Source organism: Hibiscus syriacus, unplaced genomic scaffold (genome assembly GCF_006381635.1).
Source record: "Hibiscus syriacus cultivar Baekdansim isolate YM2019G1 unplaced genomic scaffold, ASM638163v2 tig00111644_pilon, whole genome shotgun sequence".
NCBI lineage: Eukaryota > Viridiplantae > Streptophyta > Magnoliopsida > Malvales > Malvaceae > Hibiscus > Hibiscus syriacus.
Window position 1 is genome coordinate 726,055 of NW_024063144.1, and position 61,510 is coordinate 787,564.

The following is a 61,510-nucleotide window of genomic DNA, read 5'->3' on the forward strand; positions in this document are numbered from 1 at the left end:
GCAAGACATATGGCTAGATAACAATGGCCATTTATCCATACTATGCAACCAACCAATTGAAGTGGAGAATGACATATCCAAAGTTAAGGAAATGATCAACAAGAATGGTACTTGGGACTGGAACAAGCTTGCTCGATTACTCCCATATCAAATCATTAATAAATTAAAAGCTATACCTCCTCCAGTATAAGAGAGCATTGCAGACTCCCCGGACTGGATTCTATCGGAGAAAAGAGTCTTCACAGTCAAATTTACCTACAAGAAAATAGTAAATATCAATTGCACCATTGCCAAACATAATAATATCCCCAGAATTAAAACTTTTCTATAGCTTATAGGGAACGACAAATTACTGACCAACTCAGAAAGAGCTCGCAGACATGTGACAGCAGATGAAAGATGCCCTATGTGAAATTATTAGATAGAAGATGTCAACCACATACTGAGATTCTACCCGAAAATCCTGCTGATATGGACTGAACTGCTGGGTACCCAGAAAATGGATAAGTTTCTGAGTAACAACATCAAAGAGTGGATCATTGAGAATATCGGAACAAGCCAATCCCTTTCGCCAAGAATTGAGAACTGGCCTACCTTCTTCAGCTCTTTTATCTGGTATATTTGGAAAAGAATAAATCATGTGATATTCGACCCAGAAATGATCGAAAGGGACTCTATTATTCAACAAGCCATAAGACATACCCAAGATCTTCAAAACACAGAAATTATTAAAACCGGAAATACCCAAACCAGAAATAGCAATAGATCACAACAGAAATTGGCTTTGGGTTTTTGGTAGGAAAATCGAGACTTGTTCAATCTTAAAAGCAGAACTTTGGGGCATCCATGAGGGATTAAATGTTGCTTGGATGAAGGGTGAAAGAAAAGTAATTTTAGAATCTGACAACAGTGAAGCCATCAACCTCATCAAGAACAAATCGACTGAACACATGAAACTTACTATTTTGCATCACATAGAGAAATTATTAAAGAAAAATTGGATGGTTGAATTAAAGCACATACCTAGAGAGGCCAATCGAACAACGGATATAATCACCAAGCAGATATGGAGATATCAGGGAGACACAATTTTGCTGCAGAATTCCCCCAAGGAAGCTGAGAAGTTTCTAATTGCTAATAAAATGGGCAGCTAAGCAGCCCTTTGTACATTTTTTAACAAAAACAAAATAGCGGGTTTAACTATCAATCAACTATTTATGCTCAAATAAGTTAAAAGCTCTTCAAAGCGTTGTTTACCAAACACCCCCAATAAAAAATAGGTTTTTGATTATATTTTATTTTTATAATTTTCAAGTTTGGACTAAAAATATTTTGTCTTAATTTTTTAATGATCGATTAATTCAGATTGAATTGTATAAAATTTTATTATGAGAGCAATCACCTCTATCTTATTTATTACATTCATAATATCATGATTCAAATTCATAATTCTACTTTAAAAATTAAATAAATTTATAAGTAATTCAAATCAATTTTTCCAATTAATTTAAATTCATATTTTATTAAAAACAATATATCAATAGTTAATAGTAATAGTTATTGGAGCTTAATGATAAAAGTTAGTATTAAGCGGAAGCATAAGAAACTTCCTCTTCTTTGTCTCTTTTTGGAGAATTATCATTTAAGCTTTGTTAATGTGAAATTACATTCCCTAAACATTTATTTAGAGGTCTTATTTGGGTTGGTTATAATGGCTTTCTATAATTTTTGGAATTTTTAATATAAAAAAGTAAATAATTTTATTGCTATAAAAATACTTTAGGGTTAATAATTAAATAAAATATTATCTTATCGAATAGCACTCTTATTGCATGGGCAGAGCTGGTATATGGTACCCAAAAGATTTTAGGGTTATTATACCTAGAAATTTCGAGTTCGAGCACCAATAGATGTAGTAGAGTGATTGAGCGGTCATTGTCAAATAATTGAGAGTATTTAGAACATATATTACTTTATATTCACTTTACTTAATCAAAAAAATTGACAACCCCTAAAATAGAAATTAAATCTTATACATTTTATAACTAATTTATAAAATATTTAATAGCAAAAAATTTAAAACTCTATTTCAACCCTACTAACACCCACCGTTCCTGGAATCTATTATTATTATTATTATTGTTGTTGTTTATTATTGTTTTTACTTATTTAAACAAATTTAAATATAAAATTTCAATTGGACCCAAAAAGAATTAAACTACTCTGTGGGTCATTTTTGGAGTTCTATTTTGACCATTTGAATTATAATATTTTTCAATTAAGTCACTAAACTATTAAAATAGTTTTAATCAAGTCGCTAACATTTAACTGTTAATGAAATTGTTAATGTACCAATTAAATAAATTTGTATAATTATACATTTGGTCCTTATTACTTACACACTATAGATTTGGTCATAATTTTAATTAAAAGTGATCCAATTATCCTCTACCAAAATGGTAAGGAATGATATGTAAGTAATTATTTTTATTTAAATTTAAGATCAAATTGATAAAATGTGTAAGTAATGAGGGCCAAATATATAATTAAAAAAATTTGCTTAACTAATACATCAACAATTCTATTAACAATTAACAATTCGTGGCTTGATTGAAACCATTTTAATAATATCGTTACCTAATTGACAAATTCATAGTTTAGTGTCAAAATAGAGATGTCCTAATAGTTTTGTTACTAGTATAGTTTACCCCAAAAAAAAGGTCAAATTAAACCTTAAAGTTAAGATCAAATACCTAACTGGACCAAAAATATTTTTAGATATCAAATTTATAACATCATAAACTCGATCAAGATATTAGAGATAGATCGAGACGGTTAAGATTGAAACCGAAGTGACTCGGGTTCTCAAATAGTTCTTTTTTTTAATAGAATAAGATGATTACAATGTAGTACTTTGTTCAAGATCTTTTTTTAGCCATTAACAGCGCAAACACGTCCTACAGATGCAACTGTTCAAATATAAAATCTCAAATAAGAATAATAGTCATTTTAACCATTCAATAGATTCGGGTCTCACACGGTTCTTAATATGTTTCCACATGTTCCATTTATTAACCTATAATATTTGTATACTGCTAATATCTTAGACCCTTAGAAACTACGTTACTAGATATTACCAAATCAGCTTATTATTAAGAATTACTTGGTTCATAACATCTAAATATTACCAGATAACATGCATAGTAAAATCCAAAATATGAAATACATAAAAATAGTTTTCAATGTCTCAAGCCACTAACTAAAACAAAATCACATAGAAAATATGATCTTAAATAAAGATGAACTCTTAAAATTAAAATTATTTTCTTAAGTTATTTTGGGTGGGGGAACAGAATAAAAAGTGAATGAGCTATAAAGTTTAATGTGACCTAATAATACATTGAAAAAATATAAGAAAATAAACGATAATTTAACAAAAGGCCATGCTCTTCAAATTTAGCAAGATATCCAAATCAGACATGCAGACATAAGAATCATACAATAGAGTTTCACAAATATCATACTATCATTCTGTGTCTGTCCGAACTAGTAGGATCGGCTACCCAATCTATCCGTTACACACCAAATGACCAGATGAGCAAACTCGATAAAATTAATTCACGGTTCAATTCAGTTTGGTAAACCGGATGAGGGATGAAAGGCTTACCATAAGTGTGGAATCAGGTATTTAGAGGGCGGAAGCGGTGTCGTTCGAAACTGTTATTGTCTGATCGTGATACTTGTAATTATCGTAATAACACTCATTGTATCGGCAATGATGATAAACACAACGCGTCCAATAAATCTTAAATTCAACTTGCTCTTTTGATCAAGTCTCAGAACCTTATTTCGCAGAGATACATTGAAGAACAGTACTTGATCTTCCTCTTGGTACTCGATGCCCTTTCTTTTTCGATCAATATAAGACCACTTTCTATCAGATACCACTTTTAATCGATCCTAAATAAGTCTAACGTTATCCTTGGTCTCTTAATTCAATTTTATACCCAAATCTTATTTTCACCTTAATTCAACATAGTAGAGTGTGATACTTATACCCATTCAAAGTCATATAATGTCTTATGAATACGTAACTTATAATGATTATTATATGCAAATTCAGCCAACAAAAAAGTGTTTTTCCCAGTTGCCTCATAACTCAATAATGCAATCCATTAACATATTCTCAAGAATATGTATCACTAGTTAAAACTGACTATCAGTCTACGGAAAAAAATCATACTAAAATCCAATTTAATACCCAATGTCTCATGCAACCTCTTTCAGAATATGGATGTAAAATACGAATTATGGTTGAATATTATCAACACTGATACCCTATATAATCTTACAATCTGGATTTATATACAACATAGTCAGCTTTTACACAGAATAATCTCAATTTATGGTTGAACATCACTCTTATATCAGGCATCAATCTTATACTCAATGCATCGATCACAATATTAATTTTACATGGATGGTAGTTAATCACGTGTAGTCTTTCTATAACTCAATTCATCTCCGTAACCTCAAGTTCCTAAGGTAGAAGACACTTGAGGCTCTTATAATATGTATAGATATAACTTTTCTAACTATACATGTAATATCCTTGTATCCGACCTATTAATCGACTATTTCATATTGTGTATTAATTTTTTTTTGGAAACTTCATATTGCGTATTAATTTTTTTCCTAATTGTACATGTAATGTCCTCGTATCCTACCTATTAATTGACTATTTCATATTGTGTCACTCAAGGCAGTGTTCTCCAATCACAAGTCTACATTTCAACTATTAATCTTGTTTAAATGACTTAATATGTTATCCCATTAGATCAAATAATAAATAATTATTATTTGATGTGAATGCTCATTTGAATAAGTGTGTTCGGAATAATTACCTATATTTAATGGTTGTTATTAAAAGCTCAGTGATAAAATTAAATGTTAAAATTTAGGGTTGATGGAAGTGTATACCCATTAATTAATATATGAAACTTCCTTCGATTTTTTTTGTTGTTGAGAATTTTCATTTAAGCATTGGTAACGTAAAACTACATTCCATGAACATCGATTTAGAGATGTTCTTTGTGTTAGGTTAGGTCTAATGGTGGTCTAGAAAATCTGGAGATCTTCATTTAAATCATTCGATTCAAACTCACAAATTCAAATAGTTTATTTCAATATTTTAAAAATATATATTTTTATTTAACAATTAAATAAAATATTATATTATTAATGAAATCTGAATGCAATTGATATCATTATTATTGAAATATTTTAGAGATTTTATGTTTGAGAGGGCTTAAACATACAATAATATTTTATTAGTATCAAGTGGGTCATTTAAAGGGAATTGAGAAGAAACTTACTAGTTTTTTTTGTTTATTAGGGCATCTGAGTTTTTTATTTAACCCATTAGGGCACCCGGTTTTTTATTTTGGAGAATACGTCAAATGCTACAATGGAGCTGGAATTCGTCACCTCGAGGTCACGAGTTCCAATAAAATATAATTTTTTATTAAATTTTATCACATCGAGGTAAAAATTTTGAATAAAATTTTTTTTATTAAAATTCATCACCTCGAAGTGACGAATTTCATGCACTATAGAAAATGTCGTAGATCCCAAAATAAAAGTGTTTGTGTCCTATTTTACATTTTTTTTTTCCTGGCGGCCTATTGTGCTAAAAACCCGAAACTAAATAAAATGAAATATTGTCAGTGTCTAGAGGACTTATTTGGCCCTAAATAGTCCATTTATGGACTAAAACAGCCAAATTTTTATTTTTATGAAATTATCACATAATTTTATACAAATTAATCATAAAAAGTTTTAATGAAATTTTAATTCATTAATAAAAGAAAATATTCAATTAAAACTTTGAAAATAGATTATGTTTTTATCATTGGTTTCTACAAGATAAAAGTTACACATTAGCAAAGCTGGTTTCTGTACAAGTAGCCCATATGTTTCTATATTCTTAGCCCATCAATTCATAATTAATCTCACCAGTTTCCTTCAAAGCCCATCCTCCCACATATTTGACATAGGTCGAGTAAAATAAAATAAAATGATGTTTTATATATATAAGATTGATATTTGGTAAATTTATGATAAAGTTTATTCATTTTAAAATAATAAATAAAATAACTCATCAAGTGATCCCAATGGTAAAAGAGAATGCTATTTTCTCTGAAGGTCTTGGATTCGAGTAGTTGTGTCTGCAGGGTGTGTATATGTTATCAATTGGTTAGTAAAATTTTAAACAATACTACTTTGTAATCATCCCATATTATTCAATGAATAATAATAGGTTGGTTTTTACTCCTATTTTAGAATTAGAAAATTTTATTGGAGAGTTGTTCTTATTATGGGTCTAGGCGATATATGATGCATGTTGTTCTGTGTGGTACTCTTTTTCTCCACTTAGATTTAGGAAGATTTTTAATAAGTCCTACATCAAGGTTTTTGCTATTAATAACATATTATGTTGTAAAGTACAACAATTTTACATATTTGAATTAATTTGAATCATTAAACTAAATTTAAGTATCAATTTGAACTACAAACTAAAATTAGATACCGATTTGATCCTAAAAACCAAATTTAGGTACTTGATTGGACCAAAGAAGGTTAGATACTAAATTAAATCTTAAAAATCAATTTTTTTTAATTAAACTAATATGATTATAAAGTAATATTTTTTCTAATTACTCTCAATTATTTGACATTGAGCGCTCAATCATCTAGCTGCAGTCGCTGGTACTCGAACCCGTGACCTCAAGGAACAACAACGATTCTTTTAATTACTTTGAAACCAGATTGTGATACTAGAATACATATTTACCCTTTATCCTTTTAGTATGATAATCTCGTCAGCTACAAGTGTATTTAGGAAACCTAGTCGTAAACAACGCTAATTAACCATAATACCATTTAAATTAAACTTAACCGATAGTTGATATTAACACTAAATTTCGGTTTAAAATGATTCTTTCCCATCTTTATCTCCAATTTCCACGTTCACCATCAAGCCCAGACAACACTGATAGCAACCCTAAATGTTGTTCTTTACCATCATTCCTGATAACTTTCGAAACCCCAAGTAAAGTTTTCCTTTATTCCATTGCTATCAACCACTCCGTACAATTCAATCAACGTCGCCGAGAAAATAATTATTCTCGATCTTTTTATATCATCATGGAACGTAATTTCGTAATCGGCTTCATCTTCATCATCATGATTCAAGGTGAAAGAAAGTTTCGAATTCGTCATATATCAATCTCTCTTACGAATTCGAATAAGTTGAGATCATATCTGTAAACAAAATCCGGGTTAAAAAATCAGATCATAATTGACATTAATGGAGAAAAGCAAAATCTCACCCAACACATTGTCGGCCTCAATTATAGGGGGGGGGGGGTGGGGGCAGCAAATATATTTGTTATCTTTGAACGAGCCGTGATGTTCTATTCGTCTTTGATTACGACTTGTGCAGATTATATAGTACACTGCCGTAATGGTGATCTTTTAAGTGGTTGCAATCACTTGTAAAATGTAAATCACAGTTCTTTTCTAAATTCTATGTTTGAAAGCGGAAGATTCCTTCAAAGCTTAAAACAACCGTACATGTCCTTCTCGTTTGTTTCCACATACTCGGTTCATTGAAATTGCTATTTAATAATATAACTATTATCTCCTAATATTTTAGTCTTATAAAATCCTAATCACTTTTCTCTCAAAAATCTTGAAGCTATTTATTTTTGTTTCATTCTTTGTTGGTACACGACGGTATCAGTTTTTGTGTTGATTGTTGCCGTTGATATTTTTACTTTTTCTTTTAACTTTTTATATCACATCTTCAATTTTCCTTTTTTTTTTTTAGTTTCAATAATTATGCTTTTATGGTATGATTTTCTCTACCTTTATAATACGTTTTTTGTCGTTTGGTAATTGTGGTTTATCTTTTTTTCTCGGGGTTGGAATTGATATCGCTACCATTGATTAAAATGACGATTATTTGTCATCATGCTAATCTTTTCTGTTTTGGATCATTGGATTGGATTTAGATACGCGATTTGCGTTCACAAATAGTTTTTTTTTCTCATTTCGGTCGATTTTGATTTATGATTTGTCTCATTTCTTGGTTCGTTTGCTGATGTGATCAGATCTGTTTATATTTATATTTTGTTCGAGCTTTTTAGTTAGGATTTTAACATTTTTCTTGTATGGTTATTGTGTGATCTTAAGTAGCTGGGTTTTGTGTTAATAGTCATAGGAAATGACTTAGTTATGTGGTTAGTTTACGTTTATGATCATAAAACATTTATTGTAACTTTGGATATTTCATCTTTCTAATAAAACTAGCCCCTTCTGTCAAACAACTATTATCTCTTTTCACTTCTAAACATGATGTCTTCCTGCATTAGCTCCCGTGTTTGTCTTCTTCAACTTTCCAGACTCCATGTAGAAGACGCCGAGTCTTCTATAACTCCTTATAATGACATCAATTACTCTATACGTGTTTTATTATGTACAGTAAAATTATTCTATGAGAAAATAAATTGAAGTGTTTTCCCCCTAAAAGCATTATTGCAGTGATTGTGTCCACTGTATTTATTAGTTAAAAATATTGTTTTTATGGGTAAATTACAAATTTGATAATTGAAATTTATTCTCTCCTATTTCATTCATTTAACTTTAAATCTTTTCAATTTTCTCATTAAACTTAGTACATTGGGTTTTTTTATCACTCAAACAGCGTTAAAATGAGCAATTATATAGATGCAAAACGACGTCTTTGTTTTGAAAATTTTTATTTGTTCAAAACTACGCCATTTTTAATGTCGTAAACTATTTAATTGTGGAGTAACCAAAATAGGGGGAGAGAGTAAAGTCCAGGGACCAAAAAACCCAATGTATTAAGTTCAGTGAAGAAATTGAAAACTTTTAGAGTTTATTGAGCAAAATAGGAGAGAGAGTAAAGTTCAATGATGAAATTTGTATTTTACCCAATTTTTATTACATAGAAGTAACATGTCGAGGGTTCTAATTGGTCAAAACCTTCCTGCATGAAGGGGTTTAACCGACCAATAGCCAAGCTCTAAAGTAAATTGAATGACTTTATATTAATATATATTCATTCCAATAATGTTACATGAATAAATTATTTTATTCGTAATTTGATAACAACACGTTTTGTGTAAGAAATATTTGATATTTTTAGTATTATGATTTATGAAAAAATATATATTGATGGTATGCTGAGTGATAGAGTTAGGAAATTGGCTTTTGGGCACGTAAATTATGACCCATTGGCCTTTGCATGTTATGGAAGGTCGATAATAAATTGGAAGATTAGTGGAATTGGCAAATGAGTTGGGGACCAATCTAATTAAGTCTTGCACATTCTTTCATATTTGAACATTTCTTTCAATTTCTTCATACTTGCAATGTGTTACTCATGGTGTGTTTATGATCGAATCGTAGCTAATTTTTTTTAATATAAATAAGATTAGGTTCAAGTTCATTTGATAATATGTAATTATTGTTTGAAGTAGGAATGGGCATGGGTCGAGTTGGATCGGGTTTTTGGTCCACCTGACTCGACCCGAGATCTAGGAATCCTCCACCCGTGACTCGACCCCACTCAACCAAAACAAGATTTCACCTGACCCGATATATAATTTAAAAACCCGATCTGATCCGAAATAATAATAAAATATTATTTTTATTCAATAAAAATAGTGACTTAATTGAAAAAAATAATATATAGAGGGTTATTATTGTAATTATTTTTAAATATATAAGGTAAAATTATAATTTTGTTGGGTCGGGTATTTTTCACTCTAAACCCGAACCCGACCTGACCCGAGCATCATATTTAAAAAAACGTCGCGAAATCAATTTTTTTTAAAAAATAACCCGACCCAATCAGGTCGGGTCGGAACCCATCGGGTTCGGGTCCCATGCCCATCCCTAGTTTGAAGGCTTAATAGAAAAATGCTCAAATCATTTTTATTAGTTAGGTATCTAAACTACTTTTTTCAGTCAATCAAAGTGTCTGGCCGTTATAAATTTTACCATTTTAAGTGCATCGATCGTAACGACCGTTAAAATTTTCTTTAAATGACACACCTCACGTTTATATAATTTCAAGAATTTTATTTTTCCTCAAAAAATTAAAAATATTATTATATTTTAAAAAACCTTTAATTTTTTTGAAGTTACAAAAAATCCTAAAAATCATCCCCAAATCTCTAACCTAGTCCTACTAGATCCCTTTTCGGCTATGACCACTGATGTCGTTGTTGCCCTTGTGATCTCCTTTGTCAGACATAGTATCCTGTGTCGTCATGGTCGTTGTTGGAGTTATCAGGTCGTCTCAATGTCACACTTTTGAGATTTTTGTTCTTCGAGTTTAATTCGTTGTTTGGGGTTCATCAGGTGGTTGTGTCATCGGTAAAGGTTCGGCCGAGCGAAGGTTCAATAGATATAACGGTGGAAAATGGAAGCTGCCGGGGAATTGGAATTATGTTTTTCAAATTTTTAGGAATTTATTTTAAGATTTTTCAAATTTTTTTAAATTTTTATAAAACTTATAATTATAAATTTTCATTTTAAAAAATTCAAAATTATTTAAACATGACATGTGTCACTGAATGAAATTTTTAATAGTCGTTACAATTGAGGCACCTAAAATAATAATATTCGTAATGTTAAATGTTTATATTGATCGAAAAAAGTTTAAACAACTAAATGAGAAAAAATGTATAATTAAAATTTTTGTATTAAGCCCTTGTTTGAAAAGAATAAAAATGTTTTTGTATCTATATATTATAATTTAAAGAGCACCCTTCTATAATAGATATATTTGATCATAGTAATGACTTACACCTTACAAGAATGGCATGATGCTATAATACAAGTATTAATTATTTATATTTGATATATTATTAATATAATTACAATAAAAAATTAAATAATTTAAGAAATATGATTGAATGGAATAAATTTCAATTCGAAATTGAAAATTCTAGATGAGAATAACTTATTTTTTTCAAAACCAATGCTTATCTAAATTCCTACAAATAATTGAATCCGACAACTGCTTTATTTATGAAGTGGGCTCTTTTTATTGTTGTCCTGTCGCTTTCGATTTTCCCGTACTCAAAATATAGTTCATATTTTTTTTAAAAAAAATGAGCTAATAATTGAATTCACACACACACACACATATATATATATATATATAGCGTAAACTATACATTTAGCACCTAAGCTATATGGTCAGTTTCAGTAATTAAATTTTATTTTTTCAAAATTATACAACGTTTAGTTTTTGTTTTATTTTAGTATTTCATTATTAAAAACTTAACACTTTTAGTACCGAAACTATTATTTTTGGTTAGTTTTAGTACCTAAACTTTCAAAAAAAATCCAAATTTAGCGTTAAATTTTGAACAGGGGTATTAAAATAAAAACTAAACTTTAGGTATGATTTTGAAAAAAATGATAGTTTAGGTATTAAAATGGATCAAAACTTATAGTTTAGATACTAAACATGTAATTTACCCATATAATGCGCGCGTGTGAAAGAATCATTATTATTAACCTATATATTTATGAATCGTCAAAATTTTTATTATAGGTATTTATTTTTTGGGTAACAAGGAGGTATGATTTATTGAACTCAGTTTGACATTTGCAACTTAGGGGTGGATGCAGAGAGTGTGTGCATCCACAATTGATTATGGTGATCGATTAATCTCTCTATCACATGTATTTTCACTAAAAGATAAATAAATGATTAAAATATTTTTCATTATCATAATTTGACATTTAATCTTTAACCTAATAATTAAGGGATGAGGTGCATAAAATTTGACCCATATCCGATTTTTCGAACTTATTTATCTAATCCGAAATTTAATATAAACCCGATTAAGATGATTCAAAATTTATCCGAAACTCGAAATAACTTGAATCGAACTGAAACCGGCCCGGATTTTAGTTGAAGCGAAAGTAATTTGAACTGAAATTAATTTGAATCAAAAGCAACCCGAACTGAAAGTAACCTGAACAGAAAGTAACCCAAACTGAAAGCAACCCGAAATTTATTTACCCATATCTGATCTGAACCGAATGTCTACCCAATTTTAACTCAACAATTGAGTCTAAGTGAATGAATAATTTATTTATTATTATTATTATTATTATTATTATTATTATTACTATTATTATTATTATTATTATTATACATTTTTAGCATTGATAAATAGTAAAATGGTTCATCATAAATTTTCCTTTTGTTAAAAGACCATCTTTATATTTGATGAAATAACTTCTAGTTCTGAATTTGGATAGTGACAATATATACTCACATTCTTGATTTTAAAGATTTATAAATTCGATTGATTAAAACTTAAACCTCTAGCTTGGAATTTTAGATGTGACAATATATATTCACATAAAATTCTTTAATCATAAGTAATAAAGAGCAACACCAAAAGTTATGACACAAAGAGCGACAACGGTGGACTCAAAAATCTAAAGGTTGACCCGAAATGAAACTGACCTGAATTGACCAAAAAAATCTAATGGTTGATCCGAACAAAAACCAACCGATCTAATATTGACTCGATCAGAAGCCAAAAAATATGATTTTGACCCGACTCGAAGCCAACTAATTTGATATTAACCCGATTGAAAATCCAACCGATCTGGTTTTGACCCGACCCAATACTCAACTCAAATCCGAATTTAAACTGAAGTAGTCTATAGCCAAAATAACCCTATCCAAAATGACCCGACCCAAACCTGATGTTATTCCCACCTCCATGCATAACCATTACATCCCATCTCATGTTTACCATAAAAAATTAATAAAGTTAGTTTATTTTATTTTAAAAATATTTTTGAGATAAAAATAATAAACATATAAAATTTTAGGTGAAAATTGTTTTTAAACTGGGATTGAAAAATATTTTTTAAAAGAGAAAAAAATTATATTTTGATTCTTTAAAAATATTTTTAATAAAATATATATATATATATATATATATATATCATCAATTTTAATATTTTTTAAAGATAATAATTAAAATAAACATCTTATCGAGTTAATATTATTTTTTAACAATAAACCAAAACATTTAAATTTAAAATTATATAATTTAAAATTACTATTCAAAAATAATTTTTTTATCCTAATATGTATTATTATTATTATAATGATAGAGAATATAACCCAAATTTAATTTTGGACCACATCTCATTTTTATTTAGTTTGTGTTTGCATAATAAGGGAAGATAATCACTCCTCTTGGACCTACTTTTATCATCAGAGTCAAATGTAGATGATGATATTTGTCTCGATCGTTGCTCGATATCACCACTCATTGAGCAAAAGTAATATACTATTTAGTAATTTGAACTCTTTTTTCTTTATTCAAGTACCAGACTGTGATCAAATAGGGCCTCGACCCCTATCAGTTTCATAAATCTTTCGAATATAGCATACACGTAGTTTAATAATATTTAAAATAATTTTTTTAATATTTTTAATTTTAAATAATTTATTAATTTTAATCTTTTTATTAAGATTAAATAAATCCTTGAACTTTATAAAAAATCAATAAACACTCAAATTTTCTAAAAAAAAAGTTTAATTAAACCTTTTATCATGTCAACATATACTTAATTTATCATGTCAACATATGTAAACCATCATTTTAAACATATATAAAATATCATTCAGTATCGTTAATTGTCACATCAACACTACAACATTGTGAGGGTTAGCCACTGGTTTAAGACCAAATGGTCTCATTATTGTGCTTCGGTTTTTGGTTTTTGGTTTTGCACTTTGTCCGTCTGCCATCGCAATTCGAGGTTGGTTCCTTTCTGGTTGTGTTACTAGGGGTCATATCACTTTCTTTGTCTAGGTATTTATATGTGGTTTTTTCCCACCATGATTAAATCTCAAACAATTTAATTTTCTTTCTTTTTTGAAGAAATTGAAGACAACTTGAATTGAGATTGATGAAGCAACCAATCACAATATTGAAATTGTCGAGGAAAAAACATAAAATGAATAATTAAAGCAAAAAGAAGATTTGTCTTTTTAGTGATGATTAATAGAAGCCAAATAACCAATAATATGCCCACAAGAAAATATTTCTTTACAAATGCTTCTCTCCAATAATTCAGCGCATGGGGTCCCAAATATTCCAAAACTCCTTTTTCGTTTTCATTTTCATTTTATTACCAATTATGAGAAAAAAAATGTTTGAATAATTTTTTAGCATATAATGTTAAGAAAATGGAACATAAGTCCTAATATTCTAGTTGATCAAAAAGTGAAAATAAGCATTCTTTGAATCGACTCGATTTATGGTTTTATTTATTTTTTATTCAATATATATGTTTACATGGATCTTTCTGATGAATCCCTCCAAGAAGATTTGCAGGAGGAGGTTTACATATATATGTTTGCATGGATCTTTCTGATGAAGGCTTGTTATAAGCAAAGTAAATTTCATTACTCACTATTCACACAGGAGGGAAGTAAGATGGCTGTCATGCTAATATATGCTTATCATCTTATGATTACTGGTAATGATAAAAGGATAATCGAAGAATTAAAAGAAATTGCCTCATAATTAGGGTGAGTCTCCCAACAGAGATTTTCTGCATACACAAAGACTCGAACTTGAGACATTGCTTAAGCGATATCAAGTTGCTTACCACTTGAACCAACCCCTGTTGATACAAAAAATATTATTAGTTTTGATATTTTATTTATTTAAATTTGTCTTATAATAAATTCAAAAATGAATGTGTTTTGGATACTTATTATCTTTTATTTTTGTTGTTCGGATCAAATGGTTTTAATATTTTTTGAATTTAATATTTTAAAGGTGGATACATATGAGTTAATAATATAAAATTTTTGTACTAGATAGACACAAAAAAAATTTAATGTAGACATACTTGATAAAATAGATAATTAACGAAAAAAAATTTAAATTTTAGAATAAAAACGTATCTACTCTAAATTAAGGATGAATTCACCATGGTCTCATTGAAAAAAAATATAATTACCTACATTGAATCAATTTTATCCGTTCCTAAGGATAAAATTACAAATTACAAATTATTCATTGATAGGGGTTGATTCAAGTGATAAGCAGCTTGTATCGCTTAAACAAGGTCTCATTTTCGGGTCCTTGTGTTAATTATAATATAAGATAATTTAAGTATTAAGAGAACTAATAAGTTTTATTACTAATTATTTATTAATATAAATATAATTGAGTTACTATTATAAGTTATAAATATATAATTTTATACTTTATATTATGATTTAAACATGTTTTTAAATGAAAACAGTGTCACTAAAATAAGTGACATTAAACTAAAGTGGACACTTAGAAAATATTTGAGTATTTGAGACGCGTGTGTGAACAATACACAATTTTAAATAAGTTATAATTTAGACATACAATGCAATATTAAATAAATAAATAGATTCCTTCAAAAAAAAAGAACTCTAAAATATTAAACAATATAATAATTTAAATTATGATTGAAACTATTATTAAATAAAAAAATACATACTAATAGAAAATCAAAATAAAATAAAAATAATATTAAATTGTAATTCATGAAACTTTTAAATAAAAAAATCACATAAAAAATGATCTAAATTAAAAACATGCATCAAGAGTCCAAAAGTACTTGTAGTCATGATACCCTTTGCTAGAGAAAGAGCCAAGAGTATTACTACTATAATAATACAAGAAAACATAATTAGAGAAAGGGTTTTTATTTGGTTTTTTATTTTATCTGAATACATGGTTGTTGTTTTCCCAATGCATGGTTCCTCTGTTCGTTTGTTCAAGACGAATCGTTGATTATCGCATAAAGGTGTCAGATGAGATTGCTGTTAAGGGGAAATTGCTTTTTCCGTTGACTATTTTGGTTCTTCTTCGAGTTTCTCTCCTCCATGTTTGATGCTCGAAGTCGTTTGTGCGTTCAGTTTTTGTACGTCATTGCTTTACTTGTTAATGGTTTTGTTTATAGGATATCTCTAAGCGATCATTGTTATATGTTATTTTTTGGCAAGACGTTTGTTGATACAATTTCGATAAATGAAATATCATGTTTATGTTCAGAAAAAAATATAATCTAAATTAAAGTAGAAATAGGTAGTTTAAATTTTAAAAAAAATGATAACTATATATATTAATATAAATGAAATGAAATGAAAAAAAAATAGATTATTTTTTCAAGTCTTAATTTGATTTCATTTGCAAGATTCCTCATACGTCTAATGGTTGTACTTGGCAGGGGACCCAATAAGAGACGCAAAATTGGTAAAAAGTTTAGGACCATTGGCTTAGAAATATGATACACTTACTAATTCAACTACAATTGTCTCATCACCATCATTTAATAATTGTTGGTAGGCCACAAACCAGTTATTGATTTTGAGCTCAAATTGTTATAAAAACAAATACTATTTGCTAAAATAGTTTTATTTTTATTTTAATTATAGAAATTAATAGATATTGTTTTTAAATTTATGTAAACAATAATTCAAATCTCGAGTCACGTATAAATTTGATTTGGGCATATATTATATGCTCAATTTTATACGTTTCTATTGTTTCGAACTTTTATTTGAGGATTTCATTGACATAATGACATATACATTTTCTTGTTTACATTACACTTGCTAATCCGTTTTCTTATCAAATTATAAAAGGCTTATGCAGATTCTTGTTCCCACAACATTCTATTATAATTGCTTCCTACATTTATTAGTTTCTTAGAGTTTCTCTAAGATTTATACGTTGTAATTATGTAATGGGTCAATTACAATTTTCATCACTAAACTTTACCCTCTCTCCTATTCTGCTCACTGAACTTTAAAAGTTTTCAATTTCTTCACTGAACTTAATCCATTTTAAAACGATATCACGTTAAAACGATATCATGTAATGGGTCAAATACTTAACGGCTTTAAAACGATGTCGTTTTTAAAAAAAACAATATTTTGAACAAAATGATATCATTTTGCATCTATATAAAAATCCATTTATAACGCTGTTAGTGAGAAAACAATTGAGTGACAAAAAAACTCATTGTATTAAGTTTAATGAGGAAATTGAAAAGATTTAAAATACAGTGAGTGGAATAGGAGGGAGAATTCAGTTTAGTACCGAATTTGTAATTTACCCTAACAAGGTTTATATATAAATATATATATTTGGAGTTTATGAGTGAGAACACGGACGGAGCCACCTTATGAATGTGTCATAGGAGGGGCAGCTGCCCCTAGCATTGACGGGCTAACTACATTTTAGGTCATTGAACATTTTAAAACTATTACAATTAAGTCTTTACTCCCCTAATTTCTTGGTATAATTATTTTTGGGATAACGTCAGTTTTAAAATTAATATAATTAAATCTTGACTCAAAATTTATATGATTTAATTATTTTTAAGACATTTAAATTTTAAAATTAGTAGAATTAAACCCTCCTCTTATTTTTTATGATTTGATTACTTTTTAATATCCTATTTATTTTAAAATTAAACAACTTATCCCAATAATTTACATCATGGTTACGATAATCTTTTTAGTTGTGTCGCGTTTATCACAATTATGACAATAGCTGATGCTATTAAGGAATAATGATTATGACAATATCCTATTTAATTGCGCAATACGATTTTAGATTATATATTTACTGCTATATAATGGCCACTATTTTGAAAGCGAACCACTATTTAAATTTCTGTTTGCCCCCTCATAATTTAATCCTGGCTTTGCCCCTGTGTGACTAATGATAAATAGCAAAATAGAAAGGAATTTTTCTCTCTCTCTCTTTCGTGTGATACAAATCTCTTTATTATTGATCATCTTTTTAAGAATACCATCTCTTTTTTCCTTTTATAAATTCATTAGTAACGATTTTTTGTCCATATCAAAAAGGAAAGAATAATCAAAGTCCGTCTCAACCACATTTCTCTCACCAACATAAACATTTAAATGTATCTAAACACATTTAAATTTATATCCTCTTTAATGTTACAATAACAACTATATCAACAGACCTAATACTGTATCGATATAATAACTTCGGAACGAATAATGCAATCCCCATGTATTGTCTTTTCCACTTCCAGCTTGTTACAACCGGTATTCATTTGGTGAACCTCGAAGAACAGTGTTCGTCCTCACATGTGCAGTTTAGACCCCGGCTTTTAGTTGGGACCATATTTCTCCAGCTGTGCTTCCATTTAAGTAAGCAGAGATCCAGTAAAAATACACGAGCAATTACCACGTTCATTCGCTTTAGGGTAGTCTGATTGATTAACGTTTCGATTAAGTATTAGTAATTTATGTTAGTACGTGCTACTAAATCTATTAATGAGCAAGAAAAACATTCTCTGCCATGGAATATATAGAAGAGGTAAAAAGTAAAAAACTGGCATGCAAAAAGGTTTAAATTGTTTTAAGGAGAGAAATGGTTTAGTATTATTGGGGGGATGGTGCAGTGTCCATTAATGAGGTTTTAATTGCACGAAAAAAAGGGTGTGGTCATGGTTCATCGGAGTCACGTTACGTGTGGACCCAATGGCTCTAGACTGTAACGGCTGTGAACCCTAACCCCACCACATCTCACACTGTGATCACTCATCACATCTACTCCTTTGATGTTCCGTGCTAGGTTTTGGCTTCTTCTCCTCCTACTTGACAAACCCATGAACTCTACTTTTGGGATAGAATTTATTGAAAGATATTATAATTAAAATGATTATTATTCTTCTACGATATCATGAATTTGAGCAGCTATATTTACGGTGTATATGCACGTTGTCAATTATTATGAAAAATTATAAACATATACTACTTTGTAATCATCTCAGATTATTCGAAAAAATTAAAACAAATAATGAATGGTAGATAATTATTTACGATGATTGATCCTAATAGGTATGGATGAATAGTTGTTGAACTCCTGGTCCCAAAAGGAGAAGCTTTTTGAACGGAGAAAGTTATCTTTTAGATGAGAAGAACAATTTTTTGTTTATAACCCTTGTTTTCATTGTTCTTGAAATCACATGATAACTAGTGATAGATGAATTACAAGGATGTATGAAGGCGAGATTTGATGTGAACAATTGTTTATAACAATTGCATAGTATAAACATAACAATTGTTGTCATATTCTTTACCGGTCAGATAAGTGATAAGAAGATTAAAAAACATATGTTGGACCAGAATTATTTTCAAAGATATATAGTGTTAGAAACTTGTGAAATTGGAAGCATATGATGTCCGAATGGAAGGGGCCAGGATTCCAACTTAAGGATTCCAATTTAAGGAGGGCAAAGTATAATTAACCATAGAAAATGAGGGGATAAAATAAAAATAAACTGAAATTTGGAGCCTTAATTTCATATTTTCTCATAAACTTTTTTAATAATAAAAAATTTGGGGAAGGTTGCTCCTTCCCTGGGTATCAGAGGATGTTGAAGGTATATAATGTTAGAGCCATATAATGTCGTAGGCATTTGATCTTAAAATAATATTTATGAAGATCTTTGATGACGGAAACTTGTTGTATAAATATTACCTTTGAAGACACGTAATATTTTCTTACCTCCCTCACATCTATTCTATTTTAGAGTAAACTATACAAATGGTTATTGAAGCATACATTAAATTTTTATTTTTAGCTTCAAAGTTCTAAAAGTAATCAAACAATAACTAATGTCATAGTTTTGTAACATACTGATCATTTGACTGTTAACAGCTGTTACACCATTAGTAGAAGATTAGTGTGACGTGTTTAAGTGATTGAGTTGGCACTGTTTGGGCACATTGACACCGTTTGACCATCCATTTTGACTCCCACATATATTGTTAATGGTAGGCTACAAAAACAATAACGTTGGTGACCATTTCATTATTTTTCAAACTTAAATGCTGGGAACAGAAATTTACTCATAATTGATTGACTATTGACGTAGTTTAACCTTTATTTTATAGTAGGGGTTGATGATTAATTCTCTCATTAATACCTCCAAAACATATAATTCCATCGTTTCCCCAGTCTTAAACAAGCCCGCACTTTCTTTCTTTGATCGATAATTTTCCTTCTCCAATTCCTTTTCTCTCCCATGGTTCCACTTCTCTCACCATGCCTTCTCCGTCCAACTTCTCCCTCTCAAGGTTGCACCCTCTTCTATTATATTTCCTTTCAAACCAATGAATAAAAAATGGTTTCATTCTATTATAACTCCGTTTTTTTAAATATTGTTGTAGCAGGTGGTTTGGACTTTGTCAGCAACGGAACACAATCCCAGAGAATTCTAACGGCGGCGGCGGCGGTGACATCAACGAAGAAAACCCAATTTCCTACACTATAGAATGCTACGCTTGCACTCAAGTCGGTGTTCCAGTTTTCCACTCCACCAGCTGCGACCAAGCTCACCCTCCCGAATGGGAAGCCTCCGCCGGCTCCTCACTCGTTCCCATTCAGGCTCGTACTAGGGCGGGTCAGAAGAAGGCTCAACAAGCCGCCGCCGCGGCCAATACCCGGCGACGTTACGGCCCGTTTGGACGGGTTCTTGATCCGAGAACGAAGCGGGTGCAAAACTGGAACCGGTTTTTTCTGTTGGCTCGTGGAATGGCCTTAGCTGTTGATCCTTTGTTCTTTTATGCTTTGTCGATAGGCAGAGGCGGCTCGCCGTGTCTGTACATGGATGGCGGATTGGCCGCCATAGTAACCGTACTTCGCACGTTCGTGGACGCGGTGCATTTGTTCCATCTATGGCTTCAGTTCAGGCTGGCGTACGTGTCGAGGGAGTCGCTCGTCGTGGGTTGCGGTAAACTCGTGTGGGACGCACGTGCCATCTCCTCTCATTACCTTCGTTCCCTCAAAGGTTTCTGGTTTGATGCCTTCGTCATCCTGCCAGTTCCTCAGGTCACCTTTCTAGTACCCTTTTTGTTTTAATCAATGTTTTTAAAACCAGATCGGACCTCGAACAAGTGAAGGTACTGGTTCAACTTGGTTCAATCTGATTTTATATAAAATAATATTTTTTTTAAAATTTTATATAATATTCAAAATAATATTAAAATATATATAACACTTTTTTTAAGTTTACAATATTAAAAAATATAAAAATATCACAAGTCATAACATATATAAGTTAAAAAACATAAAATCAAGTGAAACAAAATGATTCAAATCAACTACAACATAATATTTAGATAAAACATATTAAATAATAAATATAATTATATAACTATAATAAAAATAAAATAAAATAAATTTGGGGCTGAAAAAAATCATAACAAACGATGTCGTTTGGTTTAAGTTTTTTTAAAAAACAATCTCATATGGATAAGAAATATAGAATAGCATCCCAAAAGTCTAAAGAGAAAATATGAGAACAAAACAATCTCACATGCTTAAGAAACATAGAAGAACATCCCAACTTACTTCTATAAATACTAGAGGTAATTTGACATTCAAAATCATGGAGCCTTTTGGTGAGCACATAGCGAATTTCAGGCTTTAATCGAGTTTCTAAAATTTTTTTGAGTTCGAGCTCGAGTTCAAGTTTCAATATTATATTTCGAGTTCGAGTTGAACTTGATAATTTTTAGCTCGTGAGTTTTTGAGTTGAGTTGAGCTTACTTTTAAAGTTTTCGAGTTCGAGTCGAGCTCAGAGTACTCGAGTTCGACTCGGCTCGTTTAACAAATGATGTCGTTTGGTTTAATTTTTTTTAAAGAAAAAAAGTAAACCGACGGTTCACATCGGTTTTGCCGGTTCTCAGCCGGTTCTACCGATTCTGTGCTGGACCAGACAGGCCATCGGTTCACAGTTCAATCGGTTCAACCGGTTTTAATAACACTGGTTTTAATTTCTTATATTTATTTTTCTATATACAGACAGGTAAATTTGAATTTAGGGCGCACATTCTTAACAACTTGATTTCAAATGTTTTATAATTTTATTTCATTTACAAAAATTCAAATATAAATAGGTTTTTTTTTTATATTTTTACTTGATTCGATTTCAAGGTTTAATTTGATGGTAAAGTTTTGTTTAGTTTTATTAAGGGTAAATTACGTATTTAGTCACCCAACCATCACTTTAGTGTCGTTCTGGTCATTCAACTATTTTTTCCAAAACCCTACCTAATGTTACGTTTTGGTTCCATTTTGATCACCCGCTATTAAAAAGTAAACATAAATATTGGCGTGATAATTTTTTCAATTATAACGTGACATTACCTTATAGTGACACATCAATATCATCATTAATTTTTTAACTGCGGTTGACCAAAATGAAACTTTAGATATTATTTTGGAAAAAGTATAAGTTGAGTGACCAAAACATAATCAAAGTGATAGGGTAACTAAATACATAGTTTACCCTTTAATTAAAACTTGAACTTTATTTTTAGATTCAATTTAGTACTTAATTTTTTTAATTCAATTAATTATTTGAATTTAATTTCTTAATACAAATTGATACTTAGGATAAATAACTAATATCTTATTTGAAATAATTTAAAGTATGTAGTTTTTCGGTATCATTTGAATTAAAATGTATATTGGACAAAAAAAACTTTATGTACTAAAATGTATATTTACCCAACTCTATATTTTTTTTTTGGTGGGCAGGAAAGAAACATAACTGTCAAACACATGTGCAATATGATCATGCAAAAGATGGTCCAAATTTTGGATTTTTGCACCTTTGATTGAGTTAGGCAAAATTACAACTCTCTCCCCACCATAACGTGCCAAATAATCATAGTTCATCCTAGGTTTAAGTCATATTTTGTGTAATTAAATTAATACTTTTAGAAGAAACAATTATAATTAATATGACTTAATGGTTATTATTTAATTTATTGTGTTAATAGTGGTAAAAATAATTTATAAACAGAGTTTTAATGATATTATACGTCTTATTTAAGTAATTCTAAAGTTTTAATCTTTAAATTTTATAACATATTTTGAACTCATCGAGTTATCCCAATGATTAAAGTGAGTACTATTCTTTCTAAAAGTTCTAGATCCGAATAGTTACGTATACAAAACGTGTCTAAAATTTTAAACATATACTATTAAAAATCCTTAAAACATATAACTTTAGTAATCTTAAATAATACATACACATGACAGTATATAAAACCGCTAAAAAAGTATATTTTTTCCTGATGCATTGGATAACAATCCTAACTTAATTATTTTAATAGAAAAGTAATATTCAATAATGTTATGGTTTGGATTTTAACATATATAGACTAATGTCCAAAATATGAAGAATACAAAGTGGGTGCCACAAACCCCACAAATAGATAACGTGTTTTAGTCCTTTTTGAATCTTACTTTTCACATCCCCCCCCCCCTCTCTCTCTCTCTCTCTCTCTCTCTCTCTCTCTCTCGTATGGAGTTTCCATAATGAACACAAAGCTAGTAGGCCTTTCTTTTCCCTGTTGGACAATGAGATTGTTGACAATTATTTGGGTTGCTTCATAGAAACCGGATGTGTTGTTCATCTTGCATCATTACAAATATTGTTGTTGGATGTTTTGTCTTCCTGTTTGCGTGTCTCTTGTTTTTACATAAAAACCGTCTTTGCCTTTAATTTAAAAATCTAATTCTAACATCGTAAACATCATTTTTGTGAATGATTCCAATGCTTGTACAACTTTAGTAGCATGATTATTTGATGCTACGTGACACCAAGTGACATGTTTTTTTTTCTTAATTTTTTTGTTGATATTTTCGGGTCAAAATGAATAATTTTATCAGTGTGTAATTTCTTTTTGCAGGCTGTATTTTGGTTAGTTGTGCCAAAACTAATAAGGGAAGAGAAGATCAAGCTTATAATGACCATAATGTTGTTAATTTTCTTGTTCCAATTCCTCCCAAAGGTTTACCACAGCATTTGCTTAATGAGAAGGATGCAAAAGGTCACTGGTTACATCTTTGGCACCATTTGGTGGGGCTTTGGCCTTAACCTCATTGCCTACTTCATTGCTTCTCATGTAAGTCTTACCCATGAGCTGTCGCACAACACGTTTTAACGACCGACCTCTCGCATCGTCTTATGCGTGCCTAAGAATTCGGTCGTTCCAACAAACGTTTTGCTCTTATTATTCCTTTTTCTTTGTCCAGGTTGCTGGAGGGTGCTGGTATGTCCTTGCGATACAGCGGGTTGCCTCGTGTCTCAGGCAACAATGCGCGAGAAACGCTCACTGCAACCTTTCGTTGTCGTGCTCGGAGGAGGTGTGCTACCAGTTTTTATTTCCGGCTGAAACGGTAGGAAATTCTTGCGGTGGTAACTCGACCAAAGTTGTAGGGAAACCTTTATGTTTAGACGTTCATGGACCATTCAATTATGGGATTTATCAGTTGGCTCTCCCCGTTGTTTCTAGCAACTCTGCCTCTGTTAAGATCCTTTATCCCATATTTTGGGGATTAATGACTCTCAGGTAAATCACAATTCAAGTTATAATTCAATCTCGGGTCGAACACGAAATTATTATCTTCGTTTCTATTGTTTTAGACGCATATTATATCATATACTCACATTGAGCTTCCATTTGCAGCACCTTTGGGAATGATCTTGAACCAACAAGTCACTGGTTAGAAGTGATGTTCAGTATCTTCATTGTGCTTGCTGGATTGATGCTCTTCACTTTACTGATTGGAAACATCCAGGTGAAACTTTTGATTTGTTCGGATTCGGATATTTTTGTATATCAATCCCTTTTTTTTCAAATCGAAATTAAACTGTTATCACCCTAGTGAGCACTAAGTTATTTTTTACAGATTGTTGAACATTGTGCAACTTTCCATAGCCAGTTTAACTGACAATTGGATCCTGCATTTATATTTATCAAGGTTTTCTTGCATGCTGTAATGGCCAAAAAGAGAAAAATGCAGCTAAGATGTCGAGACATGGAATGGTGGATGAAACGCCGGCAGTTACCGTCGCGTTTGAGACAGCGAGTCCGCCACTTCGAACGTCAAAAATGGACAATATCGGGTGGAGAAGACGAAATGGAACTGATCAAAGACTTACCCGAAGGCCTCCGGAGAGACATCAAGCGCTACCTTTGCCTTGACCTTATCAAGAAGGTACCAACATAATTGAAACTTTAATATTGCATTTGTAACTCGGCCCTCGGATAGGTCTTGGCGACATTGATTTGATTCGAATCTCATTCATTGCAGGTTCCTTTGTTCCAAAACTTGGATGACCTTATTCTCGATAACATCTGTGATCGAGTTAAGCCACTCGTATTCTCTAAAGACGAAAAGGTTCGCTTATGAAGTTTAAATTATAACCTTCCTTGTTAAACACGCCATTCAAAATTTGTTAAACTTATAAATTATTCACACGAAACAGATAATCAGAGAAGGAGATCCAGTGCAGAGAATGGTGTTTATTGTTCACGGACGAATAAGACGTAACCAAAGCCTCAGCAAAGGCATGGTCGCCACCAGTTTTATCGAGCCGGGAGGCTTCCTGGGTGATGAGTTGTTGTCATGGTGTCTTCGCAGACCATTTATGGATCGTCTTCCTGCCTCGTCTGCAACATTCGTATGCATAGAGTCGATTGAAGCGTTCGGTCTCGAGGCAAACCATCTCAAATACATCACGGATCACTTCAGGTACAAGTTTGCCAACGAGAGGCTTAAGAGAACAGCCAGATACTATTCATCGAACTGGCGAACGTGGGCAGCCGTGAATATACAACTCGGTTGGCGGCGTTACAGGAGGAGGACTGGAGGTCCGATGGTTTCTGTTGCCGAAAACGGAAACAGCAGTGACCGACGATTGCTACAATATGCTGCCATGTTTATGTCAATAAGACCACATGATCATCTAGAATAAAAGAAAAGCAAATAGCCTTATGCAATTCTTTTGCTCATTATGTAATCCGTGTCATCTAATAAAGCTCTATGTTCACCATGCAAACATTTGAACATTGTTCCTTACAATTTTTAAACATTAACTAAGTTTTAGGATAAGTCTAGTATAATAGTAACTTTTATTTTATTTTATTTTATTGGATTAAATATGGGTATCCGAATTGATTTAATACTAAATAGCTAATTTGAACTGAAAAGGTTAAGATACTAATTACCCGATTATACCAAAAAAAATAGTAAGTAAAAAATTAAATCATAGTCAAATTATATATATATATTGTGATTGTAGTGTAGTATAGTTTTATCGATACTGTTTGCAAGCATTCGAGACCTCCTTTAGCAAATTCGAACGGTGAGATAAAGCCCAGTGGTGAGGGAAACACACTCTGAGATCAGCACGATCCACGGTGGACGACGAAGATCAAAGCGTTGGAAGCCGAGAGGTTCTTGGCCTATTTCACGACATTGGGGGCTATTTTTCATAAAAATCGAGCCCGAATCCATGACCACCGTGTCAATGAGAGCCAATCCTGAAGTTTTAGGCCCGATTAACCACCAGAGACGGCGGTCGATACGGCGATGTCTGTCGTCGACTTTTAGAAAGTGAAGAGAGAGAGAAGAGCATTTTATGGGAGGAGAAATAGGGAAGAAGAAAAATTGAGGAAAAAAAAAGAAAAAAGGGTTTGGCCCTTTAGATTTAGGTTTCTCTTAATTTAATCATTAATTTGAACCTTAGACTTCGGGTTTGGCCCTTTAGATCTAGATTTTTTTCACTTTAGCCCTTAGACTTTTAATTAGGTTTACTCTTAACATAATTAATTAGGTTTTTAATTAGAACCTCCACATTAGGTTAGATTTCACTCTAGCCTTTTAATTTAGAGAATAATCAGAGTTGGCCCTCGCCTTCACGCTCAAGGGATCATCTTGATTATTCGATCCAATAACTGGTTTAAATCAAATAGGATTAATATTAGAGCCTCCATTTCTAGGTTTAGTCCCTTAGGTTCTTTAAATCACATAATTGACACTTTAAGTTAGAAAAAGCCTTAATCAACCCTTATTTTAATTAGGTTTAATAATAAATTATTTTATTGCATCATGTTTTCAAACCCAAGGCAATGTTCACTTATTAGGGAGTCAATAATATATCCCACGAAAGTATGCTCAGGGGTGATTACTAGTGATTCCCGAAGTAGGTCGACATCCTTTTCAAAAACACTGTCATGTTTCCTAAATTCCAAGGCAATGTTTGATTATTGGGCATAATAATTGATCTCCTGCATTCATGCTAGGGAGAGAACACTATTGGCTTAAATAAACGAACATCATTTTCAACTGTGCACCTATTGTGAATTTTTGATTAAATAAAGTTTAAACTTAGAATTTCTAATTTTAAATATAGGGTAATCAACTAGGTACCCATTTTTGGGCGATGTGGGGCTGTTAATCATTCCTCACGCGTAACTGACTCCCGAACCTGTTTTATAGTTTTCATAGACCCTAAACTTGATATTTTGATAAAATAAAATGTTTCATTAAAATTAACAAGTTTTTATGGTGTCCTAATCGCACCTTAAAATGATTGGTGACATCTCTTCACAATTTCAAAATCTTTTCAAAGAAAAACCTCTAATTCGGACTGGTTTTTTCCCACCTGGGCGAAAATAGCGTCGACAGCTTGACGACTCTGCTGGGGACATTTTGTTTTCTAAAACAAATCAAGAGTAGAGCCACGAGTTGATTACCCTACATTTGGAATTTATAAATTTTGCTTTTGAATTTATTTAATTTATAGCTCATTATGTAATCTAAAAAAAAGATTTTCTCTCTAGTTAATGCTTACACTTCTGTGAATATTTAGGACTGTTACATATCATAGCTCTAAACCTGAGCTCAATCCCAATTTACCTAAGTAGGGGGAAATACCACACCTCATGGGGAGCATTGGGCTTCCTCGTGTGGGTCTGACAAATTACCTCTGGAAAGCATCCTAAGTTACAAGTCCGGATATCAGTTCTGAGACATGCTTTTAGTGGTGTGATCCACTAAGTTGAATCTGATTTGCAAGCCTTAGCAAGTTGTAAGGATAACTTGGGAACCCTTTGCTAGAACCGGACTTCATGTAGAGAATTTAGTAAACCTAACCCACTAGAGCCATGTGGATAATATAGGAGAACTAGAATGCATGCGATTAGAACTCTTAATTACCTTTGTATGCTTTACTTTTTAGTCTTAACTTTGAGTCGTATTTAATTATTTTTACTAAGCTTACATTTCTTTGAATAATCATTTTAACTAACTTGATTCTTTTTGTCTTGTTTCTACTAACTTGATTTCCTTTTGTCTTGTCTTGTGCTTTGTTGTATTTTTGCATGAACATGACATATCATTCAAAGGTATTGATCCCTGAAATAACTGGTCATTTAGAAGGTTCTTGAAAAATAATGCATGCAACAATGCCTTTCATTGTGTTAGATAGAATTTTGAAGATTCTCTATGTAGATCGAGTAGTGACAAGAGATAGTCTACTTACTAAGGAGACAAGCCGGACATCTACTTGCTGAGATAACAAGTCGGTCAAGAAGATTCGACGCTGAAGCCAATAGTTAAAGGTAACGAACCAGCTTGATAAATTTCTGAAAGTATGAGATGAAGTAAAAGCTTTGAAGGTTTTCAATATGCCTAAATATGATGAAAGACGATTCAATACCCAAACGCTTGCAGGAGCTGGACAACTTAAAGATGGACCAGATTTTCACTTCCCTAGTGTAGCGAGACATTTTCAGTTTCTCAAGAATTATTCAAGGAACAATTACTTTTGGGAGCAATTCCTTTGTTGTATTTGCATCTCGTATTTTGCATTCCCATTTCTATATTTTTGTATTCATATGTGTATCTTTGTATTCGTATCTATACATCATACATTGCATAATATATATTGCATCTCAACATGCATTAATCACGGATCCTGGGAGTAACTCACAGAGAATCTTGTGATAGAAGTTTTTGAGGTAAATTGAAGTCACCCCATTCCTACCTAGAAAAGGATTGAGAGCTATGGACGTGATGTTAGCACCGTCTGAAGTTCGAGACACATCATTGAGATCTGTGGGGTATCGAAGAGCAAGGTCTAGAATTTGTTTGACCCTGGGGCATTGAACTTTAACGTGTAATGAGACATTTTGGTGTTAATCAGGAAAAAGTTGTTATATCCACCATGAAGCCTTATTCCACTAACATTGCCCTATTTGAACGTGTTTTTGTTCTTTCTTTATTTTCTTAAAATAATTTGATTATTGAACTTATGTCATTTTCTAAGGTTATGAGCAATAAATCAAGTTTTAATCTTGTAAATCTTTGAATATCAAATGAATTAAAGGTTCTTTTACTACTTCATTAATTATAGATATTTGAAAAGTGGCAAGATTATTCCTTTCGTGTTCCCTCCAAAGCCTAATACCCTAACTCATTTCCTTACATGGAATGTGTTCATTACCAAAAAAATCGAACCTCGACATCACCTCCCTCTAAAATAATAAAGTCATGCCCTTATCCCCCCCGAGGCACCAAAATTCGTACTTTTACCTTTTCAGACAGTGCTAAAATTTCCATAACATTACCTTTTTTAGAATTATAACTTTAAAGTCATACATTTCTCTTCCTAGAAATAACCTATGTTTATCTCTAACCTCAATAAAGCTTGGAGGCATAAAATACAAGATGGTCATGTGTACAAGAACCATTCCTGCAAGAAAGACAAGATGGAGTGTTACAGATCAAGTTTTTGCAAGAGAATTTGAATAATTGGGGCATACTAGGAGCAACGTGAAGTAGAAATAAAGGGAATCATTGAAATAATTTTATAATGCATTAATTACATTGTTTTTATGTGAATAGAAGTTAATCATGAATACTCATCCCCCTGGGATACCTCTTTTACAAGGACTTCTGTGTATAAGATGATGAAAGGCTTTGTTTCATTTATCATTTCAAAAAAGAAAAAGAAAAAAAATATATCCCTTGTTGTCCCCATTTGAGCCTGAATTATTTTTTTATGATTCAACCCTAACCAAGGATCACCCTTCACACTAGGGGACAAAGGTGAAGGACATTTGCTTGCATGAATAAAGACCATCAATCCATGTTTTTTTTTACAAGAACAAGCTCATGTAAAATAAAGTGAAATAACAAGATACCGTAAGGTGGACCAAATACGAGGTGCTCGAATATCAAATCATGGCGAGAACAAAGAAAAGAAAAAATAAAAAGAAAGAAAGAAAGAAATAAAAAGAAAAAGAAAAAGAAAAAAAACTGATCAAGTATTTCAAGACGAGCGACTCATCGAGCTTCAAGTCACAAGGTTGATCAAATTCAGCGGGTTCAAAGATCTAGAATCAATTCACCAGAAGATCATGGAACAACAAAGGAAAATAAAAGAAAAATAAAAGACACACAAGCATATTCAAATCGAGCAAAACAAGATTGAAGACATCAGAACGAATTGATCCTTGGTTCGATAACCCTTAAACACTTGTTTAGGCCTATTTATCTATTTCTTTCATAACCGTGAGCCCTGACATATATTACGTGCCTGAAAAGTCCCTTCTAATCATACATGAATTTCTAAGTGGAGATGTTATCTTCAGATTTCATTCCGCCCTCAGGGTTAATTTTTATTTGCAAAAATAGTTGTATAAAATCTTTAATGCATGATAGGAAAAATAAAAAAGAGGGGTTAGAGTTGTAATAATATTTTGAAACCAAAGGAGGATTTTAGTAAAAAGCCTAAAAGGCGGCTCAAATATGAAGATTATACAACTATCCCATAGTATATGGTCTTATGCATCTCTTGGTAAAGCGCTATACCACCTTAAAGTAATCTCGAGAGTTGGAGACCAGTGAACATTTCCAAAAGATTAGCACAATGGCCATTTCATTATATCAATGAACACCATAATCAAGGGTGCAAGATTTTAACCTGAAACACATTACCTCCCCAAATCAACCTGAAACACTCTACTTTCCCAAGTCAGCCTAAGCCTTATATCAACATTAACATTACACATGTCAGATGCATATAATTTTTGAAGGATTAAAAGAGAAGTCGACTTATTTGATATTCAATGAACTCTTGTTTTACAATTTGTTTTGATTGTGAGCCTGGAGAAAATGGAAAAAAAATTAAAATTTATTCAACAAACTTTTTTTTCACATTTTTAAAACTGAAAGAAGAAGAAAAATATTTTCAAACATGACAATCTCAAGTGAAAAAGGTTCTTGAAGTTTGTGAGGCTCATTCTTCCTCAATTGGAGAAGAAAAACAAACGATGCCATAGTAATGAAGACATTTCACAATCTTGAAAGCAAATAGTCTGAGAGATTAGAAGGACTGGAGGATAGAACTTCTAACACTTCCTTATGACATTTTCAGTAATCCATCAAGAAATAAATGATCACCTTAGTCGAAAGGGGGACATATCTCAACTCATAGCAAAAAATTCAAGACATTTTTGTTAAAAGAACTGATCACTTGTTAAGTGTCCATTTGATTATGGCATCATGAAGAGAAGCCCTTAAACTATTCGATAACATTTATGTTGATGTCATATGATTGTTGATTAGTAACACAAGAGTGAGACCATTCGAGATTAAGATTTTGGCACGAAAAGAGCCATGAGTACCCACATTGGGGCATTACCAAAATTAGATCTTGTTGAGATAACGAGATTCAAATCAAATAAACATGGTGAATGAGCCTCGCCGTTTGGAGTTCTGAGGGCAGAATGAGGACAAAAAGAGTTTACCTTGAAATGCTTATGATATAACCATTGAATTAGAACTAGAAAGAGTCATCAAGACCATATGCCTAACTACAGGAGAACACTTCTTCTAAGATCGTAACAAAGAAACCAAAGATAGAAGACAAAAAAACATTATTGCACAAGATAATCAAATTAATCCTCAGAAGATGCAAGCTTAAGCTGACAAGTTGCTATTGAGGCATGATCCATTCAAAGATGGTCAAGTGAAGGAAGATTGAGGTCTCTACTTTGATACGAGAAAAAGAATAATCAACATTTTTATATACAATAAAGTCATGCATTACATTTCGATACATTTAAGTGCATTCATATTTTCATATATATGCATAATTCTTATAGATTTTCCAAAGAAAGAAAAGAAAGAAAAGAAAATTCAGAATTCAAGCCTCAAATGGAGGGAATTACATTAAGAGTGGCAAAACCTCAAGAATTGAGGAACCCAATACATATAACAATCATCATTTTTAAAGTGGGTCATGTTACCCAATATGATATTTTCAAATGAATTTTCAAAGAAGCTAAGTTTGATTTTCAAAAGTTCCTTGATGATTTCTTCAAATGATTTTTTAAAGAACTAAATCTGATTTTTAGTGGTTTCTTGAGGATTAACCAATTAACATGGTGTTTCAAATTATTTTAAGAAGTTAAGACTACTTTTTAGGTGTTTCTTGATGTCTTCGAATGAATTTTGAAAGAAGCTAAGCCTAATTTTTAGGGGTTTCTTGATGTTTTCAAATGAATTTTTAAAGGAGCTAAGCATGATTTTTAGAGGTTTCTTGATGTTTACAAATGGATTTGGAAATGAGCTAAGCCTGATTTTTAGGGGTTTTTTTATGTCTTCAAATAAATTTTGAAAGAAGCTAAGCCTATTTTTTATGGTTTCTTGATATTTTCAAATGAATTTTTAAATGAGTTAACCTTGATTTTCAGGGGTTTCTTGATGTTTACAAATGGATTTGGAAAGGAGGTAAGCATGATTTTCAGGGGTTTCTTGATGTCTTTAAATAAAGTTTTAAAGAATCTAAGCCTAATTTTTAGGGGTTTCTTGATGATAATTGTAAATGAATTTTTGAAGAAGCCAAGTTTGATTTTCAAAGGTTTCTTGATGATAAATCTTTCGGGCATCGTAACATAAATTTGCATTATTCTGGTGATTTTTCGTGCATTAATTTCAAAGCCACGAGAAATGATGAATGCTTCATGTACTAGTAGTTATGATGTTGAGCCAATGTTGAGTTCAAAAAGGGTTTCTATAAATTCTAATTTCAACCATTTGGAAGGTCATGTTCTGTCTGTGCCAAGATTAAAAGTGGATAACTGGGAAGTTCTCTTTTCATTAAATGGGCGACAAAACTTTGAAAAAATCAATGCAAAACATGGAGGGCTGAATTTGATGTTAGCAATTGAGCAAACACCTTCAATTTTGGTTATTTCTAAGGTTCCAACTACCATCCTTAGCATGGATGTATCGTAGGACTTTTCAGGGAACGCAAATTTTTTGTCAGTTTCTACGGTGTTTAGTTCTAGATAGTGGCTATTGATTTTTTTTCTAAAGGTAGCAGTAAGTGCACAGTTTCCAAAGCTTGAAATGATATATTCGCTTTTCAAAACCTTCTGGAAAAAATGAAAGCTCTATTGGATTTCTACACAAGTTAAGGTAGGAGAAGCCAAATTTATCAAGAGCCAAAATTTATCGGGGCAAGATGCGCCCGTTCACAAATCAAGATTCACAAGAATGCACTCAGGTGTGACAGATAAGGAAGATAATCGAACCAGAAAGAGAATGACGACTGCTCTAGCAATGAAGACTGCTCTTGCAACCATTCCAAATAGATAAAAAAACATGCATTCATATATATTACATGAGTTTACATCTTTGCATCATACATTTCATCATTTCATAAACATGATAAATTTTGATTTACCTCTCATGAGGATGCCTGTAAAATCTACTTTGAGAAACTATTTTGTCATTCTTAGGATCGTTTCTCTAAAAATTTATTTGAGTCATTCTTAGGAATGTTTGTCTAGAATGTCGTTTGAGACCTTCTTAGGATTGTCTCCCTATAAACCTTTCCAGTGATACCTTTCTTCAACTTGACTTTTCATATAGAGAAGTTAACCATTTACTAGGAAGTGGCCAGATCACTTCAAAGCTAGTGAGCAGTATTGTTTCTAGGATTGACTCAACAAAGACAAAAAAAAAAAAAAACTCAGCGAAGATAAATGAGCAAAGATTCATTAAACAATAGAATTTGCAACACTGATGACATCATGCATGCATATTTAGGCATTTGCAAAATAGGAGCATACACATTCATTTTTCATCAAGTTTTGAATATCTGGCAGTAATTCAAAGAGTCAACAAAGGTTTCATTTCATGATTTCTTGTAAAAATGTGAGAATAACTTACTTAACATTTGCTTGATTCCATCACATAAAGAGTTGGAACAACACTGACCTTGGCTCATCTATCACATAAGGAGCTGGATTAACATCATCACATTGATCGAATCCATCATAGAAGGAGGTGGATCAACATTTCCAATGAAAAAGTTCCTAATGAAAATAACTTGTTCAATATTTCACTCGATTCCATCACAGAAGGAGGTGAATAAACATTTCCAAAGGAAGAGTTTGTAATGAGAAGAACTCATCTGATGAGGGAGAAGAAGTTCATAATAAGAACAAATTGTTCAACCTTAGCTCGATTCATCACATAAGGAGTTGGACTAACACCAACCTTGGCTCATGCATAGCACAAGGAGTTGTATTAGCATCATCACTTTGTTCGAATCCATCACAAAATGAGGTGGATCAATATTTCTAATGAAGATGTTCCTAATGATAAGGACTTGTTCAATGTTTCAGTCGATTCCATCACATAAGGAGGCGAATCAATATTTCTAATGAAGAAGTTCCTAATGAGAAGAACTTGTTCAATATTTCACTCGATTCAATCATTGGAAGTGGATCAACATTTCCAATAGAAGGGTTCGTAATGAGAAGAACTCATTCGATGAGATAGAATAAGTTTATAATGAGAAAAACTTCTTCAACTTTGGCTTGATTCCATCATAGAAGAAGGAATATCAATATTTCTATTAAGGAGTTCATAATGAGAAAAACTCATCCGATGAGAGAGAAGAAGCTCATAATGAGAATAACTTGTTCAAACCTTGACTCATCCATCACATAAGGAGTTGGATCAGAGTCACATTTGCTCGATTCCATCATAGAAGGAGATGGATCAACGTTCCCAAAGAAGAGTTTATCCCATGAGAGTGAAGAGTTCATAATAAGAAAAATTTGTAGATCAAAAATTTCAGCATTTTAGGCCGGATAAAAATGGTGTTTATTATCTTTGCTTCATTCCTGTTCCATAATAATGAGCAAAGAGGAGCAACTGTAATCACCATTTTTATCCAAAAATATTTATTATTATAATATTATTATTATTACCAAAAATCATAAAAATGAAAAAAGGAAAGTAATACCTGAATATCCGGGGCATTCAATGCCCCGGTTACTGGTTCCACCATCTTTATGCCATCTTTATTGCTACTGTCAACACTCAACATTTTCACCGCTGACACACCCTCATCAAACATACACCCATGCCTGCAAACAAAGAAAAGATGTAAAAAATAAAGTTTTTTATTTTCATTTTCATTTTTTGTAATATGAATGTTGAAACGGTTTTTTCCTTGGGAAGCAAGAGTTTTAAAAACCACATAATTTTTAATTATCCCTTCATGATTGATTTCTAATTAAAACAATACGATTTTAGAAAACCTCTCGTTTCGAAAATTTAGAAATTCTTTTACGATAAAAAATATACGGTTTGAGGAGTCGCTACCAATCCTTGATTAGAGTGTGATTGGGCACCCAAAAAATGTTTTGCCATTTTAAAAAAAATAATTTTAATTAAAATGACAAATTTAGGTCTGCATTACCAGAAAATGAGTTCGGGAGTCGATTACGCGTAGGGAATGATTAGCACCCCCACAGCGCCCTAAATCGGTACCTAGTCGATTAATTAATGTCTTTGCAATAAAATTTACAAATTCGATTTTAATTTGATTTATGATCCCCAACAAAACAATAACATATGAATTTTACAATATTCAAAAGCACCAAAATAGATTAAATTAAAATTACCCAACCTTGTTAGAAAGATAAAGAATATTCAATTATTTAAAAATATCGAGATAAGATCTTAGATAAGTTATAACTACCTTTTCTCAAAAATTTTAAATAACCGATTATTTTCTTTTCTTTCGTTCCCAAATTTTAACGCATTGAATTGATTTTTAGGTGTCACCAATGGAATACATTTCTAATTTAAAATCGTCAAAAGCGGATATCTAATAAGTTAAGACAACTCACTTAAAACAATTTTAAATTAAAAGGGTATTACCCTTAATCCAATTATGTAATTATGAGTCGAGTTATTCACGTGATGATATCATACATCAAAAATTTAAGATACATGCAGTTAAATCTACGTGTTAACAATAAAATAAATTCACTATATTTTACACATTAAACCAGTCAATATAATTAAAGGGCATAAACACATTATGTAATGATTATTTCCTATTATGCAAGATACTTATATGGCATACATATATATAATATTACATTACATATGAATTCATGAGATGGAAAATACGTAAATAAAACAATTGCAGTGGTACCCTACGTCTGTCGGTTGGTATTGGCGCAACTATGGCAACGAGATCAACAGATAACATGGTAAAATCAATGTTTAGCAGACAATTCTTGACAACACAATATTAATAAATAAATAAAAACTAAAGAGTGGAGAGAAAACATGCCACGCCCAGTTATAAGTATCTCATGCATTCCAATAATTGAAATATATATATATATACTAATCCATGTTGCTAACATATTTAATGATTTAGTTAAAATAAGACAGAAACAACACTGATCATAATACTATTAATATATAAATGTATACATGCACACAAACAGGTTAACACCGACAACTATATACACACATATATATATATATATATATATATATATATACGATTAGCATATACCTGCATGAAGCCCACCTAATCAAATACGAAACTTTGCATACAAATATGTTTACGGGTACATAATGAGTTTAACAAACTTATACAAATATAATGCATGAATGAGACTTAAATACAAAAATAAACACATAACATCGCAAACTATAAATTTTTAAAAATATATATACATATTTGAATAAGGATTAAATTTAAACAAATGTGAAATTAAACATGTAAATTAAAAATAAACTAGTGACCTAAATCAAAATGTACATAAATATAGGTCTATAACTAATTCACCCCTAATATTCATGTGACTACAGTATAATTTTACCAAAAACCTATTAATATGTAACGTAAAATAAACTAAAGCTAAATTTACTAAACCTAAACACACGCAGAACACCCAACCTCACGCTTCACTCTTCTTCTCCAAACCTTCCTCTCTCTCATTCTCACGCACGCACACGACGCCACTCTCAACGCCGGCGAGAGCACCAACTAAACCCGACTAGGGGCTAAACCCCCTAAGGTAAACGTTCTACCCTTTACTTCTCTCTATTTCCTCTTCTTCTTTTTATCGATCGAGATCCTAAACCCAAAGCCTCCCTATATACTTCCTAACACAGATCTAAGCTTAGCAGTGGACATGCAAAGATCTAAGGGCCATTAAACCCTTCGAATACTCACCCCGATGATGACCCCGGCGAGGCTCGTCCTTTTATTTCCAGCGATGCTCGGAATTCTCCAACTTCCGGCGAAGACTCGAAAAAGAACACAAGTAAATTCCTTTTTTTATTCAGTTGGTTCGAACTCCCCTTTTGAATAATAATAAAAAACAAATAAAGATGTTTTTAAGGTTTTGTTTCTACTGCCTTATATTCATTGCATTTTCTTCATATCCGGGAAGAAGACCTTGTTACATTGCTTGTCCATACAAAAAATGGGAAATCGACCTTCGAAAATTGCTTCTCTCGAATACTAAACAATGGAAGATCAAAATCCCTTTACCCACTGTTTACAATTTTTTTTCTGTTGAAAAACCAAGCCCTCCGTTTACAATTTTCATCCGGAGTTTTAATACCCCTTAACAACATTTTCCCTATCCTCTGTTGAAAAATCGAGAACCCTTCGAACCCTCTGTTTGTTGATGAAATCCCCCTCCTCTGCCCGAATGATTGCCTCCGTATTTATGGTTGTTTCTAATCAACCTTTTCCTTGGATTAGTACTGAAGCAGGTATGTTTAACCCCGTAATTTTCGGGTTTTATTTTTATTTTGAAGGTTTAGGTAAAGGTTTGTCGAAACTCTTTGATTTTGGTGGATTTGTTGTAGGTTTCACGTGGGAGGCATGGTACTGGTCACTGATTTCATGTGGGAGGCAGCAGCTAAATGGGCTAAATGGGTCGGGTCTTGTAACTGAGTCTGGATTCGGGTCTTGGGCTTGAACCAACATTTTATAATTGGGTTGATATTTGTAACCGTGTATTGGGCCTGTAAAATATAATATGTAACATTAATAATAATAATAATAATAATATATTATAATATAATAGTTGTAATAATAATAATAATATAATATTTATAATTCGGATAAAAACGGGTGTCTATAATGAGGGGTTTATAAAATCCTTTTTGCAAAATATAAAGGGACTCTTAATTCAGAAAAAAGGAAAAACATATTGTAAAAGGGGCCTCTCTATTTTTTATCATTTGAAGCAAAACCACCAGAAAAAAATGAAATGAAAAGAAAAAGAGAGGGATAAAAGTTTACCTCTCGATTGGTATTGTTCACCGATGTTCGAGACCTTATTTAGGCAATCTAAACGGTGAGATGAAGCTCGATGGTGAGGGGAACAACATACTCTAAGATCAGCACGATCCAATGGTGGATGACAAAGATAGGATCGTTGAAAGCTAAGAGGTTCTCGACCTATTTCGCGATATTAGGGGTCATTTTTCACAAAAATCGAGCCCGGATCCATGACCAACGTGTCGAGGAGAGTCATCCATGAAGTTTTGGGCTTGATTGACCACCAGAGATGGTGGCCAGTATGGTGATTGACGGTGACCGGGACAACGTCTATCGCCAGCATTTAGATAGTGAAGAGATAGGGGAGAGCATTTTATGGGAGGAGAAAGAGAGAAGGAGAAAAAATGAGGAAAAAAAGAAAAGAAAAAGAGGTTTATATAACCCTATCAGACGTCGTCATTTTGGGCTTTTATATGCGCATTTAAGACCCGGAGTGTCTAACCCTCTCCGCGGTCCTTGTAACTATATTTCCTATTCAATTTGGTCATGTATTCTTCTTTTATTTCAATAATTTTTAATTTAATTGTCCTTACTTTTATATTTTCCCATTTTATTTTCAATATTAATATTTGGTTTATTTACTTTGAGGCCCCAAGGTTATCCGTGTTTTTACAAAATGTTCACCTATATGTCCTTTTTTATCTTAATTCGATATTAATGTCTTTATGTTGTTATTTTACATTTGTTTTGTTCATTGTTTATCCATAATTAAATTCATGGTTTATTCGTGTTGTAGCCCCTATACTTTTGTTGTTTTTTTTTGCATCATAGTTCTAGATCTTAAGCTTATTTATTTTATTTTAAATTTTGGTGCCCTAATTGCATGATTTTTTCCTTTTATGTTTATTCTTTAGTTTTCTAGGTTTGTAACACCCATTTCCCGTATATGTTTCCGTACACGAGTCACATATGTCACATGACTTTTGAAACATTTTTTTTACTTTTCGTTTTCTTTAGATAAAACAATTTAATAATATAGTTTATAAGACATTATTCAATTATATATATATATATATATTAAACACGTATACTCCAATTAGCAATACCAGATCATATTATCCATATTTAAAATCAGCATAAGACGATTCAGTTAATCTATTACAAACCAATTTCCAAAATATTTAAATAGAGCTAATAGGACATTCATAAGTACATGCCACTAAACTGAGTCAAAATTTCATCATAGGATGTCTTACTGATGTTGTAGTATATTCATTGATGCTTGTAGTTGCTTTGTACTCTCTACTTCTAATAATGGCTTTTACCTATATGTAAAAATCAATCGCACGCTAAGTATTCACTTAATGAGGCATAATAATAATGAAGTGAAATAAAAACATAAGTATATCATAAATATCAAAACACGAATTAACTCGTATAAATCATAATAATACATAAAGTTATCTTGGTAAACCAAGTTTCTTTCACATAAACTACAAAATGATATTTAATATGCCCATCATACTTATCAATCAGTATTTATCTAAATTATTCTTGTATTTGCTCAATATATGTTGAATGAGAATGCATGGTACATAAATTTGCACCTAAGTACCAATATGGAAATTCACAAACTCATTTTGAAATCCTTGGGGTGCACATATAGTGCCGATACGGTCATTCACAAACTCATTGTGAATTACGTAGGTTGCACACATAGTGTAAATACGGTAATTCACAAACTCATTATAAATTACTTATGTTGCACACATAGTGCCAATATAGAAATTCATAAACTCATTATGAATTTTGTGGGGTTGCACACATAGTGCCAATACAGAAATTCATAAACTCATTATGAATTTCGTGGGGTTGCACACACAGTGCCAATACGGAAATTCATAAACTCATTATGAATTTCGTGGGATTGCACACATAGTGCCAATACGAAAATTCATAAACTCATTTTGAATTTTGTGGGGTTGCACACATAGTGCCAATACGAAAATTCATAAACTCATTATGAATTTGGTGGGGTTGCACACATAGTGCCAATACGAAAATTCACAAACTCATTTTAAAATCCTTGGGGTGTACATATAGTGTCGATACGGTCATTCACAAACTCATTGTGAATTACGTAGCTTGCACAAATAATGTCAATACGGTAATTCACAAACTCATTATAAATTACTTAGGTTATACACATAGTGCCAATATAGAAATTCATAAACTCATTATGAATTTTGTGGGGTTGCACACATAGTGCCAATACGGAAATTCATAAAATCATTATGAATTTTGTGGGGTTGCACACACAGTGCCAATATGGAAATTCATAAACTCATTATGAATTTCGTGGGGTTGCACATATAGTGCCAATACGAAAATTCATAAACTCATTATGAATTTCGTGGGGTTGCACACATAGTGCCAATACAGAAATTCATAAACTCATTATGAATTTCGTGGGGTTGCACACATAGTGACAATACGAAAATTGCAACATATACATTAAACAATATGCATTTATGACTATCATAACATATAAGTACATAATAAATGCACTCACCTGGTTTGCCTTTCTATAATGCTCAAATGTAGTCCGACTATTCTATAACTTTATCCTTGCCTTTCTGTTTGCTTGACTCATGAGCTTGATTACGATCTACACAGCATTCATAATCACACATACAAATATGATGTTAGTATACTTACTAAAATTTATCCAAAGTATAATACTCAAAAGTACTATTAAATTCGAATTCTATTAAAATTCACCTAACTTAACATTTCAGACTGAATAGTATTGATACCCCTCATTTGGTATCGATACTTCTCTTCTATGGTACTGATACCCTCTTCGATATCGATACCATTCTAGCATTCTGGAATCCATTTTCCAATCACAGTATCTATACATTCTTCATGGTATCGATACCTCCACATCAGTATCGATACTACTTGTATCAGTATCAATATTGTTCATTGTGTTCATCATCTTTCCTAAAATTTAACCTTATAGTATCGGTACTGTTCTTACAATACCGATACCCTTACCCATATTTTACCTCTTTTTACTACTAGAAAAAACCCCTTTAATGACGCGCATTGCGCGTCATATATGGGTGCAGATGACACACAAATGCCTATCGTTGAAGCCACCAACATAAATATCAGATGACGCGCAATTGTGAGTCATAAATCTATGGCGTGCATTTATGACACGCATTTATGACGCGTATTTATGACGCACATTTATGACACTCATTGCACGTCATTGAAGCCCTCGTCATAAATGAAGATGACACACATGTATGACTTACATTGCGTGTCATTGAAGCACACGTCATTAAAAAAAATGACACACATTCTTGTGTCGTGATTGTATTTCGTAAATTATATATATATATATATATATATATATATATATATATAATATATATTAATGACAAATAATCATAAATACAAATATAATATAATATATATATATATATATATATATATATCATATTATATATAAGCAATCCATTTGCATACAATATATTCACATTAAGTTATCAAAAATATTATAATGGTTCTTAACTTTGGCTGATCAAAGTCAACATTTGAAACCCCCACACGCAAAAAGCCATAAAATGATAATTACAGCTCCTCCTACCATCAGTTTCATTTGCAGATTCTTCAGCCACATCCTTCGTCGCAGTTGTCGCCCTTGCCTCTGGAAGCTATCAGCCTGCGATATTATTACAAAACCATATATATATTATGATGCTTACCCAAACCCTAAACTAAACCATAAAAAGAAGATAACACCAACCTGGAATTGCAAGTTTTCTGTTTTGTCCACTAGAAGTTCAATCTTCTCCCCACGATCCAAAACCTGATCAGAAACGGAACTAGTGAACTGAACACTAGCTGTTACGCCATGGGAAAACATTCATTTCAGACATAGTCCCAAAATTTGGAATATGAACTTTTGGAATGAAAAGTTTTAGGTCTTGTTAAAGTAAATCCATTAAACTATATCTATGCATAGGCATGTGCACTACTGGCGGTAAAAAAACTCCAGAGCATCTGAAGGCACAAGTAGATATTTGGTTTGGTACTATAATTAGTTTGGACTGTGACCATACTGTATGTTACTAAACTAATGCACGAGAAAACTCATTCATACATGTCTGCTGCAGAAGTCAATGCTAGAGCAAGATGGCTTTTGCATCTCATATGACAATAACTATAAAATCACAATGTAAATTTCTTTAAAAACTAGTGATGATATTTGATGGTAGCCACTTTTCTTCTCTTTTTTCAGTAAATAAACAAAACAGAAGATTCAACCTTCAACAATCCACACCATTAGCATTAAAAATTAAGAAAATCTTTAGCTGATGGAAAATTCAACAAAATTTGTCTCTTATTATATTCACTAATAATTTACCTCTTATATAGAAGGCTTACAAATTATGAAATAAAACCCTATTTTCATAAATTAACAAGGAAAGCAAAATATCAGGAAAATATCCTAATTCATAAGTAAAGTTTATTTAAACCAATAAGGAAATTATAGGAAATAAAAATCAGAATCAAATCCCCTAAAATTGAAGCACCTAGAGCTAAGGAGAAACATTGCATAACCAAAAAGGCATTAATGCACCAAAACAATCTAGAAATATTCTTTATTACATACATAGTCATCACTCAGCACAGATGGGTGTATTTTGATGGCTAAGAACATCACCAAGAAAATCTTATCATCAACCAAACACTACTATATTCAAAGACTCGTCACAATCTAGTCAGCTATTCGTAAAAGTTAACCAAGACGTACCACCAGATTTACCATATAAACCAAACTTTATACCTGTAAGTTACTACCTCAACCAGAGACCTACCTCTGCTCCTTTATTGTCACATTGGCAACTACTTTTTTATGGGCTTTTATTTCAGTTAGACGTTAAAAATCTCATGTCAACTTTGAGGAAGAATGTCATGAGAAACCAATTAAATCCATTACTCAGGGGGAGTTAGAGCTAGTGTGTTATTTGAAGAAGACTTCACATATGTTAAAACAATATCCTAGGGAATCATTTTAGAGGTGCCATGAAGTTATCTATTGGCAAACAAAAAAAGACAGTTCTATTGTTTTACACATGGATGATATGGTCATTATTACTGATGATAGAGGAGGGATACAAGTATTGAAATAGCATCTTCAAACTAAATTTCATACCAAAGTTTTAGGGGATTAAAGATCTAAAATAGGGTTTAAGCAACAAAAGCCGATGATTATTTCCTGATAATCAAGAAGCTCATCATAAAGCCTCAAATCCAGAAATATTAATGTTACCCTACAACATAAGACATTTTCTTCCTCTTTTTTTCTTATATTAGGGGGTTATTGTTGATGAGAAGGGGGTTTTCTTCTTCTGATTGTCACCTATAGTTACTACCCCTGAAATTTTGAAATTCTCATGATCCGCATGAAATATGGAACCTAATGGTAATTTGAATACTAATAACAACAGTACATGAACGTTGAGAAAATAAACGACATAATAAGTTAAATATTTATAGGCAAGTTCAATGGTAGTAACCAAAGAAATCTGTATACCAGCCACTAGAAAGGAAGACTATTACAAAATACTTAAATCTCTACATTCAAAATAATACATCCATTTTTTCCACACTTGTACCACTTCTCAAGAAAATAAATACATACCTTTTCAATGTTATCCAACATAATCCCATTCACCTCAGTTACTTGAGCTTTTAATTTTGAGAGCTTACTAATTTCTTCTGGATGGTTCATGCAATATTGCATGTGCTCCTTAAGCCTTGGACTATTGTACATAGAAAGGCACTACAGGTTAGGATTATACTATCATATGTATGAACATCAAAGGATAACTGGACAAATGTAACAATTTAACCTTGCCAAGCATTTACTTACCCAAATTCTCGGTCAAGATTATATGCAACACTAAATCGATCCTCAAATAAGTCGTCATCGTCGTCATCATCAGTTAAAGGATGGGGACTCTCATTTCTTACACTCGCACCATATCGTTGTAACAAATCCATGCAGATGTTGGACTCAACAACAAAGATAAAAACATCATGAAAAATTAAGCAGGCAACAACACATAAAAATATGCCCTTTGATGTTAGCAGAAATGATTCTAAAGATGAAAAACTTTAAAGAACTTAAGTGATTGGTGAACGATTCAAAATGGCCTAATTATACAGTTCAAAATCGGATCAAACTTGTAGAAGTTCCAACAAAAATATAGTTCATGCTCAGGTCCAATCGCAGGAGAAGTCTAAACAAGTAAATTATAGTTGGAGAGGCTAGAATCAATACTGAAATTTACTTCATTCTTTTGTGCGATCTTGAGAATAACTTAACATTTCTCGATAAATTTCCAAGAGTAGAATTTAGTATTAAAAGGTGAACAAATTCAATCCAAAAGCATAAGCAATGGTTCATCCTATTAACTTCAAAGAAAATGAAATAAATTCATAGCACTTCTTTATCCCCATACACCAGAAGAAAAGAATATAAAAAACAGAAACATTGATTAATTAATTATCATCATAACCATTGATCCCAGGAAAAGGGTGTTTCACCAAACATCAGAAATACATATGCATTGGTAAATAAGAGACCCAAATTAAATGGATACAACTCCAGCATTAAAGGGAATTAGCCAAAAGATCGAGCCCAGTGAGTCAAATACAAATAACTCAGCACAGTTAAGTCCTCTAAACATTGTTTAAAGTTCTAGTTTACATTGCTAAAGTTATTTCAGCACTCAGCAACAACTCTTCTAATCTATACAAGTTAGAAATGGCCAGAAGAATCATATCAGAAGTTTGTTATTCGACAAATTATGTATAACAAAACAACAATCACATCTTTTTCATCTTTTCCTACTATTCAATCTAAAATCTCCAGAAGCAAGAATTCAACATTCCGTGTTCCCTACCAAAATAATTAACGATCCAAATCTACTCAAATTAACAACACCAATCGATCGCTTAAAATATTGAATTTCAATTTTTAAGGAATTCAAATTTGACAACGATGAAAAAACTAGATCCAATCGAGCAGTGGAAAGATAAGGCTGAGATCTCATCCCAAAGAACAAAAGAGGGAGAAAATATGGATTCAGCTTCGCAAGCTTACAAGTAAATAAATAAATCAGATTCCATGGCAAGTACTCAGGATCCAAATAAAAGGCAAACAAATAATTAGAATTTGGATAGAAAAATGACAAGAAAACCTTATTTTATATGCAATTTAATTTCAGGATTCTACTTACTCCTGCCGTTGAGCCCTGTAAAACAATTGAGGAAATAAATTAAGAGAGACAGTTGCTTTTAATTTCCTACGAAATCTTCTTCTCTGTATTCTTTTGCCATTTTCCAAATCCGGAGTTGCCCAGCCTTGAATCCTCCCAAACCCTTCGTCTGCGTTGTGGTGAATGGGCAAACCAGTGGAAGGTTGCAAAGAGAAAAATGGGGGAAGCAAGAGTGAACTTTGTTATCGAGGGGGAAGAAGCGGGAAAGGATGAAAATAATGAGGGGGAAATTAAAATACGACTTTTACAGATGACACACAATTAAAATGTACTCCATGTTTTTGCAAATTTTTTGGATTATGACTATTAAATATGACACACATTATTGTAAGTCATAAATCGTTCATATTTTAAAAAACATTACATTCTTTTGACACACATTTTTTGCAAGTCATAAATTAGCGCGTGTCATCGTTCGTGTGTCATTAAAGGTATATTTTCTTGTAGTGTTTACTTCGAATTTTACACAAATTCCACCTCAATCTCTTATCCTTTTCTCCAACCATACCATTAAACTCATTATCACTTATCCAAACTAACTTACATCCATAAATCTCCTTTTAACATCCAAAATCTCCAAAGAACACTCGAAACTAAGAATCACACACAAATTCCAAACATGTTTTTAATCACTTCTAAGGCTCTCAATCTCTTATTTACTTCTTTGAAAAGTCAAATATGCCTGTAAACTCCAATAACTGACTCTATTTTATCAAATCACTTAAAAACCCATTTTATTAAATCTCTAATAAATCACTAATATCTTAGTTTTATTCACTCTTAAGCTTTCTTTAATCTTCTATATCACTTAAGGCTTCAAAACCAACCCATAAACGAAAGGAAAAACCTATTTGAAAGAATCTTACCTTTGGCTATGGAAGGCACGGGGCCGACGGGAAGAAGAAGAAGAGAACCAAGTTATTTTCAGTTTTCTTCCCTTTTTCTACTATTAAACCCTTAATAAATATCCCAAATAAAATGAATATTAAAATAATTTCCTTCTAAAAGACCAAAATGCCCCTCCATTCTTCCATTTTTACTAATAAGACTTAAACAAAATCTCTAAATTAAATCCTTGTACTTTTCAATTTATTCAAATTAACTCACTAAATTTTTAAATCCTTTCATTATGGTCACTGACCCGATGTTTGGGGTATTACAAGGTATAAAAATGGAAAAAATGTGTTTTGGTCCCTCTTATTTAGGCATCTTTTTATATTTTGGTCACTGTCATAATTTTTATTTTTTTCATGCTTAATTTTAGCAACTTTTTAATTGAGTAACTAATTTAGGATTACTGTTTTTTTGTTTATTTGGTTGTTGAATTTTATTTTCATTGCATGTTAGTCTCTTTTTGCATGTTTTTATCCTTCGTGAATTTGATGTTTAACTTTATTTCATATCAATTTAGCAAATAATTTTTTATTTTGAATGTGAGACTTTAATTATTGTTAATTTACATCTTAATGGGTGATTTGAATTATTTATTTTAATTTCTCATTTCCTAATTAATCATTTTATTTCTTATTTATCCATTTTTGTAATTTTCTCAATTTATGTATCTTATTTTATTTTAATTTAATCCTAGATTTTTAACTTTGTAGATTGAACCTTTAGATTTAGGTTTCTCTTAATTTAGTCATTAATTAGAACCTTAGACTTCAAGTTTAACCCTTTAGATTTAGATTCTTTTCACTTTAGCCCTTAGACTTTTAATTAGGTTTTCTCTTAACATAATTAATTAAGTTTTTAATTAGAACCTCTACATTAGGTTAGATTTCACTCTAGTATTTTAGTTTAGGGAATAATCTGAGTTGGCCTTCGCCTTCATGCTCAAGGGACCATCTCGATTATTTGATCCAATAACTGGTTTAAATTAAATAGGATTAATATTAGAGCCTCTAATTCTATGTTTAGTCCCTTAGGTTCTTTAAATCACATAAATTGACATTTTAAGTTAGAAAAAGCCTTAATCAACCCTTAGTTTAATTAGGTTTAATAATAAATTGTTTGATTCCATCATGTTTTCAAACCCAAGGCAATGTTCACTTATTAGGGAGTCAATAGTATATCTCCTGCAAGTATGCTCAGGGGGTGATTACAAGTGATTCCCGAAATAGATCGACATCCTTTTCAAACCCTGTCATTTTTCTAAAATTCCAAGACAATGTTCAATTATTGGGCATAATAATTGATCTCTCGCATTCATACTAGGGTGCGAACACTATTTCTTAAATAAACGAACATCCTTTTCAACTGTGCATCAATAGTGAATTTTCGATTAAAGAAAGTTCGAACTCATAATTTTCAATTTTAAATATCGGGTAACCAACTAGGTGTCGATTTTTTGGCGTTGTGGGGTGCTAATCATTCCCCACGCGTAACTGACTCCCGAACCCGTTTTTTAGTTTTCGTATTACCCTAAACTTGATATTTTGATAAAATAAAATGTTTTATTAAAATTACTCGATTTTTATGGTGTCCCAATTGCACCTTAAAATGATTGGTGGGACTCCTCACAATTTCAAAATCTTTTCAAAGAAAAACCCTCAAGTCGTACTAATTTTTTTCCATCCGAGCGAAAAACGGTGTCGACAATCATCCATGGTGGATTCCTAAAGGGGTTTACTTGAATGGGCGTGTCATTGAAATGACTAGCATTTTGTGTCCGTTTTTCCATGTTAGTGCTCTGCCTGATCATACCATTTTCAAGAGCCAGCCTGATGTTGGGTGAGTTTGGATGGTGATTTTGTGTTTGCGGTAATGCTTCTTTTAGCTGTGTGGTGTTAACTGAGAACGAGTATTAGCTCATTATGTATATATTTAACTATCATTTTAATCTGGTTCTATCATTTGAATATCTGATGCTAAAATTTTTGGAGTTCAAACTACTGTTTCAAATGCTAATTTGTTGTGCGATGTTAATTGAGAACGAATTTTACCTCATTATGACTATCAATTTTAATCTGGTTCTAGATTTCTAGTGGATCTGTGGATATGAGCAGATACAAGTAGTTATTGGAGAGTGGAAACTGCTTTGCTTTTGCACATTGTATTGAATATTAGGAAGCTTTTATATCTGGCTTTCTCGTATTTGTAAAAGGGAAGGATTATTCAGTTTTGGGCTGAATGACTTCTCAAACACATGGTTTAATTACCTTGTCTGGCCTGCATGGTGCTGTTGCTTAATATAGATATGCTGGTGGTATAGTGGGCTAGCAATGGCAGTCAATCGCTGCGTTTATCATTTTGATGATGTCAACTATTGGAGTCTTTGTTGAGGGCTGGCCCTAAGTTTTGTTGCTTGTTTGCTGTTATTGTCGACAAGTCACGATTGCTCCTCTCAATTTTTTTTTTCTGAGTGACCTCCAAATTTGGATTGATAATTTGCATTTGTTGAGTTTCTTAGTTTTGTTCAACGGTTTGTACTAAGTTGAGTTTTTTATAGGTCCATGTAATCTACTAAGTTGAGTTTAAAAGTTTTTTTCAATGGTTTGCTGTATTTTTTTTTTGTTTTTTGGTTTCTACTAGTAAGATCTCTTTTGCGTCTGAGAGATACTCGATGATGTGCTTGAGTGTATTTCATACAATGATGTTTGATGTCAATCTTTAGTTATTTGGAAGCGACTTGATTCTTAAAATTTTTATACCTCAAACATTGAAGTAGTGGATCATTGAATCTTCTTTGTATTCGTGTAATTACAGAAATTTTAAATTGTTGTCGAAGATTCATACCTTCGTGTGTTTCATAGTATAGTTTTTATGCAATTATTGTCATTTATATGACTTTTTCCCCCTTATATTAGCTTTTGTCTTGTAATGGGTTTTAGTTCTTGAAATTACAGCCAGCAGTGCTTCTCAGACGCATCAACTAGACGAGCGGCTGACTTGTTATCTTCATTCACCACAATCAAGACTCTCATGAATACTTTATACAATGATCTGGCCGATATTCTTCTGTCTCCTTAGAAACCCTGGGACTCTGAGAGCTTAACTATTGCTTCAAGAACTTGTTCTTTGGTTTATTCCACCTAAGAATGTTTTCCCTTTTCTTCTGATATGGTATTTCATAAAGGAACTCCAACAAGCAAGATGAAGAAATAAGCTTGACGATTGGAGACCGAAATGTATCATCCTAATTAAACATGCTGGATTTCCTCATCAACGGTTTAAAACCGAATCTCGAAGAATGCCGATAAAACTACGATCGACATGGCCCCGGGTCCAGATAATCGTACAGGTAACAGTAACTACAATGGTTTGTTCTGACGTTTCTTCGTAACGAAGCTACAGTTTCACCCACAATGAGTACGCTACTGCTGGGAAAGGATTTAAAGGAGAGGTTGAAGGAGATTGGTATGTCGAAAGATCGAATCCATTTGGATGGGTTGATTTTGCACTTAGCGAGGAAACCAGCGGAGGTGAAGAAAGAGTTGCTCTAGTATTTGGAGTCTCTTGAGAGGATATGAAGAAAGAGTAATTGTAGTTCTTCAGTCTTCTTATTTGTTGTAGCAGTGGAGGTGAAATATCGAAGAAGAAGGTCACATGTGGATTTTTTTTATTGCAAATTCAGATTTCCGTTAACGGAAATTAACGGTTGCATGATTTAAATCGAGAGAACCAATAATTTAAGGGACTAAACACATTTAATTTTTAAATTGATAATCAAATTCGATCGGACTAAAAATAAAATTGATTATTCATCAAGCACATATTTGGTATGCCATTGCTCTTAATTTTCATTTAGTATCAATTTTTATCAACTTTAGAGTTTAAATGTTTGTGCTCCATAAATCTGAAGGAACTTCGATCCAAAGAGGAAAAAACAAAGTCTGTCGAGCGTGATGTGGTAATCTGAAACACTTTGTGATTTCGGGATATTTAATGAGTGTAGTTGTATTCTAGAGCCACTCAGTATCATTTCAATTTAATTTTATATTATTTCTCGCATGAGAATTCATTTATTTACTTTTATCACATATAGAACACTCAATGGTAAATTGGGCGTTAAGGTAAGCTGGGTAAATTGATTCATCTTCGGATGTAATTCATGATGTTATGTTGTGTTAAGTTTCATTTGATTATGATATGTGTTGTGCAAGCACGAATTAAGCTAAGATTATGATGTTGAGAAGGGCTTATAAGCTCATCTACCTTACTTTGTAAGGTAAGATTTAATGTGATAAGTTTGCATTATGAATGCCCTTTGATGATAAGCTTAATGATTATATGCTTAATTTTATAGTGTCTATTGAACTCATGTCTGGATTTGAATTACGATTCATTGACTAAGAAGAAGGAAGTTGTGAGTCTTTGAGGAAGAGGAGGATGACCATTCTCAGTTAATTAGTGAAAATTAAAGAATTTATATATCCATTGCTATTTATACTGTAATGGACTTAACGGTGGAACAAAGGAGAGACTAGTCGGGCCATGAACCCCCTAAAAATATTAAAAAATAAAGGATAAATTGCATATTTAGTATTTAAATTATTACTTTTGTTCAGTTTTGGTATCAAACTTTATTTTTTTTTCAAAATAATAATAAATACTAGTTTAGATTTCGATTTGGTATTTCATAGTTAAAAACTCAATGATGATGCTGACGTGTCATCACAAGATAATACTATATCATTATTGATTTTTTTAAAAAAAATATCACATCAATAGTTTATGTTAATTTTTTAATGGTGAGATACTAAATTGTTAGGTGTTTTTTTAAAATAAAATAAAATTTAGATACTAAAATGGAATAAAATAATAATTTAAGTATTCAATGTACAATTTACCTAAAAATAAAATGTATATATTTACATACATACATACATACATACATATATATATATATATATATATATATAATATATATATATATATTAAATTTGATCCTTTCAAAGTTGTATCATAAATTACTATTTTTTTATTAAACTAAGGTGATTACAAAGTAGTATATATTCTAAATACTCTCAACTATCTGACAATGAACGCTCAATCACCCTGCTACAACCACTATTGTTCTAATTCGTGACCTATAGAAACAACAACAATTCCTTTAAAGAGGTAAGTTGGTCCGTGCAAAAAATTTAAATATCTAAAAAGCAAATGTATCCACTTAAATGTCATTTATTAGAAGAAACTAACATTCATTTTTTTGCATTATCCTTTTTTTAAATGAATGAAAATCTATTTTTTTATTTTTAATTTTAAGATAAAAAATATATATTTTTTCATGTTTGATTGTTCATCTTGTTTAACATGTTCATCTTAATCAAGTTATTAAGTATTTAACTCTTAATTTTATTTCAATTGAATGTAGTCTTTTTAAGGCTTAAGGGCTACTTTTTCTTAGGTAGCAGACTCAATTTATCATTTTCATCTCTATGGTATGTTCGTATCAATTTAACCCTTAAAGTTGTTTTATCACAATGTTTAAAATATTTACTATTATTTTTTTAAGTTAGTGTTTAGGGTTTAATGTTTAGGGGTTAGGGTTAGAGTTTAGGATTTTAAGTTAGGGGTTAAGGTTTAGGGTGATACAATTAAACAATTTCGAGGACTAAATTGATGCGAAAATATCATAAGAGTAAAAATAATGAACATGGTCTACTATAGGGGTAAAACTTAAAAGTAACCTTTAAGCCTTTTTTTAATATTTTACAATTTATTTTATATTTATAGTTTTATTAGAAATCTATATATGTTACATGGGTTAATGAATTTTCATCTCTAAAAATATAATTTTTTTTATTAATATAGGGTGATTACAAGTAGTAGCTAGTATTTGTTCTAGAGAGACTCAACCATTTGACAATGAAACTTAAATATTCTGTTGTCGTTGGTGCTCAAACTCGGTACCTATATGAATAAAAAATATAAAATATTATTAAGAATATTAGCAATGTTAAAACTTTATTAAAGTTATTTGACACTGTTAATGAATTCGAAAAATTTAATTTCCTTGCTGTACATTTCAAGTCATCACATCAAAATTTGTTGGTAAACTTATATCTCAATGTTCAATATAAAAATTTTCTTCAATTCCTTTTCATACATCTAATTTGTAACCCTCCTTGCTTTGCCAAAAGGATATCTGAAAAGGGTAATCTCATTTCCCTGCAAAAAAAAAGGAACCACACGTTTTCATTAAGTTTTCTTTTTAATTCAATTTGAGTTCGATTGATTGTTTTTGAAATGCTAAACTCGATTTTCTCAAACTCGAATCGAATTGAGTTACGTATTATAGTCCTCGAATTTGATCTTATTCAATAATTTAAACTATTCGAGCAAAACACAATATGACAATAATGATTTTGATTCAAGCTCAAATTTAAATTAAACAATATATTATAGATTTGATTTACTTAATTAATCGGACTATTTAGTTATGAGCTTGACAACAATAATAAAATTGAGTTTGAAATATTTATTATATTAGCGTTGTACATAATCACGGTTAACAAAAATTTTCCTCCATCAAAATAGTCATTGATCAAGTTTATGGGTAAATTACACCTTTAGTACCTAACTATTATTTTTATTTCATTTTAGTCACCCAACTATTTTCTTTTAAAACCATACATAATGATACATTTTGGTTTAATGTTGGATACTCATCACTAAAATATTAACAAAATACTGACGCAAATTTTTTTTAAAAAAAATTTAATGATGATGTGACATTGTTTTATAGTGATACGTTAACTTCACCGTTAAAAAATAAGTGATCGAAATGAAACCGAAACGCAATGCTATGTATGATTTTGAAATAAAAAGTAATTGAGCAATCCAAACGAAGCAAAAATGATAATTGGGATACTAAAAATGTAGTTTACCCTAAAAAATTAAATATTCGGTTGATTTTTTTAAATGAGGGTCTAAAACACCAAATTTAGATTAAGTTGTGGGCATAAGTGCCTTGTTTCAATCCCTAAATCACCTTTACCCAAACTTGTTCTTCGAGCTGCTTGCCGGATTTGGTCTTCATTCCTTTGCAGGAGTTCATCAACTTGATCCAATTCAAAGATTAACGGCCCCGAATACCTAACCTTTAACTGATGAATGGAAACCTAGATTAATTAAGAGCAATAATAATAATAAAAAGTGAAATTTTGATTACATTTTTACGATGAATTACAGATTGTTGAAACTGAATTCTCACCTTGTTTTTGTGTTTAGTAGTCAGGTCGTCAAGAGGAAACACATCAATGGCGTCAAAGAAATCTGCTTTCTCAAGATTGTTTTGCGCTTCATTATCAATTACGCCTTCAGAAACATCTTGATTCTCGTGTTTTGATGAACTAAAGATGTTATCTGCATTTCTGAAGATGAAGCTCGATGAATCTGGATCATTTATTTCACTGATCGAACTCGGTTGGTTGTAAGAAAGCGTTGATTTCACATCTCTTTGCTTCTTTGCCCACGCAAAGCTGTTCGATACAGTCGCCTGTGGCGGACCGGTGTAAATATCGCCTCGAGATACCGTTGTCACTTGCGATGTCTCCGATCGCGTATCGACTGATTGATTCAGATCTTTGGGGTTCGGATTATTTGCGGTAACTTCATTGTTTTTTCCATCGGATCGTGCATTGGCCTGCTGTTCCTGCATGTACAGAATGTGAAAAATACATAGTCATTAGGTGTTTGTGTTAATGCCTGAGTGGATCAGCTTCAGTTTTGAGAGTTGCAGAGACTTCTGTCGCCACTGTTTTATTGTCATTGTTAGATTCTTGCATCGTTTTACGAGGTCTTCTTGCTTTTCTTGTTACTCCCACCGGATCTCTAAGTTTAGCTCCGAACTTCTTCCTGAATAAGACAGGATATTAGACGCCGAGAAACTAACAATGAAGCGAACTAACATGGGATCCGAGCTTAACTATAAGCATGCAATGAACTAAATTCAGCTGAGAAGTTCACCTTCGTAAGTGGTCTCGTTGTTTGGCGTCGATTTCCTTATTAGGCGAATACTTGGGCATGCTTGTAGGGTCACAGGGGTATGGCTTCGTGTGGAAATACTGAAACAATCGAGAATTTAAAACAGATCATGACCCCGAACATAGACCACGCCAGAAAAACAGATCATGGACATCAAATAATCAAGAACTGAAAGCAGAATTCATTAATGGCGGTAGGGCATTGGTGTTTTTTTCTTCATTTTTGTTACCTCGGACGCAAGTGAAGCAGATGCAGACCCGCGCTTGTGGGGTTCAATGGAAAGCAGACTTTCCAACAAGTTCAATGCAGTTGCCGGGATTTCTTTGCACCTTTGTCGGAGACAACTTTCGTACTGATGTTGGGGCTTAAACATTGTGGAATGAGGAAGCTTGAGCCTTTTCCAATACTCATCTGGTGGCGACCCACATAGTTTGAAGATTTTATGGAGTTGTTCAACCTGCCAAAATCACATCAGTAAGAGTTCCGGATTCGCATTATGAGTATATATTCGACACAAGTATTTTCATTGTCCTTTAAAAGTCACCTCAGTTATGCCTTTAAGAATAGGTTTGCCCATAAGAACTTCAGCAAAAACACAGCCAACGCTCCATAGATCCACCGAGACATCATAACTTGTGGATCCCATCAAAAGCTCAGGAGGGCGATACCAGAGAGTGACGACTCGACTGGTCAATTGATTTTTGTTCTTCGAGGTTAAGATGTTTGCCAATCCGAAATCCCCCAACTTCATAACACCTTCGTTGTTCACCAGAATGTTGGATGCTTTGATGTCTCTGTGCATTACACCTTGCATATGGCAATGCTCAAGCGCCATCAATAGCTGCTTCATATAGCACTTCACCTACACAATTAAGGGAAATCTAAACTGAGCTTTTTTTTTTATTAAGCTAAGGTGATCGTTCAATCATATTCCCGTACTCATGCCGGGCTCTGAAGTACGTGTTAGTCGATGATACCGTAAGAAAAATGGACAGAAGAAAAATCTATGGTTTGAACATATATGTATATCAAGAGTAGTAGAACCGAACCTGAGCCTCGCTGAAGTTGATATCCGGACAAGATGTTAGACCCGAAAGATCATGTTCCATGTACTCGAAAACAAGGTATATAGCGCTTGAAAACCTTGACGTGATCACCCCTTCCAATTTCATGATATTCGGATGGTTCAATCTGCGGAGGATCATTATTTCCCGAGCCATAAACCGAATGCTTTCGGGTTGAAAGTTGTCAAACCGCACCTTCTTCAAGGCAACCATCCTCCCCGTTTCGATTTCGCGTGCTTTGAACACACTACTGTACGTTCCTTGTCCGATCTGCAAAATAATAAGGGTATGATTGAGTTCATATTATCATATATATATATATATGGAATGTTGAAAATGTTAAAAACCTTGTCCAGTTTCTCAAAAGAAACAGCCTGCAAAGGAACCCAACCATGAACAGCTTCAGCAGCGGCTGAGCTAAGCCAAGAAGGCCAACCGGCGGCGACATGTTCAGCCTCCAGAAGCCTCTGAGAAACGCTTAATTTGAAGCTAAAGGAGCCGCTCTTCCTACCAGAACCCTTCTCCCTCTTTGATTTCTTCAACTCCCGGTTTCTCATCTGGTTAATGATCCTACCGTTTTCCTCCAATTTCTCATCATCTCCATCAAGCTTCACCCCCCCAGATTGTTGCTTGTTTGATGAAGAAAACGATAAGCCATGGCTGTTTTTGCGGAGCACCGGAGCAGGGGAGGCTGCCACCACCGTCCTGTCATCGCCAGCATCGCCATGTTTGGAGCTAATGCAACCCATTGTTGAGCTCGAGAAACCAAGATTGACCCAGATCAAGAAAACAGGTCTGGGTCAAAATGGGCAATCATCCCCTCATCAGAAAACAAATGGAACCATTTTTAACCCGGGGAGAGAAAACAAAGAGAGATGGGGGGGGGGACGGAAACAGAGTTACCGGGAAGAAACAAAAACAGAGGGAAAACAGGGGAAATTGAAAGCAAAAAAAGGGATTTTGTTCACGAGATCTGCGGAGGGAACGTAAGAATTAGCAAAGGAAAAGAGATGGAAAATGGGAAAGATTGGAGAGATTCGTGGGTCCATAATGGAAATTTTCGGGTTTTCTTGTTCTTGCAAAAGCTTTCACGACATGAATTTACGTGTAGTTTGATATTCAATCTAGCTTTTTAGACTGTCACGGATACGTATAGGATATCCATCATACGTCAGATCGGAAATGAATTCTAATGCCGTATATAGTATATTAAATGGGCTGATTTGTTGTCGAGTTGTGAAAAAAAATATTTGTTGAAATAAAGTTTAATTAAAATTATCTGTCGGAAGTTTGGAAAGTCGTCGAGAGGACTGGACTACATATGAAGGTTTCGATTAAAAGTTTAATTACTGATTTAGGTAATCATTGTTATTTATGAGAAATCAAGGAAACTAATGTTTGAACGTTCGGATGACTTGACGACTTATGGAGGTTTCGACTAAAAGTTTAATTACCGATTTAGGTAATCACTGTTACTTATGGGAAATTAAAGAAATTAATGCTTGAACGTTTGGAGGATTTGGAGACCTATGGAGGTCACCCAGAAGACCTGGCAACCAACTTTTGAACTGTAGTAAATACTCTAAATGAGAAAATAATTATTGGATTGCATTATTTGAAGAATTTTTTTTTATTTCAACTCATTATCTCAAGAAATTTGACTTATTAAATGCTTATATAAAAATAAGTACTGAAAGAATATTTATTAATTTTTCGTTTATGTGATTAAAGTTTTTTTAAAATAATATCTAAAATTATCTTCTTAGTTAAAATAGATTTTAAAATAATTTTTTGTTAAAATAGTATTCAATTTTTTATTTAAATATCTACAATATTTTCTAATTAATGTCAACTTTTTTAAAACTTAAATAAAAAAAAGTTAAATATTTTAAGTACTTATTTTGATCAAAAAATAAGTTTGAATACTTATTTTGACAAAAAAAAATATTGCAGGTACTTAGATAAAAGAAAGAATATAGTTTAGATATTTATAATATAAGCCTTTATTAAATTTAAAGGTAAACCACGTCAAATACTACTGAATTTTAAACGGTATATCGTTTGTATCAAAGGATTTTTTATTATCTTCAATTATAGCATCAAACTTTGGTTTTAACTACAATTATGTCATTGTATCGTTAAATTTTAACGGCATGATTTAATGCCCAAAAGGATACTGTTTTAGGCACTATTTTATAGGAGTACATCGATTTTGCTACTAAACTTTAAAAATGTTTAATTTTTCACACTAAATTTTTCTTATCATCGTTGGCAGTCAATCGTCGCCCATCATCATTTGTCTTTTGCAGCAAGATCGGTATCAAAATGTTTGTCTTTCATTCATCTTTTTTCTTTTTCAATTGGTTTCCCATGAATCATAATTGAAATCAATGAAATTCATTTTAAAGTTCAACTTCCTAATAGATCTCATCCAATTGTCTTCCAATGAGGCTATCTCTACGCTATGTTGTTCACATTCTCTTAATAATTTTACTCATTGTTCAGATTTTCGAACAAATACCCCAAATCCCTCAAATCTAAGAAAACCCTCAAACCTCTAAAATTGGTGGGAGGTTTTAGTTTAATTTCGTTAATTTTGAGAGAGTTTCAATTAAAATCAATCTTAAAAAAGGAACGATAACTGAAATACGAACGTTTTGATATTGATATTGTCGCCAAATGTGACCGGTGATGGGAAAAGATTGGCAAAATTAACTCTAAAGTTCAATGCTTAAAACAACATCGTTTTAGGCATCAATAACTACACAAACGATGTTGTTTTGTCCATGTCATCACATTGTCTGTATTTTAAGGGCCTAATGGAATAATTGAAGTCAAAATCAAACTTTACTACTGAATTAAATAAATTAAAAGTTCAATAATATAAATTATATATCACCTAAAATTTAGTGGTATCTAGTTTATTTTACCCTAAATTTAATTATTGTATGCTTTTCATTTTTTTTTCAAAATTGAATTTGAATTCATCTTTATCTAGTTATATTATTGATCTATTTTTAATTTAGAATTTTAAATTTATCTTTTTGTATTGATAGATGCTCACAATCATCTAATATTATTGTGTCACTATTACTGTGTCATTATCGTTATATTTATTTTTAGGGTAAACTACATAAATAGCCACATAACTATAGAATAGGTCGCAAAATGACCACCATTTTCAAATTTGTGTCAATATGAACAATGAACTATTTAAATGGCTTCAATATAGCCACCTCCCGTTAACACTTAATGGAAGTGTCTGTGGCAATTAACAAAATTGGTATAATTAGGGCACGAGTCCTTGTAAAGTTACGTATTTGTGACATTGAAACCCTGGTTTGTTTTCTTCAATTTTGGTCAGTACTTGTGTATGCTTTGTTTCCTTGGATTTTCATTTAATGCAATTTGATTCTGATTCTATTTTTAATTTGTCTAATTCCTTAATTTGATCATTAACTTTAAAATGTTTTATTCTAGTCATGTATTAAATTTATAGATTAAATCACCTAGATTTTAGAATTAATCAATTTGATCACCAAAATTAACTTTAATTCTTCAATTTTAATTAGGTCCTAATCTCAATTTAATTTAATAAATTTATTTCTGTAATCAAATTGTGACACATGTCAAAATCTGATTAGATATTTTTTAATTTTAATTTAATAAATTTTTAATCCAATCAAAAGGTGACACATGTCACCTTTTTAATTTAAAAATATTAAAATCTTAAATTAATTATAAATAATATATTATATTTTTTGGCAATTTAAGTTTTATCATATTATCAATTGGCCTAGATTTATGTCCTAACTTGTCTATTTATATAATTAACTATAATATATAATATATAAAAAATATTTTAATTGATTCCTAAATATTAGATTTAGCCTATTGGTTAAGGCTTTTCTTGGTTACTAACTAATCTTGGGTTCAAATGCAATTAAGTTATTTTAGTTTTATTTTTTCTACTTAAGCTTGAACAAGTTATATGACATATGTATTATCTTGATAACAATTGTGAGAATTGGCTCAACGATTAATTCTAAAATCTAGGAGATTTAATCTATAAATTTAATACATGGCTAGAATAAAAGATTTTAAAGTTAATGCTCAAATTATGGCATTAGACAAATTAAAAGCATAATCAGGATCCAATTGGATTAAATGAAAATCCAAGGAAACAAATCATATACAAATAGTTACCAAAATGGAAGAAAAAAAATAGGGTCCCAGTGTTGCAAATATGTTACTTTATAAGGACTCGTGTCCTAATTATACCAATTTTGTTAACTGTCACATAGTCACTTCTGTTAAGTGTTAACAACTGTTAAGTGTTAACAACATGTGGCTCTATTGAAAATATTTAAATAGTTCAGTGGTCATATTGATGCAAATTTAAAAATGGTAATTATTTCGTGACCATTTTTTCGAATTAACCGAATTAACTGACCGAACCGAATTAGTTCGGTTAATTCGGTCGGCCACCGAATTAGTTTGGTCGGTTAATGGTTAATGATTTTTTTGGATATTCGGTTAACAATTAATTCGGTTTGAAATCGGTTAATTAACTGAATTAACCCTTAAATATTCTTTAATATTTTTTTACCCCTATAGTATACTACCCCCCACTTCATTTATGTGCTCCTCGTTTATCAATTCTTTTCTGCCTTGATTTGTGTAAGGTATGGGCACGAGATGGGCAGGTGGAGTATGGGCAAAAGTGTATAGTGGAGCATGGGTGAGGCAGCACCATAGGGCTACGCTTTTGAGGGGTTAGGAAGTATGGAGCATGGGAAAAAGTGTATATTGTTGTTTCAAAGTATCAATTTTAAGGTATTTGCACTGAAAGAATATTTTCATATGCTTGTCTTTTGTGTTATAAGTATCATGGAGGAACAAATTTTGGTCAAATTGTTGGGGGTCCTTTTATTGCTACTAGCTATGATTATGATGCTTCGCTCGATGAATACGGTAAGCTCAAAGTATCAATTGTGCATCTTTTCCCATGGATTTTCTAATTTCTTTTGTCTACTTGATTTGAACTGTACATTCTATGCCTTTTACCATTCATATCGAGTGTGAAAGTATAGTTTAGGGATTATATCCTTGATGTTGATTTGAACGAGAATCGGTTCTTGTCATACAGGACTGTTGAGGCAACCGCAACCCAAGTGGGGCCATTTGAAAGATTTGCATAGAGCAATAAAGCTATGTGAACCAACTTTAGTATATGGAGATCCCACACTGATGCAACTTGGAACTGATCAGGAGGTTAATATAACTTGTATTTCTAAGAACCTCAATCCTACTTTTGATTACTTTGTCTGCAAGACTTAAATATAAATTTCATTCTAAACTTACAGGCTCATGTGTTCAATTATAAATCTGAAGGTTGCGCCACCTTCCTTGCAAATTACGACACAAATTCATTTGCAAAAGTTGCCTTTAGGGACATGCACTATAACCTGCCACCCTGGTCTATCAACATTCTTCCCAACTGCAAGTATATTGTGTATAACACTGCTATAAAAG

At 31.8% G+C, this 61,510-nt stretch overlaps 4 protein-coding genes and 1 long non-coding RNA gene across 5 annotated transcripts in view; 2 read left to right on the top strand and 3 right to left on the bottom strand.

Annotated features, from left to right (window-relative positions):
* Window positions 1-5,236: 5,236 nt before the first annotated feature.
* On the bottom strand, window positions 5,237-25,053 carry LOC120166787. The gene is made up of 4 exons (XR_005519967.1): window positions 24,927-25,053; window positions 12,820-12,825; window positions 11,396-11,400; window positions 5,237-5,248 (listed from the first exon to the last, which is right to left on the bottom strand). It is a non-coding gene; the product is annotated as an uncharacterized LOC120166787 (long non-coding RNA).
* Window positions 20,138-26,050, top strand: LOC120166786 (cyclic nucleotide-gated ion channel 2-like). The gene is made up of 8 exons (XM_039175986.1): window positions 20,138-20,257; window positions 20,354-21,011; window positions 23,885-24,100; window positions 24,231-24,547; window positions 24,665-24,776; window positions 24,960-25,196; window positions 25,293-25,379; window positions 25,468-26,050. Exons 1-8 carry the CDS (start codon window positions 20,226-20,228, stop codon window positions 25,954-25,956), a joined length of 2,148 nt encoding a protein of 715 aa, XP_039031917.1. The 5' UTR covers window positions 20,138-20,225; the 3' UTR covers window positions 25,957-26,050.
* Window positions 26,051-42,217: 16,167 nt separating this feature from the next.
* LOC120166699 (vesicle-associated membrane protein 727-like) lies at window positions 42,218-44,700 on the bottom strand. Its single transcript, XM_039175929.1, has 4 exons — window positions 44,570-44,700; window positions 44,339-44,459; window positions 42,437-42,499; window positions 42,218-42,352 (listed from the first exon to the last, which is right to left on the bottom strand). Exons 1-4 carry the CDS (start codon window positions 44,698-44,700, stop codon window positions 42,218-42,220), a joined length of 450 nt encoding a protein of 149 aa, XP_039031860.1.
* Window positions 44,701-53,726: 9,026 nt separating this feature from the next.
* On the bottom strand, window positions 53,727-57,038 carry LOC120166755 (protein IMPAIRED IN BABA-INDUCED STERILITY 1-like). The gene is made up of 8 exons (XM_039175965.1): window positions 56,323-57,038; window positions 55,961-56,245; window positions 55,456-55,773; window positions 55,141-55,368; window positions 54,894-54,991; window positions 54,671-54,782; window positions 54,139-54,579; window positions 53,727-54,031 (listed from the first exon to the last, which is right to left on the bottom strand). The coding sequence occupies exons 1-8, from the start codon at window positions 56,722-56,724 to the stop codon at window positions 53,855-53,857; spliced, it is 2,061 nt and encodes a 686-aa protein (XP_039031896.1). The 5' UTR covers window positions 56,725-57,038; the 3' UTR covers window positions 53,727-53,854.
* A 3,624-nt stretch (window positions 57,039-60,662) lies between these two features.
* Window positions 60,663-61,510, top strand: part of LOC120166700 (beta-galactosidase 1-like) — an 862-nt gene continuing 14 nt past the window's right edge. Inside the window, exons 1-4 of the mRNA XM_039175930.1 lie at window positions 60,663-60,716; window positions 60,862-60,949; window positions 61,125-61,249; window positions 61,342-61,510. The exon at window positions 61,342-61,510 is cut by the window's right edge and continues 14 nt beyond it. Of these exons, the coding sequence (XP_039031861.1) occupies window positions 60,663-60,716; window positions 60,862-60,949; window positions 61,125-61,249; window positions 61,342-61,510 (436 nt within the window). The remainder of the gene's footprint in view (window positions 60,717-60,861; window positions 60,950-61,124; window positions 61,250-61,341) is intronic.

Excerpts from the sequence above, each read along its gene's own strand:
- LOC120166786 (XM_039175986.1), top strand. The coding sequence starts at position 20,226 with ATGCCTTCTCCGTCCAACTTCTCCCTCTCAAG. Across the intron at positions 20,258-20,353 it reads TCCAACTTCTCCCTCTCAAG|GTGGTTTGGACTTTGTCAGC; the intron begins GTTGCACCCTCT and ends TTGTTGTAGCAG. Across the intron at positions 24,548-24,664 it reads TGGGGATTAATGACTCTCAG|CACCTTTGGGAATGATCTTG; the intron begins GTAAATCACAAT and ends TTCCATTTGCAG.
- LOC120166699 (XM_039175929.1), bottom strand. The coding sequence starts at position 44,700 with ATGGATTTGTTACAACGATATGGTGCGAGTGTAAGAAATGAGAGTCCC. Across the intron at positions 44,460-44,569 it reads AATCTTGACCGAGAATTTGG|TCCAAGGCTTAAGGAGCACA; the intron begins GTAAGTAAATGC and ends TATGTACAATAG. Across the intron at positions 42,500-44,338 it reads TGTTGGATAACATTGAAAAG|GTTTTGGATCGTGGGGAGAA; the intron begins GTATGTATTTAT and ends GTTTCTGATCAG.
- LOC120166755 (XM_039175965.1), bottom strand. The coding sequence starts at position 56,724 with ATGGGTTGCATTAGCTCCAAACATGGCGATGCTGGCGATGACAGGACG. Across the intron at positions 54,580-54,670 it reads ATAAAACAGTGGCGACAGAA|GAACAGCAGGCCAATGCACG; the intron begins GTCTCTGCAACT and ends CTGTACATGCAG. Across the intron at positions 54,032-54,138 it reads CTACTAAACACAAAAACAAG|TTAAAGGTTAGGTATTCGGG; the intron begins GTGAGAATTCAG and ends TCCATTCATCAG.